This window comes from Triticum urartu, chromosome 5, assembly GCF_003073215.2.
Source record: "Triticum urartu cultivar G1812 chromosome 5, Tu2.1, whole genome shotgun sequence".
Taxonomy (NCBI): Eukaryota; Viridiplantae; Streptophyta; class Magnoliopsida; order Poales; family Poaceae; genus Triticum; species Triticum urartu.
The window spans coordinates 599,357,002-599,429,090 of NC_053026.1; the positions used below are offsets into that span (position 1 = coordinate 599,357,002).

The following is a 72,089-nucleotide window of genomic DNA, read 5'->3' on the forward strand; positions in this document are numbered from 1 at the left end:
TAGCGGTAGCGGTGTCTGCACACACCCTCCCTGTTGGGTGTGGGGCGGGACGTGTTGTCTCCGTCAGTTATTTCTCTTACCTCGCTCGCCACCAGATCGATGGAAAAATCCATCGCCGAAAGGTTGGAGACGCAGCCCTCACGCAACTCATATGTCAACTGGGTCAATGGGGCCGTGGACGATGATTTGACACATCAACCAAGCTCAGCTGTCAGATACATCTTCTGATCTTCAGTACAAGCCCGCTCCGTCATGGAGGCCCGGCCGTCCAGAAAACGCCGCCCTGCATTCACTTGTAGCACTATCCCCCGTATGCATGTGTTTGTACAGCATGGGCTTCGGGGCTGTTTGGTTTTCAGCCACATGTTGTCATACTTTACCACACCTTATCTTAGACAAATTTGATCAAATTAGGTGTGTGTTTGATTCTAGCCACATTTACAGCAAGAATTTTTTATGAGCAGTGAATCCCACATATCATAGACATAAAAAGTGTGACAAGATTTCCTTAGATAAGCCAAAGTGTGGCTAACAATTTGAGCAACTCAAGTTAGGCAAGTGTGGCAATCCAAACAGCCCCTAGTATTGCAGATTTTCTAGCAACCGTATATGGCATTGATGGATTGCAGCACACATCCCCACACGCAGTTGGACGAACAAGATAACAGGAGCAGCGGGACTCGAGTGCCAAAACGCCTCTCTCGTGGACAACCTATATGACAAGCTTACACAAGTAAAAAGTGAAAGCAAGAGTAAACACAAGAAATAAAATTGCACAAAGTAAAGGACTGGAATAACCACAAGTGGAGTCAATGGAGACCAGGATGTGTTTCCGAAGTTCCCTCCTTTGGGGGAGGTATGTCTCCGTTTGGAGGGGTGTCGAGGCACGATGCTCCACAAGCGTCCCAACGACTCACCCCATTCTCCTCACGCCCTCGCACGATGCAAGTTATCATGAATCCATTAGCAGTGTCCTTGTAGGCGGCAACCGGGACCTTTACAAACAAGCTTGGGGCTCTCTCCGCAACTCAATTGGAGGCTCCTAGCACCACTACGTAGTTTAACCACAATAGAATGTGCGTACGAGGTGACCTCTTCCATTTAGGGTTCTCAAAGACCCAAGAGTAATAATATCCAGAAGAGAAAGTATGGGGAATCATATTTCTTTCGGTGAAAGTGTAGATGTAGTTCTCCTCCCTCAATTCCTAGCAAATACAAGTTTGCTTGGCTAGAGAAAGAGATCGACCAAATATGAGCTTCGGGCAACAATGAAGGAGGGAAGGAGAGAGAGAGAGAGAGAGAGAAGAGGTAATAGGGAGGTGGAAGAACACCCTCCTTATATAGTGGGTCACCAAATCTAACCATTATGTCTAGAAACGCACAAGGAGATACAACCGCTTGGGGCAGCGGTACAACTATCCTAGGCATAAGTGCACAACTACAGGGCCGGGGTGGTGCAACTGTTGGGCACCCCAGCTGTACTGGTAATTAAATAACTACCGGAATAACCATTCCACCACCGACTGGTACCACCCACAAAACCCGAGCGGAATCACCCGACCCGTGGTTGTTGGGGCGGTACAAGTGCCAGTTCAACCACCCAGAAGTGACATCCGATGGTCGCTAAGTCCCTAGCGGTACAACTGCCCTGGACCCTGGTTGTGTTGATATATAAATTATGTGCTAGAACAACCGGGAAGCAACTGCCTGGTACAACATGCCATGCCCGAGGGAAATCACCCCCTGGGCAGTGGTTGGACCGGTGCAAGGCCCAACAGTACCGCCCGCAAGCAGGCAGGTACAACAGCCTCAGCACACGGTACAACCGCCGTGACAGTAACAGTATGACCACCCCACAAGGGAGCTGTGAAACCACGGGTACCTGCGGTACAACCGCTCTGGATAAGTTTCTCTGCACAAGTTAGATAAGAGACCCTCTCCTCAAAACGGAAGGCCATATGGTAGGTGCAATAAGAGTTTGTGTACGTGTTTGATTCCACCGTACCTTCCGATGCAGACCCCCTCTAAGTAGTATAGATTTCCTACGACCAAATAAATAAAATGCTTCAGAAATGTCGTCTTTGCTCTTTTTCATCCGGAGGGGTGCGCAACCATCGTGTACCATATAGAGTATATTTGAATAGTTTAGGCACATGGTTAGTCCGCAAGTTGCATTGTCATCAACACGAAAACACTTAAGCGAGAAATGCCTTTTCAGTGATGTAGTGCACCTACTACATAACTCCCATACCGCCTTGCCGTAGCCGACCTTTTGTCAAAAAGGACCACCTGCGTGAACGAATTGCCAAAAAGAACCACCTGTAGATGAATTTGACAAAAAAAGACCCCCTCAGCCGTGGCGGCAGGCCTGACAAGCGACACGTGGCACCTGCCGCCACCGGGCCAGGCGGCAGGCTGCCTGCAACGGGATTCTGGCCGAGCGACGGAACGGGCTGACATGGCGGGGCCCGACCGCCTCCTGGCATGGCGGCAGTACTGTAGCTGCTGGGACCGGCCGCCTCGCCGCATGGCGGCAGTACTGTTCCCACGCTCCTGTCACTAACTCTCGATTCTGTTAATCTAGACACGCTCGGCTGCAATCCTGGCTATAGGAACCGCGCGCGGTGGATGCTTAATTTCCCGGCGCCTCGCTGTGTCGCTGTTACGGCGTAGATCCGTGTCGTCGGCCCCGATTAAAAATCTATACAAGTATTGTAGATCAATACTCTGCTAAGCAAACTAGCTGCTGTCCCTGCCTACGTCGACGCGAAAGAGGGAGCTAGCTGGTGATCCAAATAGTGGTAGTGTTTTCTTAGCTAGGTCGTCCTCGTAAATGACTAGGGAATCCGCATGACTAGTACTCCCTCTGTTTTTAAATATTTGTCTTTCTACATATTTTAACAAATAACTACATACAAAGCAAAATGAGTGAATCTACATTTTAAAATATGTCTAGAAAAACAATTATTTAGAAACGGAAGGAGTACAGTACCATCCAAAGTAATAATTAATGCGTGCATGTGGGTGTGCGTGGCTGAGATTAGGCTCGGTAATATCGATCGCTGGTCATTTCCTTGGTCTATATCGCTGTCGTGTCGTTCCATTGCACACCTACAGCGCGGAAACAATACTGCCGCCATGGGGCGAGGCGGCCGGTCCCAGCGGCTACAGTACCGCCGCCACGCCATGAGGCGGCCGGGCCCCGCCACGCCAGCCCGTTTCGTCGCTCGGCCAGAATCCCTGTTGCAGGCAGCCTGCCGCCTGACCCGGTGGCGGCAGGTGCTGCCGCCTCCCTCCGTGCCGGCAGGTGCCATGTGTCGCCTGCCGGGCCTGCCGTCACGGTTGAGGGGGTCTTTTTTGTCAAATTATTTCACAGGTGGTCTTTTTTGACAATTCATTCGTGCAGGTGATCCTTTTCGACAAAAATTCGCCGTAGCCAAACTAAAATGTAGATTGTCTTAGGTAGTTTAAGAGAAATGTTCATTTAGGAGCATTCTAAGGGACGCGAATTTTTGTGACATGGTGCCATGCGAGGATGTTATCCTGACCGACCATTGATGCTAGCGATTCACACTTAATATAGTGATTAACGGATACCGCGGCGATGCACAGGGATAAGCTAGCAAATACACAACGTTAATATGTGGGTGTTTATGATCAAGGTGCAGGGCTGCAGGTTATTTTCAATGCAATTAACGTCCTTGACCTGGGCCGTAGTAAATGAGGCCTGTTACATACTCCCTCCGTTTCTTATTACTTTGCGTCTAAGTTTTTCTCGTTTTTTTCCTAATTACTCTACGCGCTAGCCTATTTTTTTGTTTTTTTCCAACTTTGCCCCTTCCAGCTAGCCAATCCGTTGCATGGCAGAGCAGTCAGTGGAGCAGTCAGTGCGCATGCATGAGCAGGCTGGATCCGGCTTGCCTGCTCCCTCCCCATGCTCTCATCCGTGCTCCCACTCCATCCTATGACTGTCTTTTTCTCTTTTTTCTTTCTAATCTAATCATCTTTCCCCGGATTTTAAGGGGGTGGGGCCGGGCCTTATTTTGTTCTAATCAAATCATGCCACGTATACGGGAGTATGGATGGGCGCACGCTGGGGGAGGAGGCAAGTCTCGTCCGAGCAGGCTAGCTGCATACAGGGCAGCCGAGATGCACGGGCCAATTAGCTGCATGCAGTTACTTAAAGCACGCCAATTCCCAATGTGCAATTAATATGAGAGGAAGGGTAAGACGGTCCAAGAAACAGCTAGCGGCACGCCCCTTGGTATGCGGGCTTCAAGTTATGCGCAGAGAAAAGAAAAACGGAGGGAGTACAAATTACTTATCCAGCCTGCACTATGGACCTTTTCGTCAACCACATGGGATAAGTTCGTCGGACGGTGAAAGTTGTTTGCTCCAGTTCTTGCTTCATATGCATGTTCACCCACAACTTTTGTATTGCAATAGCAGGTTTGCCAAAGCAACCTTTTTTGACCAGGTGAAAATTGCATCCCTCCTGTTCTGTTGCTAGCAGGAGTTTTTGTTCTATTGCTAGCCGGAGTTGGTTCTGAACTTGTGCTAACAACATTACAACAAAATCAAGGCTCCTTGAACCAAAGTAACTTCTCTTTGTTTTCTCCTTTGCATGGCGATTCAATTGAATCACATCAATATTTTTCTCCTTCGGATCTGTTTGGAAGATGAGTATTCCATAGTAAAGGGTTTCAACATTTAGACGACAAATCTGTCCGGAAAAAAATATGAAGAAAATAATAAAGGAAATTGTGGCATGTTCTCGAAATCCCAAACATGAACAAGGATACTTGCATATCATTATCTTCTGCATGCAAACTGCATGATAGAACGTTTTTTTCTCAAGCAAAAACTAAAATTACTGACAAATTTTAGCATGCACCTGTCGTCACCCAATACCTCACTGTACAACCATGGTCAACCTACCACTTGGAGAGCCAAGAACGAGAAGGTGGACATGACATTAAGCTTCCCCCGACGGGGATTAGTGGTATGGGTGAGTGGAGTACGGAGTAGTGCGTTCATCTGTTGTTCTTTTTATTAGGCTAGTAGATCTTTGAGGTAAATACACTAGAAATCACAGAACTTGCACGCAATGTTCAGTTTAATGCATAAACTTGTAAAATACGTGTTTCTGATCATCTAACTCGTCATCTCGTGCATATACGGTGCTTCCAACCGTATCCCTACGAGTGCCAACGTGGCAGGGCCACCATCAGTGGCTGAGGCTGTTTTTTTTTAAGAAAGGACCCATACATTCTATTTATTTTTACACAAACAATCCTCAAATAAAATGAAAGAAGCTGCAGCGCATGATGGGATTCAAACCGATGAGCTAGCACGATCCGCCTAGCGTAGAGAGCCACTAGACCAACTAACAGTTGACGCTTCCTCAAAAAAGAAAATCTAACAGTTGACGCTAAAATGCACAGTTAAAGCTATTTAACACGTACTGCATAAAAAAATAGAAATTAAAACGACAAAAGGGTTTGCTGAAAAGGGAAAGCCCCAGTTTGATACTATGGCATCGTGTACAAGTGCCAACCATCAGGCCACACCGACACTTAGTAACACAAACAAATTTTATCTTGTATATTGTTTTTTCTATGTAAGATAGATTTGATTTTAGTTTATCAGTGATAAATAGAGATAAAAATGATAAAAGTGTTATGTATTGTATAGTATAAAATTTATGTATTCCAATGGCAGTGAGCTATGTTTAATTTTTTTACGCAAAGATAGATCTTTTTTTGCACATAGTACCTAACTTTAAATATATATTCCCGCAAAAAATAGTGCAGAATGAATGAATGCAAATTCTTTTGGACAAACCAACGAAAATTTTGGTTGAATTTGATTTTTTAAAATTATAAAATCTGGATAAAGGAAATAAAATGTAGAATGAATATACGTAAATTCTTTTGGACAAATCAACAAAAAAATTGTTTGAATTCGAATAATTCTAAATTTAAATATTTATATAAAAGGAAATATAGTGCACAGTGAATGTACGTATGTTTTCGGACAAATAAACTCAATTTATGTTTGAATTCGAATAAATGTAAATTTAAAAATCTAGATAAAAGAACGTACAGTGCAGAATGGATGTACATAAATTATTCTGGACAAATCAAATATTTTTTGTTTGAATTCGAAAAAAATTAAATTAAAATCTAGATAAAAGAAAATATAGTGTAGAATGAATGTACATCCTCGAGCCCGAGGTCTGAACTTTTTCATAATAGTAGTCCAAGTAACTTTGGTTTTAGTAATGAAAAAATTCAGACAAATCAACGGAAATTTTGTCTGAATTCAAATAATTTTAAATTAATAATCTAGATAAGAGAAAACATAGTTCAGAATGTGTACTTTTACTCTTTGATATATATCTTAGGAGTTTCAAATAGGGTGCTATCTAAAAAAGTGCATGCGGATTACCACCATCTCAGCCACTGATAATGGGGCCCTCCATGTGGCATGCATAGGGATACGACTGGATATCGTAGAAAGCACCGTATATGAACAAGAGGACAAGTTAGATGACCAGAAACACGTATTTTACAAGTTTATGCACTAAACTGAACGTTGCGTGCAAGTTCTTTGACTTCTAGTGTATTTACCTCTAGATCTTTTAGTGCATCTAGAGTATGAGGCTTTAATGCCGTGCAATCAATTCCCATCGACGCGCCTAGCTATCATTTCAATGTGTGAGGCTGCCATGGACATTTACTGGGGTTGCAGTGGCAATACGGGCACTATACCAGCTGGTGTACGTTGACCGGAAAAAGGTTATACAGCAAAGACATATTGTAGTTGCACGAATCACGCGGGCACGAGTGGTTCGGATAATGACCTCACGTGGCTGCATGTACACACGCGATTTATCGCCTTCCAAGTACAATGCTACTTCTTAAGCTTGCGTTGATTTTTTACTTGAAAAGGAAAGGGTGATGCAGCAAAGTAGAGATAAGTATTTCCCTTAGTTAAGAACCAAGGTATCAATCCAGTAGGAGGTACAAGCAAGTCCCCAATATATACACACGCACAAACTAACAAACACTTGCACATAACGCGAAAGAGGGGGTGTCAATCCCTTCACGGTCACTTGCAAAAGTGAAATCTACTAGAGATAGATATAAAAGATAAATAAAAGGCAAAATAAAGTAAATATAAATAAATTAAAACAAGATATTTTTAGGTTTTTGATTTTATAGATTTGAATATATATGATGGAAAATAGACCCGGGAGTCATAGGTTTCAGTAGAAGCTGATGGACTATAGTTGATCAAAGTTTCTAGTAAAATTGCCATATGCCTTATTAAAGTATATATGTTTACTACCATCTATAATCTCCTTTTAGCTTCTAATTAGTGCAAAGTAAGCATGCACATCATACTGAATCAAACTCTGATGGTATGATATGTAAAAAGATTAAATAGTCATTGTTTTTTCCCTGACAATATACTCAAATACGCACAAGTGTGCGTATCATTCATTAAAGGAGAAGGGAAAGACATCCCAAAAATCCACACTTTACAACCTTATTACACTGCCATTATCGGCCACACTCCACGGTACTCCATGCTACATGTGAAAGACTACTCATTCACAACCAACGTCGCCAAACCCTCAAAGAAACCGTCAAGGTCCCCTTTGAGTAGGTCGACCTTCTTCCAAACCCTCCTCTCGGTATCTACATGTTGTGTTAGATTGGCAATTGAGGGCGAAGCACCATTGAAGACATTGTTGTTGCGGTGCTTCTGCAACTCCCACATGCCACGTATGCACAAAGCCCTTGCAGCTTTCCGTTGATCACCTCGGAGCTCTGGCCTCACGCACCATTCTCCTAAGGATTCATCGTCCACCAGTTCAAACTCTTGCTCGCCACGTGCTACGTTGATTCTATGCCACATCTCCTTAGCGAACACACAACCCAACGCAAGGTGATTCATTGTCTCCTCGTGCTGATCACAGAGAGGACAAGCATCCTGATGCGGCATTCCTCGCCTTGCGAGTCTGTCAAAGGTCCAACATTGGTTTTTCAGAGCGAGCCATGTGAAGAAATGGCATTGAAGGGGTGCCTTGGATTTCCAAGTGAAATCAGTTGTCAGTGTGACCTCGAGTGTAGCAAACTATAGTTTCATTACCTGTAATGTGTCCGTAAACCGTCTCAATATAAAGTTTCAGTGACTCTTGTTATATGTAGTGCCATTTACTATACCTGCAGTCTAAGATCCAATTCATCCTAAATTCCTAATCCAAATCTCCAACAGAAAAACTATTCCTGGATGAAAAAATAAAAAAGGAACAAAGAACAACATTGACTATGAAATTTTCGACCATTCATATCTTTGAAAACTTTCAATCCGCAAGGAAAGAAGATAATCTCTTATGTTTAGGTTAAAAAATCAAGCTTCTCACATAAATATGTCCCTTATCCTACCTTTATATGTTGCATGTGTTCTTGTCTTCCATAGCTCAATATGCAAGGACCAATTCAAAGTAGGCTTAACCATGGATGTTCCACGAAAGAGGAAGATTAGAAGAAACAAGATCTAAGAAGAACAAGAGAAGAAAGGCTTAATGAATAATGGTATAACTTCTACTTCATATTTATGAAGAAATATGTCGATAATCTCTATCCATTTCAACCAACCTTCTGATAGAAATCCACTTGCATTGTTGATAATCAGTATCTATCGTAAGATGCGAACTGGAAAGTGAGAAATAACAACGAAGAAGAACAGCGAAAGAAGAGCTAGCTATCTATACTGTGAATTGATCGTTTTACTTGGGACTTGTATATGTGCAGATACACCTACCGGATATACCCCACGCCAAGAGTTATCTGGCCCCATAGGAAAACACATATACGGATAGATATACATAACATTACAGACATATACGAACTATTATACAACATAAAAGACTATATACACAAACATATGTGTGAATGTTGGCGCACATCAACGGCCGACAAAGTGTGTGCCCCCGCAATTGCGTGTCGTAAATTCTCCCTAGTTTGTGCTCTCAACTTTCAGAGTATCCATTCTAGGTCACCACACACTAATCCCTGAGCTGAGTGAAAGTGAACAACTCACTTATCAGGTGTCACACGTAAAAGTAACTTGAACTCAACATACAGTACCAGAAAAAAAAAATTATAGATGGCCTCAAATGAGTGGCAGGCAGGGCTAGATACCTGTGCTACTTTGGAGAAGTAGCATTGGCGGGTAGCAAGGTGTACACGTCACAGGAACCAACACATCAGCAGCGGGCGGATATATATACCTGACACATGCAAACTCTTATATATTTGTCCGCGTGATGAAAGCAAACAGTGGTGGGCTCGTACTCTGTGCCCGCCCCTGGTACATGAGCCAATAGTGGTGGGCCAGTAGTATACCCGGCCGCCACATATGAATGTTTTTAATCCGTGCAAAATAATAATAATCAAAATACCTAGTAGTTCGTTGTGGCAAGCTCTAGTGCACGCGCGCCACACATAAATTAGGAAGAGAATTCCTTATTTGATCATTTCTTAAAATCTACTTCCCTTTCTGGTCCCAAAAATATTTTTCTTTCCTTTTTGACAACTTCATTTTATGCCCTATTTGACATTTCCATCCATTTTTCCATCCAACTGTGTTAACTGGCACGTGCAATTACAATTTTACCCCTGGTGATGGTATGTCACCATAAAGAGAAAAGAAGGAGCCTGAACCAAGAAAAAAGAGAGGAGGGGGGCATCGAGATGGATATTCGTTTCTGAGCCCGGGCTCATATGCTCCTGAAATCAAACCCGGACGTTCACGTGTAGATCCGTGCACATTGTTGTATTTCTGTAGCGTATATCAAATAGAATAGCCTAGACACGTGATGCATTAAATGTGACGGCAGGGCGTACAGTAGGCGCGGATCAGGAACTCCACGAACGGCTCGGCTATGTTTCCGTGCTGGCCGTCCACCGCTGTAACTGACGCCAACCAGACCAGCGCCTCATAAGTGGACCTCCAAAGCTCACCGGCGCGCCAAAACCCTACGCAGAAAATTTTCACCATCGGCGCCTCGCTATCTCCTTTGTCCTTTGACATCCCGCCGGCCGCCGCCACGTCTGCTTCTTCTACTTCCTCACTCACGGTCCCAACAGACTTTCTTCTTCCTCTAATGTCATGTCCATTTTGTGGTGATTAATTGGAGACTAACGTTGCCAGGACCAGAGAAAGGTCTGGTCATTGTTTCTACAAGTGCTGCAGATATGATGTAAGCAGATCTGTGTTGTTTTTTTTCAGTTCATGCTTTATGCCGCACCACCAATCTCATCTTCTTACTGAACAATGTCTCTGCTGAATCCTTTTATGTCGCAGCCTTGCCAGTGCCATTTCTTTGACTTCCAGCAGGCTTACTTCAGGAGGCTCTCTCCTCAGCAGGTTGCGCGTGCTGTGCAGCAGGCCGGCGGTCACCACCCCGCGCAGATGCTTGGTGCTCAAAATCCACATCAGGCTCAGCAGGGCAACGGTCCAGCGCAGATACATCCTGAACCAAACCATCTCCAGATCCAGGCACCACCGCCGTCGCAGCATGAGCTGGTCAACCATGTGATTAAGGCCGGCAGCCACCGTCGCCGCTACATCAGGGTCCCAAGCACTAGCAATCATAGCTGTTCTGTTAGCAGCATGCTTAGGTCCTCATTGGATTGGTGTTTCACAGCGCCATCCCACTATAATATATACGGACCTCGATCCGGTCGTTTTCCTTTCCATGCAAAAATCAATCAAGTGTGGCCGATATTATACACCTTTAAAAAAAGGATGTGTCTAGGGCACATCTAGATGTGCTTTAGTTATTGCACATCTAAGTGAGTGAATCAAGTATAAAGAGAAAAAGAAAAAAGAGAAAGAAAATATTCACACGAATCTCAATGTAAAATTAATGACATATAACTTAGATGTGCAATACTTATGGCACATTTAGATGTACTTTAGCAAAACTGTTAAAAAAATACAGGTGTATACAAATACACCGATGCCAAGCAGGGCCTTAATGTCCTTGTTCTTTTGTTTTGGCAATTTACTTTGGTTCGTCCAATTAGCTTGCAAAAAGAAAAAACTCCTCCACGTACTCTAGTTTGTATTATCATCCCCTGGCAGGGGCGTTTGTACTGAAGAGTGGCACTCTCAACCAGTCAACCTCTAAGCATGTTTCCTCTAGGACAATGCATTTGCCTATTAGAAATTAATGAATATCATGTGTGACCAATGAATTCTGTTTTTGTTATACAACTGTCATGTCTCTAACCACAAGAGGAACAAGCGTGTAGCAAATGCTTACTTAAACACACTAGAAAATCCTCGATAACAAACATTTTAAATAGTAGATTTCATATTTCTGCAACTCATTTTCAGCAATTCCAAGCGGCATTGTGCATGCCATCCGGCGTTTTCCTTCCATGCCACGGTTTTTGCATTTGCCAGGCTTCCCTGGTTTCTTCGGAGCATCGTCTCTGTCCAGGCAGGTAGTGCGCTTATGTCCCTCTCAAAGACATATGCTACAGAATCTTCTCCACTTGCTCAGACCCTCGTAAGCCGCCTTTTCGCTGCCATTTGTTGGCCTGCCGACCCCTTGTTGCTTATCAGGAGGCGCTAGGCCTTGAAGGGCACTCCATCACTGTTATCTTGCTTACCATTATCAGCACCAACATAGTAAACCAATCTACCCAGTTCGAGTCTCTCATTATGGTCTTCAAAACCTAAACCACCCATCTTCGCTGCCAATGGTGCGCTCATCGTGTGTTCAAATGCTTCGGCACTCGCGTTGCCCGTCCGCACGACCTGCATAGCTTTCAGGAACAGATATTTCAATTTATATTTGCTCTAATCGTTAGGACTGAACTTTTTTTCCTACCATTCCTGCACTCGTATCAAGCACAGAAAGGCAAAAAGGCAGGGCGCTGATTCTCACCTTTTTGTCCAAGGTTCACTATGTCAGTTGACTGGGCAGAGCTTGTCGCAGAAGCATCTTTCCGCCGACGAACATCTCCACGCTGTCCGCCATGGCTCTCGCCGCCGAGCTGTTGGCTACAACTAGAATTTGCATTTGAGTCCGCTGGGATGCCCAGGTCCTCCTCGTTCCGCGGCAACAAGGCAAGGGGAGCCGGATCTGGGTGCTTAGGTTGTCGGCGAACTCCTCCCGCAACGGAAACCTGAAAGCCGGCCGGCAGAACGGACAACGACATGGCCCGTCGTCAACTATCTTTCACAGAAAAATGGCAGATCTCAGATTATAAGAAAGAACATTGTCGGATCTGCATCAACTAACCTGTCAATGGCGTCTAGAAGGAACTCCAGGCCAGAATCTTCCATTTTTTTCCCTTCCTCGCCGGGGGGACAATGGGCGCCGCCGCAAATGGCCTTCAAAGTGGAAGATCAAAAAAGAGATAGCCCTGGGTTGGGCGAATCGGCCGCATGACGAGGGTTTCAGAAAGAACCAGCTCGTTCGGGGCCGCCGCTTCGCCCGTCTCTTCCCTAACGTGACGTGCGTCCTATCTGATCCAGGGCTCAGTTTCGTTCCTAACGATCTGGTCCACGGACCAGAAAGCCCACCCGACCCCGCCGTCCCACCGATACGGCCTGGGCCCACCGTAGCACAACTGTTCCGTCCTGTATATCGGCGTATTCCTCTGTTTCCACGATTTCTTTCACAAGTGTCAGCCCGCTTTTCTCGGATCCCGAGCGAGGAATTGACGCCAGCGATTTCGGGAGCATATGCGCTCGGGCACCGAATTGCTGCTTCCGGCATCGAGAGTGCTACCTGTCATGTCGCTAGCAGTAGCACCGCTCTTGTGTCGCTGGAGCTTGCCATGTGCTCGTGCGCGTCGATGCTGCTCCTAGATGATGTTCGACGAAGTCAACCACACTCACTATATGTTCCACATGCACGTCGGCGCGCTCACGCAATACACTTTTTGATGACGAGGTGCGACCATGAACTGACAACAATAAAAACGATGAACCAAGCTCTGGATGATACACGCACCGTAATACAGAGCTAGCTTGCTGAATCCCTAATCGATCTTTTGCTTGAACGTTTACTAGCTAGTAGTACTAGTATGTACGAGCACTTCTAACCGGACGCATTCGAGTTAATTGCAAGGCATTACCACACTTCGGCACGTCGTAACGACTCAGTATCAATAGTCATTTTTTTTGCCATGCAGTGCCAACTCTAAGCCTAAGTGTTGCAAAACGATCTGACAGCCGTATAATAACGTATTGACCGTGTATCTGACAGTCGGACCCACCTGCCAGGTGCTGACGTGGCATGTTTTTTTGCAGAAAAGACCCTTATTCTATACTTAATAATATAAATGCCGAACCTGCGACCTAATGCACCCCACCTTCGCGCGGTAGCCACTACAACCGAGCGACGCTGGTGATAGAAGACAGGCGCCACTTTATTTATACAGCACAGCAATGCTGGGCCGTCTGGTTAGGCCCAGCGAGGCCAGCACTTTATTTTTTTCGTTTCGCGTTTTACTAGCCCGCATGCCCGGCTCGTTCGTTGCCCGGATTTCTTGCTTACGCTTTTTCTTTTCTTTTCTGTTTTTGGCTTATTTTTAGTTTTTTCTTCTTTTCTTTGTTTTCTTTCACTGGGTTGGTTTTTCTACTGGATTTTTAACACACTTACTGAACATTTTTTTAAGGTAGGCTTAAGTATATGATGAATATGTTCTCAAATACGTATGAACCTTTTTTAGTGTATGCTGAAGACTTTTTCTGCGCATAGTCAACACTTTGTAATGCATGATGAACTTTCCTTTACAAACGGTATTTTTAAAATATAATGAACTTTTGGTAATGTATGTTGAACATATTTTGTAATATATGTTGAACAATTTTCTTAAGATATGATGAACATTTTAAATAATGCGTTGTGAAATTTTTCTAATTTATATGGTGAACATTTATATATGATGAATTGTTTTGACAATGTGTATTTCAAAAAGATGTTCAGCATGTATGAAAATTATTGTGTAAAAAAACTCTTGCATTGCAAAAAATGTTCAGCATTTCTCAAAATAATTTTTCAGACACGTTGTTAGTTTTTTAAGTAACTGTGCGTTTAAAATAATACAATCAATATACAAGTAACTAAAAAAACTGTGTGCTGGGCATATAATTTTTTTAATAGTTGCGCATTTGAAAAATATAATGAGAATAAATAATAAGTGTGCATGCATGTCATCCTGAGTGAAGACACATAAAATTTGGGTGCTTGACACTTATACGAATACTAATAAGTTTATGTAAAAAAATGTATTTACACCCTGATAAAAAAAAGTAACTCAGTGTGCTGGCCTCGTTGGGCCCAACAGCCGGCCCACCGCTCGTCCTCTAGTATAAAAAGAAAGTCGCCTCAAACATCACCCGATCGTCGCATGGCGTGGTGGCTTGCGCGACCAGCCTCCGAACAAGTCGTCGCAGGTTCGATTCCTGCTACTGCGTAAATTTTCCTTCGTTTTATTTATTTGTCCGACTCGACGGAAACTTTCAAATAAGTCCGGCTGGGTGTTGAAAACTTCCGAGCGAAAAAAATCATCTCTGGTTTCCTCGCAAAGTAAGGTGCCTTTACGTGATTACTTGTAAAGCAAGGGGGTTTTCTGCAAAAAAAGCCACATCAGCACCTGGCAGGTGGGTCCAAGTGTCAGATACACCATCAATACGTTATTATACGGCTGTCAGACCGTTTTGCAACACTTAGGCTTAAAGTTGGCACTGCATGACAAAAAAAATGACTATTGGTACTGATTCGTTACGACGTGCCGAAGTGTGGTGGTGCCTTTCAATTAACTCCATGTATTCCAATCGTTCTAGCGAGCACATACTGCCGGAGAGCAAGCTGCAGACGGCCATCCCGGCGCGTTGACGATGCTCGGAACCTGCGAACCTTCCACACCGTGGCGCCGCTTCCGAAGAGGGAGTAGCAGTGGCAGCCACCCTTTGGCCGCCGGCGGCGCATCGTAAGAGGTCGGCAAAGTCGGGCGCGCGCCAGGATCTCCAGCTCGACGTCTTCCGTCAGCCTCACCAGCGAGAGCACAGCGCGTGCATGCATGCCAATGCCGTTACGCGTGTGTGCATGTCATCACTGGTATGCGCGCATCAGGCAAGCATGATTAGTTTTTTCCTCTAATTAACCTAGGTACGAAGCATGATTAGTTTTTTCCTCTAATTAACCTAGGTACGTATCCAATGGACACTATCTAGTTAAGAGATGCATGCATATCAGACAAAAATAGCTACAAACTTAATTGCTGTACATAAGAATAATATGTGAAATTGTTGATTATACTGAACTTTCTTTCTTTCCTTGCAAAGAAACCTCGTTTTTACTATTTTTAGGTCTATTGTTACTATTGAATATTTGAACCACATAAATTTGTTGAATTTTAAATCATATAATTTTGTTGAATTTAATTTCTACCATGATAAAAATTTCCCCAGTAACGCGCAAGGAATCATCTAGTTTATTCAACACCACAAAACATATCACATCATTCATGTGTTTGTATGTAAATAATCTGATCACAAACTACACTAGGGGTAAAACGGTCTTTTTAGTTCAGACTTAACACTGTTAGTGGCCAAAACTGACGGAAGTGTCACATAGGGAATAAAATAAAGTTTGAGTGTCAAAAAGGAAAGAACGGAAAATTTTGGGCCAAAAAGGGAAGTAAAATTTAAGAAAGAGCCAAATAAGGAATTCTCTCTAAATTAGGTCCAAAAATTTCGAAGAAAATCATATTTACTAAACATAGAGTAGTCTCAAATTTGATGGCGTCGAAGTGCGCATGCACCTGCTTCATGGTCAAGCCAGCATGGACAGGCACGGGCAGGGGCTCCGGCTCGTCATTGGAGGCGTCCTCTATCGTCGGGTCGTCGTCGCTCACCTCCGGCGAGCTCGCCGGCAGGCCTGCCTCTGTCTGCTGCGCATGACGGCCCTGCTAGCCGACTGCAAGGCCTTCCACCTCATGCTTCTTCTTCGTTGAGAGGCTATTCCATATTGCCCAAGAGCTCGCAGTCATGGCAGAGGTGGTGCAAGGAGGACTGGAAGAGGATGTGTTTGTGGTGCGGATGGTGTCGCGCGAGGCTACGCTTAAATAGCAGGTGCCGATCAGGACAAGTGGTGCAGTGTGTTAGGCACCAGAGTTGGTTTCTCGGTCGGAGCAACCGGTTTGAATGCGGTAGATAGTCCCTTTGTCCCGTCTAGTCACGCCGCAACGGCATTGAACAAATAGGGGGAACATGACACGGCGCCAGCAGTGCTCCCGGTAGGCGTGCTGCTTCAATGCCAGCTCCCGTGTAAGGTCACGTTCGCTCTGGGCCAGCATGAATACAGTGCTAGTGCTCTGGAGCGCCATCAGTCGGCATAAATGTGTGGCAACTGTGGGAGAGGGGGCGGAAACGGACTACGTTGGAGGGCCGCATTGGGTGACACACTACGTCTGGATGTATGTGTGTATTTAGAGTCACAAGTTGGAGATGCCCTAACATCTCTGCCGAAAATCTACCCCCTCCATTCACTATTATAGGATGTTTTGACAATTTTAATATACACTACAGAGAGACTAAAATAAGCGAACAAACATATACATACATACATGTGATTCAGAAACAAGTTAGAAGAACGGAGTGAGTACTGTATGTAACTCGGCTCTGAAGATTAACTTTTGAAAATATAAAAATCTAAAGGTCAAAGATACAATAGCTGTAGTAAAGCAGAAAGGGATGAGACACACGATTTATTTTCTTATTTTTCATGAAGTAAGAGCCAAGCTGGAGGTGGAGTTCGAGGCGGCAGCACTGAAAATGAAGCTGCCATCAGTTTGCACTTGAAGCGGCGTAAGATCTGAGGTGCTGGACAAATTCGTCGATGTACCTATCGTGGAGTTCCGTATCGGCTACTACGGCCTGCATCTTCGCTGCACCTGCCACGAAGCCCCTCCTGGCCTCTTCGTCAACCATGACGGCCCGGAGCGCTGTCGCGACGCTGTGGCGGTCGAACGACCCGTCGTCCTCATTCCTCGCCACCTGCAACCCCACCTTCTTCGCCTCCATTTGCCGGGCGTTGGGCCCTGTTGGAAAATTAGGCAATTTCATGATTAATTTCAGTAAATAATTCATGACTAGAAGAGATACTAGCATGCAAAAATCTAGCAAGCTAGAAAAACAGTAAGACATGCATAACAGCAGCAAACACGTAACAGTAGCTGTAGAAACAGACATGAACAGAGGATGTTGGACGTACTGATCGTTAGCTATTATGGGTGCGACAGTGTTGATAACGATGTTGGCGACGATCTGTTGCTGACGGCGATGAGTAGCACCGCCCGACTTGGACGGAAGACGACCCGTGATGACGAATTTGAGCAGTCGCGCACAGCGTTTTCCAAAAACCTAATTCGTCCTCCAAGGAAGCTGCGCTCCTGCAAGGAGACGGACCGGATTTCGGCGGACCATTCACGCGCATGTCGCATGTCCGCGCCGCCTCGCCTCGCCACGGCCCGGCCCGGCCCGGCCCGGCCAGGCGAGGCGAGGCGAGCGAGCGCGCGCGTGTGGTTTTTCCTTTCTCTTCTCACACATCACTTAGAGTGGTAGAGAGAACCCACTATATAAAGAGGTCCAACTCTTCTTCAACTTCCAAGGTGGGACTAAACTTAGCACCACCACTTGCCATTTTACACATGGGCTTTGAGATTTCAGAAATTGCTATGGGCCTAGCCCATTAATTCTAACAATCCCCCACCAGATCTCAAATACCCATTTAGAGATTTGCCTTCTCTCACCACTTGTTTAATATACCAGTGTTTCAGCAGAGACTGTTAAGTTGAACTTCTGCCTAGAACTTTAAGCTACATCCATTCACAACTTGACAATGGACTATGCCTTGAATTGCTAGTTTTGTGTGAACAGGTTTCACTCAAAGTCTTAACCAGTACCTGACCGCCAGTAGGCTACCCCGCGGTTTGGAGCTTATACGTCATACTCCCTGGTCTCTTCGTGAGTTTACTAGAGATCACCCAAATCTCATAGACTGCGACGTTTACAGTCAGAACTCATATATGTGTGTTCTTTCAAGACTGCTCTGTAGGATAGCATCTTTGCTAATTATAGCCAATAGAACCACATTAAGGCATGTTGCCGACCTGCCTTACAGATCTAAGCCTTACAGCTCTGAGAGTTTTGCATCTTCACTTGGAGACGATCATAAGTTATTACTCTCCTCAGTTAACCAATAGCTCGTTCTTCCCAGATCCTAATTCACGGGATCTCCGATCACAAAGGTTGGGTTACTACTATGGTGTAACATCTATGGGTCTCATACCCATCTCCCTCGATGCAATATCTATCACATTTCGTGATAGTCCCTTTGTAAAGGGATCTGTCAGGTTTTTGTCTGTTTGTATATACGTAACAGTTATTACTCCGGAGTTTCTCAACTTCCTGACAGACTTCAAACGTCTTTTCACGTGTCTTGATGACTTTGCATTATCTTTAGAATTGTTCACTTTAGCGATAACCGTTTGGTTATCACAATTCATAAGAATAGCCAGTACAGGTTTTTCAACAACCGGCAAGTCCATCAAGAGCTCACGCAGCCATTCTGCCTCAACAGTAGCTGTGTCCAAAGCAGTTAATTCTGCTTCCATAGTTGACCTCGTCAATATGGTTTGCTTGCAAGACCTCCATGACACTACGCCACCACCATGAGTAAATACATACCCACTTGTTGCGTAAAGTACATCAACATCGGAGATCCAATTTGAATCACGATATCCTTCTAGCACAGCAGGATGCCCTGAATAAGTAATTCCGTAACTCATAGTACCTCTCAGATAGCGCAAGACCCTTTCTAGTGCATGCCAATGATCATCACCCGGGTTGGACATGAACCTACTCAGTTTGCTCACAGCAAAAGAGATATCTGGTCTTGTAGCGCTAGCTAAGTACATGAGTGAACCGACAATTTGAGAGTATCTTAATTGATCTCTCGTTTCTTTCTTGTTCTTTCTGAGTGTCAGGCTGGGATCATAAGGTGTTGGAGAAGGCTTGCTATCCATAAAACCGAATCGGTTCAAGACCTTCTCAACATAGTGAGATTGCGTTAATGTAATCCCACTCTCATCCTTAATAAGTTTGATGTTTAGAATTACATCGGCTTCTCCCAGATCTTTCATGTCAAAACTTTTTGATAGAAAAGACTTGACCTCATTAATTGCATTAATATTTGTACCAAAGATCAGTATGTCGTCCACATACAAACATAATATGACACTATTGCCCCCACCATGGCGATAGTAAACACACCTATCAGCCTCGTTAATGACAAATCCTGCAGAAGTCAAAGTTCTTTTAAACTTCTCATGCCATTGCTTAGGTGCCTGTTTCAGACCATACAAAGATTTTAACAACTTGCACACCTTTCTCTCTTCACCCTTTACCACAAACCCGTCAGGCTGATCCATATAGATCTCTTCCAACTCTCCATTGAGAAAAGCTGTCTTTACATCCATTTGATGAATGATAAGACCATAAGAGGCAGCCAAGGAAAGTAACACTCGAATGGTGGTCATTCTAGCAACGGGTGAATAGGTGTCAAAGTAATCTTCGCCTTCTTTCTGAGTGTAGCCCTTGGCCACTAGCCGCGCCTTGTATTTATCAATAGTACCATCAGGCTTTAGCTTCTTTTTGAACACCCACTTACAGCCCACAGGTTTACAACCATATGGTCTATCAGTTAGTTCCCAAGTTCCATTAGAAAGAATTGAGTCCATCTCATTATGAACAGCTTCTTTCCAATCATCTACATCCGGAGATGCATATGCTTCTGCAATCGTCTTGGGTGTGTCGTCCACAAGGTATACAATGAAATCATCACCAAAGGATTTTGCAATCCTTTGTCTCTTGTTCCTTCTAGGAACTTCATTATTATCCTTCTCAAGGACTTCCTCATGTGATTGTTCGAAATATTCATCAGTTGTACTAGATTCAGGAATTATCTCAGAAGAAAATCTAGCAATGCTATGCATATCTTTCATAGGAAATATGTTCTCAAAAAATGTTGCATCACGAGATTCCATTATAGTATCAACATGCATATCAGGTACTTCAAATTTTACCACTAAAAACCTATAAGCAATGCTCCGTTGAGCATACCCTAGAAAGACACAATCCACTGTCTTTGGTCCAAGTTTGCGTTTCTTAGGAATAGGAATATTGACCTTTGCCAAACATCCCCAAGTGCGCAAATAAGAAAGTGATGGTTTTCTCCCAACCCACTCCTCATAAGGGGTTTTCTCTTTATTATTGTTGGGAACTCTATTCAGGACATGACATGAAGTCAATAGAGCCTCCCCCCACCATGCCTTAGATAAACCAGCAGTGTCTAACATGGCATTCACCAAGTCAGTCAAAGTGCGGTTTTTCCTCTCGGCCACTCCATTTGATTGAGGTGAATAGGGAGGCGTCCTCTCATGAATAATACCATGTTCCTCACAAAATTCATCAAAAACTTTTGGAAAAAACTCTCCACCACGATCGGACCTAAGACGCTTGATCTTTCTCTCTAGTTGATTTTCAACTTCAGCTTTATAGATTTTAAAGTAGTCTAATGCTTCATCTTTAGTTTGCAACAAATAAACATAGCAAAATCTAGTCGCATCATCAATCAAAGTCATGAAATATCTCTTTCCACCTTTTGTCAACACACCATTCATCTCACAAAGATCAGAATGTATGAGTTCTAGAGGTGCCAAGTTTCTCTCCTCGGCAGCCTTATGAGGCTTTCGAGGTTGCTTAGATTGCACACAACTATGGCACTTAGAACCTTTGGCAATTGTGAAGTTCGGGATTAAACTCATGCTGGATAGCCGAGACATTAAACCAAAATTAATATGACATAAACGAGAGTGCCAAATACTTGCATCATCATTAACACTAGCACAAATTTGGTTTATTGACTTATTGCAAAAATCTGAAAGAGAAAAACGGAACAAGCCTCCGCACTCATAGCCTTTTCCTATAAATTGTCCAAATCTTGACACGATTACTTTATTGGACTCTAAAACTACCTTAAATCCATCTCGACATAGAAGGGAGCCGCTAACTAGATTCTTGTTCATAGTAGGGACATGCTGCACGTTCCTTAGTTGCACGATCTTTTCCGAAGTAAACTTCAGATCCACCGTGCCAATGCCACGAACAGAAGCATGTGACCCATTCCCCATTAGGACGGAAGAATCCCTTGCGACCTGATACGAAGTAAACAGGGAGATGTCAGCACACACATGAACGTTAGCACCCGAATCAATCCACCATGAAGATGATTGAAATACTGAAAGCACAATAGGTAAATTACCATACCCATCAGTATTGCTAGCGGTCACCATGTTGACAGTCTTGGAGCTTGTTTTCCCTCTGCGGTCTGCACGTTCAGGGCATTCCTTGGAAAAGTGTCCAGGCTTCCCACAGGCGTAGCACTCTAGCTCAGCCTTGTTGAACTTCTTCTTCTTGAAGGTAGTAGTCTTGGTAGGCTTGTTGGAAACATGTTTGTTCTTCCCTTTGTTCTTGTTCTGTGGGTACCTCTGCACCATGTTAGCAGTAGGCTGAACCTCACCTCCTTTTTCAGTGGTATCTTTAGCCCGAGTTTTTTCTTCAACATCAAGAGATGCAATCAGATTTTCAACTGATATCTCCTGTCTCTTATGCTTCAGAGTTGTGGCGAAATTCCTCCATGAAGGAGGCAACTTTGCAATCATGCACCCAGCCACGAATTTGTCGGGTAGAACACACTTAAGGAGTTCAAGTTCCTTCACAATGCACTGTATCTCATGAGCTTGTTCAACCACAGAACGGTTATTCTCCATCTTGTAGTCATGAAAACTCTTCATGATGTACAGTTCACTGCCTGCATCTGTTGCACCGAATTTTGCATTCAGTGCATCCCACAGAATTTTTCCGTCGTTTATGTGCATGTACACATCACACAGACGGTCAGCAAGAACACTCAAAATGCATCCCACAAACATAGTATTGGCTTCCTGGAATTTTCTCCGATCTTCATCGGTCATTCCCTCTGGAGCACCAACACTAGCGTGGAAAACTTTCAGAGCAGTAAGCCAGAGCGTGGTCTTCACCTGCCACCTCTTAAAGTGCACACCGGTAAACTTATCCGGCCTCAGTGTATCAGCGAATCCAGCCATAGTTAACTCAGGAAATTGCCTACAATTAGGTTTTTGGATTGTTGGAAAATTAGGCAATTTCATGATTAATTCCAGTAAATAATTCATGACTAGAAGAGATACTAGCATGCAAAAATCTAGCAAACTAGAAGAACAGCAAGACATGCATAACAGCAGCAAACACGTAACAGTAGCTGTAGAAACAGACATGAACAGAGGATGTTGGACGTACTGATCGTTAGCTATTATGGGTGCGACAGTGTTGATGACGATGTTGGCGACGATCTGCTGCTGACGGCGATGAATACGACGATGAGTAGCACCGCCCGACTTGGACGGAAGACGACCCGTGATGACGAATTTGAGCAGTCGCGCACAGCGCTTCCCAAAAACCTAATTCGTCCTCTCCCGGTGCAGGATCGCAAAGACGAAAGGTTCCGGAGACCTGCTCTCCCACGCGCCGATGCACGCCGGCGTTTGGGATGGAGTAGACTACGATGGCGGCGCAAGTTGTGAGATGAGGGCAAAACCTAGGTGTTTTTCGATGTATTGTGTCGCGACCACAATCCCAAACCGACTCGGTTTCTAATTCGTATACTTACCGGACAAGAAATCAAAAAAACTTGTCTGCCAAGACATAAAAATAAAACGGCAAAAGAAAGCTGCGCTCCTGCAAGGAGACGGACCGGATTTCGGCGGACCATTCACACGCGCCCCGGCCCGGCCCGGCCCGGCCAGGCGAGCGAGCGCGCGCGTGTGGTTTTCCCTTTCTCTTCTCACACATCAATTAAAGTGGTAGAGAGAACCTACTATATAAAGAGGTCCAACTCTTCTTCAACTTTCAAGATGGGACTAAACTTAGCACCACCACTTGCCATTTTACACATGGGCTTTGAAATTTCAGAAATTGCTATGGGCCTAGCCCATTAATTCTAACAGGCCCTTGGTCGCCGAAGATGGGCAGCATGACAAGCGGGTGCCCGAACATGAGGCCCTCGATCAGCGAGTTCCGGCCGCAGTGCGTCAGGAACCCGCCCACGGCGGCCGGGCGGCGTGCGCCAGGATTCTCACCTGAGGAACCCATCCCCTGGTCACCAGCCCCTGGCCGCGAGTGCGCTCCTGGAAATCCGGAGGAAGCATGTCCACGCCGTCCTCGTCGTGTACAGCGGCGCCGCTGGGCTTTCTCAGGGCCCAGAGGAAGCGCGTCCCGGCGAGCTCCAGCCCGAAGGCCAGTTCGTGCACCTGCTCCACGCGCAGCGGCACCTCGCTTCCTAGGGCGACGTAAACAACGGAGTCGGAAGGTTGCGCGTCCAGCCACCGCACGGTGGCATGCTCTGCTCCTTTGGCAGCGGCACGGCGAGCTCCCTCGGGTGACGGCGGGAGAAGGCCGAGGGGAACGACCGGCTTGCCGAGGAGCGTCGCCGCCAGTGGAAAGGACTCGGGTTCCCACTCGATGCAGCTCCGGATGGCCGCGACGGTGCACCTGTCTTTTGTCAAGTTAAAGCGCCGGATGATGGACATACCCGATATGCCATAGTTGTTGTAAGCCGGGTCCATCATCTCCTGCTCGTAACGGGGAAGATCACGTGCTCGACGGTGCTCCTCCGGCAGGTCAGGCAAGGTGGCGATCAACGCAGCGGTCGGGAGAAGCATCGCGCATGGCACCTGGTGCTCTAGGGCAGCGGCGGCTGCCCAGTGGTGGAAAGAGTCGGCGATGATCCAGTGAGGCCGCGTGGTCTCGTCGGCGCACGCGGCGGCCAGGAACTCCGCGAACGGCGCGGCGAGGCCGTCGAAGGCCTTCCAGTGGAGTTCGCGGTCGTCGTCGGGCACGTCGTTGGTGGACTCGGCGCCGTCGGGGAGGCCGTCAACGCGTGGGAGCGGGAGCGCGACGAGGTCCACGCGCGGCGCCGCCGCGGGGCGCAGCGGGAGCGGGAGGCGGGCGACGTTGCGCGGCGTGGACACGTAGGACACGCGGTGGCCCCGCTCGGCGAGCCGCTCGGAGAGTTCCAGGTACGGGAGGAGGTGGCCGAATGCGAGCCACGGGACGATCACAATGCGCAGCGGCGACGATGAGGAGCCGGCGTCCATGGCGAAGATGAGGAGCTGGCTAGCTCGTCGACTTGCCGGCCGTGGCGTGGCTAGAAGAACGGAAGAAAATCTTATACGACCTGGGCTCGTACACCCCCGCCGTGAGACCCGCTTTCCTGCTGACATCTGGCAAACGGATCTCAAAGCACCCTCGCTTTCTTCCACCTATGACTTCGCTCTCTTGTTTTTTTTCCGTCGTCGGCGGTTGTTCTCCTCAACTTCTGCACGGGCTCGCCCTCGGTCCGAGGACGTAGATAACTTGCGGTGTCAATAAGAAAGGTCGTCCGCCTCCCTGGAGTGAATAGCATAAAATTACCATTTTTCGTGTTAAGATTTCAAAAAACTACCCTGTCGGCGGCCACGGCGTCCCTAAGACGGTGAGCTCCTGGACGCGGCGGTCCAGACGGCCACCCAAGGAGCCCCGGCAGCGGCGGCCGCCTCCGTCGCCATCCACACTGCCGGATCCCTGCGCGTGGCCCATGGATATGGATGGAGAGCCAGCGACCTCGGCCTGAGGTGCGGCTCCTCCGAGCTCCTCCCTCACCCGGTGGGGTGGTGGCAGCAGAGACAGGAGTTGGCCGCCGAGATGCTCCTCCCGCGGCTCCCGCATCACGGACATGAGCTGGCCGCCGATATGCTCCCGCTGCGGCCCGCCCGCAGCACGACTGCAACAGTGACAAGCACGGCCGGAGGAGCTCGATCTGGAAGACGGCCATGGCAGGGGCCTGATTGTTTTTTAAAATATATTTGCAGGGACCTGATTGCTTTTTTAAATATTTGCAGGGACCAAAGTGCATTTATAAAATATTTACAAGGACCTGATTGCTTTTTAATGAAAAATATATATATTAAAATATGAGGAAGAGACCCTGCCATGTGGGTCCCACATGTCAGTTAACAGTCAAACTAAACGGTCAAACAAACGGTTTGATTAGGAGCGGGCCCCAATTGTCATAATCATGATCAATTGCAAATCACTCAGCGATTTGGGTTTTTTAAGACAGCCGACGCCGAAAGTGGTAGGTATCAGTCACAAACAAAATTTCGGTTGTTTTTTGGAACCCTAATGCGAAAAGTGGTAGTTTTATGCTATTCACTCGCCTCCCTGTGGCGTTTCCTGTGGACTCTGTATCCCCCAGTGTCGGTATCTTGCGGATCCTGGTCGGCTTCTGCACGGGCTCGCCTTCGACGGCAACGGCGGAGCAGTTCGTGCTAATGGTGGCCATGGAACACGAGCATGGCAGAGACTCTGTCGTGGAAGTTGGAAGGCTGGTGCTGGAAGGAAAGGAAGCGACGTGAGAGGAGACGCCGGGACGGAGGGATGCAGCGAGGGAGTGTTCTGATGTGGTCTAAATCCTGTTGGTGCTACTTGGTGGAGCTAGCTGCTCGACGGGCGGAGAGAGAGAGAGAGATCAGAGGTGGAAGAAGGGGAAGAGGCATTGAGATTGGTTTTGCCAACTGTCAGCACCCGTATATAGGAGTGTGCAGCTTGGCTTCACCGTACGTATTCTGCACGGCAAATACATGCATGCATGGTCATTGGTCAATCTCTCTACATGGACAAAGTTTAGAAATGGTTGTCAGAGTCTGGATTATGGAGAAAGGATTTTCTACCATGCACGGGACCTTTCGTGCATGCATCCATCTTCTTGCTTATCACTATGTGGGACCACTAACATCACCTATAACGTTTTCTCTTTTATCTAGCATACATTCACATCTTATTCTACTCACTAAGTTTTATCCAAATAAATAGATACATAATGTATGTTGAAATAAAAGTTTGATTTACATTCTGTTTGCGCAATTGTGTTTTTTCCGACAATATCTTTAAAACAAGACCAATATTGATTTTATTTTTATGAAATATATATTTTTACAAGTAAACCACCAAGCTTCAAACTTGTTTCATACAAATTTATTAATTTGATATAAAAATTCAACAGTGAGTTATTCAAACAAAACTATGAACTTTAATAGTGTTTGACAAAGTATCTCATAGTTTTGTGTACTTTTAGTAGTGTTTCATTCTGTTTAAAATTTGATTATTTTTAGAACATGCTGAAACAAATTCAAAAGTGATCTTGTTTTAAAGTTCTCCTCGTCATAAACACAAATATGCAAACGGATCATAAATGGTACTTTTGGTTTAAAAGATAAAATAGTTTTAAACATGAAAATAAAATAACAAAGCATGAGGTGGTGGAGCATAGGCTTGCATGTGGTCAGAGAAAGATCTGACAAACTACAAACAACATTAATGCACAACATCGAATCTCGAGGAAAAATGAACGGCCCTCCCATGCACAGGACCTCCCGTGCATGGGAGAAATGTTTTTCTCCTTGATCATGCGCATATAAATGAGATTGGATACGTGTCTTATGAAAAGGAAGCGAGGTCCTCTAGAATAATCGGAATAGTACAAATGCCGTATGCTAATGAATGTCAAAATAGTCAAGTATATTACTTTCACCAATATTGCCTTTGAAGGCCGAGCTCCATGGAGCTCCGTTTTGAAAATTCTAAAATTCATCAAAATTCATATTTTTTACGTTTCAAAAAATTCTAAAAAATTACAGATATACATGGAGGCATACCACACGTGTGTGTAAATTCTCAGAGCAAAATACATTAAAATGAGAGCTGTGCAAAAAAGACAAATCTGAAACTTTTTAACACATTATACTATTCATCCTCTCATGCCATGAATTTATCTTTTTTGTACAGGTCGCATTTCAACGGATTTCATCCTGAAATTTTACACACACATATATAACATCTTTATTTACTTGCATAATTTTTTCAGAATTTTTTGAAACCAGGAAGTTTCAATTTTGAAATTTTCAAAAAGAAGGCCTCCATGGAGGCTGATAGCCAAACATCCGTTCTCGTTACTTTCATTCTTGTATAGTCGTTAGACAGCAGCGTATCCTAAACACCACGTGTGTGTTTTTGTTCACTTCATTCTTGCAAGGAAAATACTCTTATGTAGACTTTTTAGATGATAAATATATTATATACTAAAAGTAAATGCCGGGTTAACCAAAAAATATAGAAAATCTCATAAAAATAAAGATATCCAACCGTTAATTTTATTGAAAAGTTTAACAGCACCCCTAGATCAAGGTATTAATACTTTTACCAGCTGAATTTACTCCAGGTCGTAGCAGAAGTCTAGACATCAACCCTTCGTGAGGAGTCTCCACCTCAAATGTGATTCATTTACTCCTCTAGGTCACAGTCTAGCAGACCTAGATGTCTTCCTAATCTTCTCTCAGCATTACTTGCAACAATGCTGGTTTTCTCGCTCTCGAACCATTGTTGCCGAGACCGATTCAAAGCCAACTGGATCCACATAATCATCTTCTTGCTGCCCAGTCCCGAGGTCGCAGCCAAACCCTTGCTTTCTTGTCGGCCCGTCCCAATTGCTCTTGATTGCAATCCTTGACTTTGCCCTCACCATGGTACAGCAGAGCAGTTTGAAGGTAAACATTCTTCACATGGTTGTGGCAGAAGGAAACCGTTTTTCTGTGTGTTGGACCATATAGTTGTGATCCTTCATGGGAGTTCCTTATCACTAGTCCACACGAGACTTTTGTCTGCACACGCGATGTCTTCTAGATGTTGCATAATTTGATATTTGAATTTAACCACCATATAGTCTTTTAGTGTGATCATTACTTTGGTAAGACATAAAGGATTATATAACAACTTATTTTTGTCCTTTTTAGAAAACATGGAGAGCACAAGGAAAAAAGTATGACTATCTTGATTCTGTCATAAAACCGTCATGGATGTATAGGGATGAAAAAAATCTTTTATAACATACATGTATCATCACAGACATGTCATTAGTTTAGTGCTCCAAACCTTGACAAACTTGTTGGCGGTAAATCATAAGTTGATTCCTCATCGAAGACACCTACCGCCTAGGAGTCTCCAACCTCCAATAGGAGCAAGAACAAAGGGGAAATGCTCAGAAGTTTCTCAAATCACAAATTGCTTTAGTCAAAAGAGAGAGGAGCAGATCTATGTTTGGGTGAACTCTCTCGCAAATCTCTCAAGAATCTCTAAAGAAATCTTTGATTTGGTGTGGGGAAAATGTGAGGGGGCCTTTCTCAAATTTAGGGTAACATATTTCAAAGTGGTCAAACCTTTACGAAGCGATGAAGGGGTATAGATAGGTGTAGAGACAACTATATGGTTGAGCTCGTACGGTTGGCAATCTGGCCCAATTCAACCCAGACAATGAGGTCGTTGGGGAGTGTACGACATCGAGCAAGAACTCAAGCCCAGGATCTTCCATCTGGTAGCCGCCGGTGCAGATCGAGAGCAACCGCGGTACCTACTATAGAGGGGAAGGTTGGGGTTTGGGCGGTGGACAGAGGCTGAGAGGTGTGACGAGGTTTCCATAATGGACCTGCTAACACCAGGGTCGCGCCTGGCAAGGTTGAGTGCACGGCGGCACACCATGGTCGGGCAAATGGCTCAGCTATCCCCTACCGTCATGTACACATTATCTGAAGGTAATAGCACCCCAGGTCCCTGTACTTGCATAGCATGTGATTGTGATGGTTTAGTCCTTGTATTTGCAAAAGTGGATTGGGCAGTCCTTAAACTTGCAGCACATGACCAAGTTTAGTCCTGGACCAATCACATGCAGCCAAGTGGACACCAAGTGGACGAGCTGGTCCGCGCGGCACATTTTGCACTTAGGCCCCTACCATTTCCTCTATCTACCTGCAGTGCCTCGTCTCTGTTGGAATATTCCAGCGCATATCCTTTTTTCAGAATGCATTACAGACTTTTTTTAGTAAGCGCCTTCAATGTTGGAGCAGTAAAAATTTTGGGTCTATTACCAGACATGTGTAATTCCTTAGGAAACAACTTGCCAACTTATGGGACAGAACTCCTTCCGCCCAGAGAGACGAACTGATTCATAGGAAGTCTCTAGAGCTGGATGAATACCTGTATAGAGAGGAAATCCTATGGTGTCAAAGATCAAGGGTTAGATGGCTTCGAGAGGGCGAACAGAATAGAAAATACTTCCAACAAAAGGCAACTTGGCGACAAAAGAAAAATAAGATAAGTAAGCTGCGCAGTACTGAAGGAAATTGGGTTGAAGGTGCAAATGAATTGGCGAGTATGACAACTGAATTTTTCCATGAGCTTTACACGACGGATAACAATCTAAACCCAGAAGCCTTACTCAACCTTTTTTAGGCCAAAGTGACTCCTGAGATGAATGATCAGCTATGCAGAGAGTTTACGGAGAAAGAAATTAGTGATGCATTATTCCAAATTGGGCCATTAAAAGCACCGGGTGTTGATGGTTTTCCCGCTCGTCTTTATCAGAGAAATTGGTCTTTTATGCGGGATGATGTTGTTGCTGCTGTGAAGGAATATTTTGTGAATGGAGTCATGCCTGAGGGCATAAATGACATGATCATCGTTCTCATTCCTAAAAGGTAACTCGCCTGAGTGCCTTAAAGATTTTCATCCAATAAGCCTCTGCAATGTCATTTACAAGGTGATCTCCAAGTGCCTTGTCAACCGGTTGCAGCCTTTCCTAGACGAGCTTGTGTCTGAAAGTCAAAGCGCGTTCATCCCGCGAAGGATGATAACTGACAATGCAAGCATTGCTTCCGAGTGTTTCTATAAGATCCAACAAAGCAAAGTCCCCCAAAACACTTACTATGCTTATAAGTTAGACCTAACCAAGGCTTATGATCGCGTCGAATGGAATTTTCTAGAAGGGGCTTTATCCAAGTTTGGTTTTTGCAACAAATGGACTTCGTGGGTAATGACTTGTGTTCGATCAGTGAGATATGCAGTGAGGCTAAATGGGGAAATTCTGGAGTTCTTTTTGAAGGAAATATGCCCTAGAGGCAATAATAAAGTTGTTATTTATATTTTCTTATATCATGATAAATGTTTATTATTCATGTTAGAAATGTATTAACCGGAAAATCAGTACATGTGTGAATACATAGACCAACAGAGTGTCCCTAGTATGCCTCTACTAGACTAGCTCGTTAATCAAAGATGGTTAAGTTTCCTAACCATAGACATGTGTTGTCATTTGATGAACGGGGTCACATCATTAGAGAATGATGTGATGGACAAGACCCATCCGTTAGCTTAGCACTATGATCGTTTAGTTTATTGCTATTGCTTTCTCCATAACTTATACATGTACCTATGACTATGAGATTATGCAACTCCCGAATACCGGAGGAACACTTAGTGTGCTGTCAAATGTCACAACGTAACTGGGTGATTATAAAGATGCTCTACAGGTGTCTCCGATGGTGTTTGTTGAGTTGCATAGATCGAGAATAGGATTTTTCACTCCGATTGTCGAAGAGGTATCTCTGGGCCCTCTCGGTAATGCACATCACTATGAGCCCTGCAAGCAATGTGACTAATGAGTTAGTTACGAGATGATGCATTACGAAACGAGTAAAGAGACTTGCCGATGACGAGATTGAATTAGGTATGATGATACCAACGATCGAATCTCGGGCAAGTAACATACCGATGACAAAGGGAACAACGTATGTTGTTATGCGGTTTGACCGATAAAGATCTTCGTAGAATATGTAGGAACCAATATGAGCATCCAGGTTCCACTATTGGTTATTGACCAGAGATGAGTCTCGGTCATGTCTACATAGTTCTCGAACCCGTAGGGTCCGCACGCTTAACGTTCGATGATGATATGTATTGTGAGTTATGTGATTTGATGTATTGAAGGTTGTTCGGAGTCCCATATGTGATCACGGACATGACGAGGAGTCTCGAAATGGTCGAGACATGAAGATTGATATATTGGAAGGTTATGTTTGGACACCGGAAAGGTTTCAGATAGGTTCGGGCATTTTCCGGAGTACCTGGGGGTTACCGGAACCCCCCCGGGGGGTTAATGGGCCTTCATGGGCTTTATTGGAAGAGAGGAGGCGGCGGCCAAGAGGAGGGGCGCGCCCCCCAAGCCCAATCTAAATTGGGGAGGGGGACCGCCCCCCTGTCCTTCTTCCCCTCTTCCCTTTCCTTCCCCTCCTAGTTGGACTAGGAAAGGGGGGAATCCTACTCCTACTCCTAGTAGGAGTAGGATTCCCCCTTGGGGCGCGCCCTATGAGGCCGGCCGGCCCCCTCCTCCACTCCTTTATATATGGGGGAGGGGCACCCCATAGACACACAAGTTGATTTCTTAGCCGTGTGTGGTGCCCCCCTCCATAGATTTCTACCTCAGTCATATTGTCGTAGTGCTTAGGTGAAGCCCTGCGTCGGTAACTTCATCATCACCGTCAACACGCCGTCGTGTTGACGAAACTCTCCCTCGGCCTCGGCTGGATCTAGAGTTTGAGGGATGTCACCAAGCTGAACGTGTGCAGATCGCGGAGGTGCCGTGCGTTAGATACTTGATCGGTTGGATCGTGAAGACGTTCGACTACATCAACCGCGTTATTCAACGCTTCCGCTTTCGGTCTATGAGGGTACATATGTTGGAAATATGCCCTAGAGGCAATAATAAAATGGTTATTATTATATTTCTTTGTTCATGATAATTGTCTATTGTTCATGCTATAATTGTGTTATCCGGAAATCGTAATACATGTGTGAATACATAGACCACAACACGTCCCTAGTGAGCCTCTAGTTGACTAGCTCGTTGATCAAAGGATAGTCATGGTTTCCTGACTATGGACATTAGATGTCATTGATAACGGGATCACATCATTAGGAGAATGATGTGATGGACAAGACCCAATCCTAAGCTTAGCTCAAAGATCGTGTAGTTCGTTTGCTGTAGCTTTTCTGAATGTCAAGTATCATTTCCTTAGACCATGAGATTGTGCAACTCCCGGACCGGATACCGTAGGAGTGCCTTGGGTGTGCCTAACGTCACAACGTAACTGGGTGACTATAAAGGTACATTACAGGTATCTCCGAAAGTGTCTGTTGGGTTGGCACGAATCGAGACTGGGATTTGTCACTCCGTATGACGGAGAGGTATCTCTGGGCACACTCGGTAATGCATCATCATAATGAGCTTAATGTGATCAAGTGGTTGATCACGGGATCATGCATTACGGTACGAGTAAAGTGACTTGCCGGAAACGACACTGAACAAGGTATTGGGATACCGACGATCGAGTCTCGGGCAAGTAACGTACCGATTGACAAAGGGAATTGTATACAGATTGATTGAATCCTCGACATCGTGGTTCATCCGATGAGATCATCGTGGAGCATGTGGGAGCCAACATGGGTATCCAGATTCCGCTGTTGGTTATTGACCGGAGAGGCTTCTCGGTCATGTCTGCATGTCTCCCGAACCCGTAGGGTCTACACACTTAAGGTTCGGTGACGCTAGGGTTGTAGAGATATTAGCACATGGTAACCATAAAGTTGTTTGGAGTCCCGGATGAGATCCCGGACGTCACGAGGAGTTCCGGAATGGTCCGGAGGTAAAGATTTATATATAGAAAGTCCAGTTTCGGCCATCGGGAAGGTTTCGGGGGTCACCGGTATTGTACCGGGACCACCGGAAGGGTCCCGGGGGTCCACCGGATGGGGCCACCTATCCCGGAGGGCCCCATGGGCTGAAGTGGGAGGGGAACCAGCCCCTAGTGGGCTGGTGCGCCCCCCTTGGGCCTCCCCCTGCGCCTAGGGTTAGAAACCCTAGGGGTGGGGGGCGCCACCCTTGCCTTTGGGGGCAAGGCACCCCCTTGGCCGCCGCCCCCCCAGGAGATTGGATCTCCTAGGGCCGGCGCCCCCCTAGGATATTGGATCTCCTAGGGCCGGTGCCCCCCCTAGGCACCCTATATATAGTGGGGGGAGGGAGGGCTGCGCACCCAAGCCCCTGGCCTCTCCCTCTCCCTCCCGTGACACTCCTCCGTCTCCCAGCGCTTGGCGAAGCCCTGCCGAGATCACCGTTGCTTCCACCACCACGCCGTCGTGCTGCTGGATCTTCATCAACCTCTCCTTCCCCCTTGCTGGATCAAGAAGGAGGAGACGTCTCCCAAATGTACGTGTGTTGAACGCGGAGGTGCTGCCCGTCCGGCACTAGGTCATCGGTGATTTGAATCACGTCGGGTACGACTCCATCAACCCCGTTCTTTTGAACGCTTCCGCTCGTGATCTACAAGGGTATGTAGATGCACCCCTCTCTCCCTCGTTGCTAGATGACTCCATAGATTGATCTTGGTGATGCGTAGAAAATTTTAAAATTCTGCTACGATCCCCAACAGTGGCATCATGAGCTAGGTCTATGCGTAGTTACTATGCACGAGTAGAACACAAAGTAGTTGTGGGTGTCGATATTGTCAATTTGCTTGCCGTTACTAGTCTTATCTTGATTCCGCGGCATCGTGGGATGAAGCGGCCCGGACCAACCTTACACGTACACTTACGTGAGACCGGTTCCACCGACTGACATGCACTAGTTGCATAAGGTGGCTGGCGGGTGTCTGTCTCTCCCACTTTAGTCGGATCGGATTCGATGAACAGGGTCCTTATGAAGGGTAAATAGAAATTGGCAATTCATGTTGTGGTTTTGGCGTAGGTAAGAAACGTTCTTGCTAGAAACCTATAGCAGCCACATAAAAACTTGCAACAACAATTAGAGGACGTCTAACTTGTTTTTGCAGCAAGTGTTTTGTGATGTGATGTGGCCAAAGGTTGTGATGAATGATGAATGATATATGTGATGTATGAGATTGATCATGTTCTTGTAATAGGAATCATGACTTGCATGTCGATAAGTATCACAACCGGCAGGAGCCATAGGAGTTGTCTTTATTTATTTATGACCTGCGTGTCAACATAAACGTCATGTAATTACTTTACTTTATTGCTAAAGCGTTAGCCATAGTAGTAGAAGTAATAGATGATGAGACAACTTCAAGAAGACACAATGATGGAGATCATGGTGTCATGCCGGTGACAACGATGATCATGGAGCCCCGAAGATGGAGATCAAAGGAGCAAATGATATTGGCCATATCATGTCACTATTTGATTGCATGTGATGTTTATCATGTTTTACATCTTATTTGCTTAGAACGACGGTAGCTTAAATAAGATGATCCCTCGTAATAATTTCAAGAAAGTGTTCCCCCTAACTGTGCACCGTTGCGAAGGTTCGTTGTTTTCGAAGCACCACGTGATGATCGGATGTGATAGATTCTAACATTCGAATACAACGGGTGTAAGACAGATTTACACACGCAATACACTTAGGTTGACTTGACGAGCCTAGCATGTACAGACATGGCCTCGGAACACATAAGACCGAAAGGTCGAGCATGAGTCGTATAGAATATACGATCAACATGAAGATGTTCACCGATGTTGACTAGTCCATCTCACGTGATGATCAGACACGACCTAGTTAGCTCGGATCTGGAGGGATGTCTATCTGAGTGGGAGTCATTGAATAATTTGATTAGATGAACTTAATTATCATGAACTTTTACAATATGTCTTGTAGATCAAATGGCCCATGTTGTCCTCAACTTCAATGCGTTCCTAGAGAAAACCAAGCTGAAAGACGATGGCATCAACTATACGGACTGGGTCCGGAACCTGAGGATCATCCTCATAGCTGCCAAGAAAGATTATGTCCTAGAAGCACCGCTAGGTTATGCACCCGTCCCACAGAACCAAGACGTTATGAACACTTGGCAGACACGTGCTGATGATTACTCTCTCGTTCAGTGCGGCATGCTTTACAGCTTAGAACCGGGGCTCCAAAAGCGTTTTGAGAGACATAGAGCATATGAGATATTCGAAGAGCTGAAAATGGTTTTTCAAGCTCATGCCCGGGTCGAGAGATATGAAGTCTCCGACAAGTTCTTCAGCTGTAAGATGGAGGAAAATATTTTTGTCAGTGAGCACATACTCAAAATGTCTGGGTTGCATAACCGCTTGACTCAGCTGGGAGTTAATCTCCCGGATGACGCGGTCATTGACAGAATCCTTTAGTCGCTTCCACCGAGCTACAAGAGCTTTGTGATGAACTTCAATATGTAGGGGATGGAAAAGACCATTCCTGAAGTATTTTCAATGCTGAAATCTGCAGAGGTAGAAGTCAAAAAGGAACATCAAGTGTTGATGGTGAATAAAACCACTAAGTTCAAGAAAAGCAAGGGTAAGAAGAACTTCAAGAAGGACGGCAAGGGAGTTGCCGCGCCCGGTAAGCAAGCTGCCGGGAAGAAGCCAAAGAATGGACACAAGCCCGAGACTGAGTGCTTTTATTGCAAGGGAAGTGGTCACTGGAAGCGGAACTGCCCCAAATACTTAGCGGACAAGAAGGCCGGCATCACGAAAGGTATATGTGATATACATGTAATTGATGTGTACCTTACCAGTACTCGTAGTAGCTCCTGGGTATTTGATACCGGTGCGGTTGCTCACATTTGTAACTCAAAGCAGGAGCTGCGGAATAAGCGGAGACTGGCGAAGGACGAGGTGACGATGCGCGTCGGGAATGGTTCCAAGGTCGATGTGATCGCCGACGGCATGCTACTTCTACATTTACCCACGGGATTAGTTTTAAACCTCAATAATTGTTATTTAGTGCCAGCTTTGAGCATGAACATTGTATCAGGATCTTGTTTAATACGAGATGGCTACTCATTTAAATCCAAGAATAATGGTTGTTCTATTTATATGAGAGATATGTTTTATGGTCATGCTCCGATGGTGAATGGTTTATTCTTGATGAATCTTGAGCGTAATGCTACACATATTCATAGTGTGAATACCAAAAGATGTAAGGTTGATAATGATAGTCCCACATACCTGTGGCACTGCCGCCTTGGTCACATAGGTGTCAAACGCATGAAGAAGCTCCATGCAGATGGACTTTTAGAGTCTCTTGATTACGAATCATTTGACATGTGCGAACCATGCCTCATGGGTAAAATGACCAAGACTCCGTTCTCAGGAAAAATGGAGCGAGCAACCAACTTATTGGAAATCATACATACTGATGTTGAAGGAAATATGCCCTAGAGGCAATAATAATGTTATTATTTTATTTCCTTATATCATGATAAATGTTTATTATTCATGCTAGAATTGTATTATCCGGAAACATAATACTTGTGTGAATACATAGACAAACTAAACGTCACTAGTATGCCTCTACTTGACTAGCTCGTTAATCAAAGATGGTTATGTTTCCTAACCATAGACATGTGTTGTCATTTGATTAACGGGATCACATTATTAGGAGAATGATGTGATTGACATGACCCATTCCATTAGCTTAGCACCCGATCGTTTAGTATGTTGCTATTGCTTTCTTCATGACTTATACATGTTCCTATGACTATGAGATTATGCAACTCCCGTTTGCCGGAGGAACACTTTGTGTGCTACCAAACGTCACAACGTAACTGGGTGATTATATAGGAGCTCTACAGGTGTCTCCAAAGGTAAATGTTGGGTTGGGTATTTCGAGATTAGGATTTGTCACTCCGATTGTCGGAGAGGTATCTCTGGGCCCTCTCGGTAATGCACATCACATAAGCCTTGCAAGCATTGCAACTAATGAGTTAGTTGCGAGATGATGTATTACGAAACGACTAAAGAGACTTGCCGGTAACGAGATTGAACTAGGTATTGAGATACCAACGATCGAATCTCGGGCAAGTAACATACCGATGACAAAGGGAACAAACGTATGTTGTTATGCGGTCTGACCGATAAAGATCTTCGTAGATTATGTAGGAGCCAATATGAGCATCTAGGTTCCGCTATTGGTTATTGACCGGAGACATGTCTCGGTCATGTCTACATTGTTCTCGAACCCGTAGGGTCCGCACGCTTAAGGTTTCGATGACAGTATATGAGTTTATGAGTTTTTGATGTACCGAAGTTAGTTCGGAGTCCCAGATGTGATCACGGACATGACGAGGAGTCTAGAAATGGTCGAGACATACAGATTGATATATTGGACGGCTATATTCGGACACCGGAAGTGTTCCGGGTGATTTCGGAGAAAACTGGAGAGTCGGAGGGTTACCGGAACCCCCTCGGGAGAAGTAATGGGCCATATGGGCCTTAGTGGAGAGAGAGAGGGGCAGCTAGGGTGGGTCGCGTGCCTCCTCCCCCTGGTCCGAATTGGACTAGGAGAGGGGGGCGGCGCCCCCCTTTCCTTCTCCCTCCCCACTTCCTTCCCCCTCCTAGTAGGAGTCCTACTCCTACTAGGAGGAGGACTCCTCCTTGGCGCGCCTATAGGGCCGGCCGGCCTCCTCCCCTTGCTCCTTTATATACGGGGGTAGGGGGTACCCCTAGACACACAAGTTGATCCACGTGATCGTTTTCTTAGCTGTGTGCGGTGCCCCTTCCACCATAATCCTCGATAATATTGTAGTGGTGCTTAGGCGAAGCCCTGCGACAGTTGAACATCAAGATCGTCACCACGCCGTCGTGCTGACGGAACTCTTCCCCGACACTTTGCTGGATCGGAGTCCGGGGATCATCATCGAGCTGAACGTGTGCTAGAACTCGGAGGTGTCGTACGTTCGGTGCTTGGATCGGGAAGACGTGTGACTACTTCCTCTACGTTGTGTCAACACTTCCGTTGCCGGTCTACGAGGGTACGCAGACAACACTCTCCCCTCTCGTTGCTATGCATCACCATGATCTTGTGTGTGCGTAGGAATTTTTTTGAAATTACTACGTTCCCCAACAGTGGTATCCGAGCCAGGTTTTATGTGTTGATGTTATATGCACGAGTAGAACACAAGTGAGTTGTGGGCGATATAAGTCATACTGCTTACCAGCATATCATACTTTGGTTCGGCGGTATTGTTGGACGAAGCGGCCCGGACCGACATTACGCGTACGCTTACGCGAGACCGGTTCTCCCGACGTGCTTTGCACAAAGGTGGCTAGCGGGTGTCAGTTTCTCCAACTTTAGTTGAACCGAGTGTGGCTACGCCCGGTCCTTGTGAAGGTTAAAACAACACCAACTTGACAAACTATCGTTGTGGTTTTGATGCGCAGGTAAGATTGGTTCTTGCTTAAAAGCCCGTAGCAGCCACATAAAACTTGCAACAACAAAGTAGAGGACGTCTAACTTGTTTTTGCAGGGCATGTTGTGATGTGATATGGTCAAGACATGATGCTAAATTTTTATTGTATGAGATGATCATGTTTTGTAACCAAGTTATCGGCAACTGGCAGGAGCCATATGGTTGTCGCTTTATTGTATGCAATGCAATTGTGCTGTAATGCTTTACTTTATCACTAAGCGGTAGCGATAGTCGTGGAAGCATAAGATTGGCGAGACGACAACGATGCTACGATGATGATCAAGGTGTCGCGCCGGTGATGATGGTGATCACGACGGTGCTTCGAAGATGGAGATCATAAGCACAAGATGATGATGGCCATATCATATCACTTATATTGATTGCATGTGATGTTTATCTTTTATGCATCTTATCTTGCTTTGTTTGACGGTAGCATTTTAAGATGATCTCTCACTAATTATCAAGAAGTGTTCTCCCTGAGCATGCACCATTGCGAAAGTTCTTCGTGCTGAGACACCACGTGATGATCGGGTGTGATAGGCTCTACATTCAAATACAACGGGTGCAAAACAGTTGCACACCCGGAATACTCAGGTTATACTTGATGAGCCAAGCATATACAGATATGGCCTCGGAACACGGAGACCGAAAGGTCGAGCGTGAATTATATAGTAGATATGATCAACATAGTGATGTTCACCAATGAAACTACTCCATCTCACGTGATGATCGGACATGGTTTAGTTGATTTGGATCACGTAATCACTTAGAGGATTAGAGGGATGTCTATCTAAGTGGGAGTTCTTTAGTAATATGATTAATTGAACCTAAATTTATCATGAACTTAGTACCTGATAGTATCTTGCTTGTTTATGTTTGATTGTAGATAGATGGCCCGAGCTGTTGTTCCGTTGAATTTTAATGCGTTCCTTGAGAAAGCAAAGTTGAAAGATGGTGGTAGCAATTACACGGACTGGGTCCGTAACTTGAGGATTATCCTCATTGCTGCACAGAAGAATTACGTCCTAGAAGCACTGCTGGTTGCCAGGCCTGCTGCTGGAGCAACACCAGATGTTATGAACGTCTGGCAGAGCAAAGCTGATGACTACTTGATAGTTCAGTGTGCCATGCTTTACGGCTTAGAATCGGGACTTCAATGATGTTTTGAACGTCATGGAGCATATGAGATGTTCCAGGAGTTGAAGTTAATATTTCAAGCAAATGCCCGGATTGAGAGATATGAAGTCTCCAATAAGTTCTATAGCTGCAAGATGGAGGAGAACAGTTCTGTCAGCGAGCATATACTCAAAATGTCTGGGTATAATAATCACCTGATTCAATTGGGAGTTAATCTTCTAGATGATTGCGTCATTGACAGAATTCTCCAATCACTGCCACCAAGCTACAAGAGCTTCGTGATGAACTATAATATGCAAGGGATGAATAACACTATTCCCGAGCTCTTCGCAATGCTGAAAGCTGCGGAGGTAGAAATCAAGAAGGAGCATCAAGTGTTGATGGTCAACAAGACCACTAGTTTCAAGAAAAAGGGCAAAGGAAAGAAGAAGGGGAACTTCAAAAGAACAGCGAGCAAGTTGCTACTCAAGAGAAGAAACCCAAACCTGGACCTAAGCCTGAAACTGAGTGCTTCTACTGCAAGCAGACTGGTCACTGGAAGCGGAACTGCCCAAGTATTTGGCGGATAAGAAGGATGGCAAGGTGAACAAAGGTATATGTGATATACATGTTATTGATGTGTACCTTACTAATGCTCGCAGTAGCACCTGGGTATTTGATACTGGTTCTGTTGCTAACATTTGCAACTCGAAACAGGGACTACGGATTAAGCGAAGATTGGCTAAGGACGAGGTGACGATGCGCGTGGGAAATGGTTCCAAAGTTGATGTAATCGCGGTCGGCACGCTACCTCTACATCTACCTGCGGGATTAGTATTAGACCTAAATAATTGTTATTTGGTGCCAGTGTTAAGCATGAACATTATATCTGGATCTTGTTTAATGCGAGACGGTTATTCATTTAAATCAGAGAATAATGGTTGTTCTATTTATATGAGTAATATCTTTTATGGTCATGCACCCTTAAAGAGTGGTCTATTCTTATTAAATCTTGATAGTAGTGACACACATATTCATAATGTTGAAGCCAAAAGATGCAGAGTTGATAATGATAGTGCAACTTATTTGTGGCACTGCCGTTTGGGTCATATCGGTGTAAAGCGCATGAAGAAACTCCATGCTGATGGACTTTTGGAATCACTTGATTATTAATCGCTTGGTACTTGCGAACCGTGCCTTATGGGTAAGATGACAAAAACACCGTTCTCCGGTACTATGGAGAGAGCAACAGATTTGTTGGAAATCATACATACAGATGTATGTGGTCCGATGAATGGTGAGGCTCGTGGCGGATATCGTTATTTTCTCACCTTCACAGATGACTTAAGCAGATATGGGTATATCTACTTAATGAAACATAAGTCTGAAACATTTGAAAAGTTCAAAGAATTTCAGAGTGAAGTTGAAAATCGTCGTAACAAGAAAATAAAATTCCTATGATCTGATCGTGGAGGAGAATATTTGAGTTACGAGTTTGGTGTACATTTGAAACAATGCGGAATAGTTTCGCAACTCACGCCACCCGAAACACCACAGCGTAATGGTGTGTCCGAACGTCGTAATCGTACTTTACTTGATATGGTGCGATCTATGATGTCTCTTACTGATTTACCGCTATCATTTTGGAGTTATGCTCTAGAGACGGCCGCATTCACGTTAAATAGGGCACCATCAAAATCCGTTGAGACAACGCCTTATGAACTGTGGTTTGGCAAGAAACCAAAGTTGTTGTTTCTGAAAATTTGGGGTTGCGATTCTTATGTGAAAAAGCTTCAACCTGATAAGCTCGAACCCAAATCGGAGAAATGTGTCTTCATCGGATATCCAAAGGAAACTATTGGATACACCTTCTATCACAGATCCGAAGGCAAGACTTTTGTTGCTAAATTCGGAAACTTTCTAAGAGAAGGAGTTTCTCTCGAAAGAAGTGAGTGGGAGGAAAGTAGAACTTGACGAGGTAACTGTACCTGCTCCCTTATTGGAAAGTAGTACATCACAGAAACCAGTTTCTGTGACACCTACACCAATTAGTGAGGAAGCTAATGATGATGATCATGAAACTTCAGAACAAGATACTACTAAACCTCGTAGATCAACCAGAGTAAGATCCGCACCAGAGTGGTATGGTAATCCTGTTCTAGAAGTCATGCTACTAGATCATGATGAACCTACGAACTATGGAGAAGCGATGGTGAGCCCAGATTCCGCAAAATGGCTTGAAGCCATGAAATCTGAGATGGGGTCCATGTATGAGAACAAAGTGTGGACTTTGGTTGACTTGCCCAATGATCGACAAGCAATTGAGAATAAATGGATCTTCAAGAAGAAGACTGACGCTGACGGTAATGTTACTGTCTACAAAGCTCGACTTGTCACAAAAGGTTTCTGACAAGTTCAAGGAATTGACTACGATGAGACCTTCTCACCCGTAGCGATGCTTAAGTCTGTCCGAATCATGTTAGCAATTGCCGCATTTTATGATTATGAAATTTGGCAGATGGATGTCAAAACTGCATTCCTGAATGGATTTCTGGAAGAAGAGTTGTATATGATGCAGCCAGAAGGTTTTGTTGATCCAAAGGGAGCTAACAAAGTGTGGAAGCTCCAGCGATCCATTTATGGACTGGTGCAAGCCTCTCGGAGTTGGAATAAACGCTTTGATAGTGTGATCAAAGCATTTGGTTTTCTACAGACTTTTGGAGAAGCCTGTATTTACAAGAAAGTGAGTGGGAGCTCTGTAGCATTTCTGATATTATATGTAGATGACATATTACTAATCGGAAATGATATAGAATTTCTGTATAGCATAAAGGGATACTTGAATAAGAGTTTTTCAATGAAATACCTCGGTGAAGCTGCTTACATATTGGGCATTAAGATCTATAGAGATAGATCAAAACGCTTAATTGGACTTTCACAAAGCACATACCTTGACAAAATTTTGAAGAAGTTCAAAATGGATCAAGCAAAGAAAGGATTCTTGCCTGTGTTACAAGGTGTGAAATTGAGTAAGACTCAATGCCCGACCAATGCAGAAGATAGAGAGAAAATGAAAGATGTTCCCTATGCTTTAGCCATAGGATCTATCATGTATGCAATGCTGTGTACCAGACCTGATGTGTGTCTTGCTATAAGTCTAGCAGGGAGGTACCAAAGTAATCCAGGAGTGGATCACTGGACAGCGGTTAAGAATATCCTGAAATACCTAAAAAGGACTAAGAATATGTGTCTCATATATGGAGGTGACAAAGAGCTCATCGTAAATGGTTACGTTGATGCAAGCTTTGACATTGATCCGGACGATTCTAAATCGCAAACCGGATACGTGTTTACATTAAACGGTGGAGCTGTCAGTTGGTGCAGTTCTAAACAAAGCGTTGTGGCGGGATCTACATGTGAAGCGGAGTACATAGCTGCTTCGGAAGTAGCAAACGAAGGAGTCTCGATGAAGGAGTTCATATCCGATCTAGGTGTCATACCTAGTGCATCGGGTCCAATGAAAATCTTTTGTGACAATACTGGTGCAATTGCCTTGGCAAAGGAATCCAGATTTCACAAGAGAACCAAGCACATCAAGAGACGCTTCAATTCCATCCGGGATCTAGTCCAGGTGGGAGACATAGAGATTTGCAAGATACATATGGATCTGAATGTTGCAGACCCGTTGACTAAGCCTCTTCCACGAGCAAAACATGATCAGCACCAAAGCTCCATGGGTGTTAGAATCATTACTATGTAATCTAGATTATTGACTCTAGTGCAAGTGGGAGACTGAAGGAAATATGCCCTAGAGGCAATAATAATGTTATTATTTTATTTCCTTATATCATGATAAATGTTTATTATTCATGCTAGAATTGTATTATCCGGAAACATAATACTTGTGTGAATACATAGACAAACTAAACTTCACTAGTATGCCTCTACTTGACTAGCTCGTTAATCAAAGATGGTTATGTTTCCTAACCATAGACATGTGTTGTCATTTGATTAACGGGATCACATTATTAGGAGAATGATGTGATTGACATGACCCATTCCATTAGCTTAGCACCTGATCGTTTAGTATGTTGCTATTGCTTTCTTCATGACTTATACATGTTCCTATGACTATGAGATTATGCAAATCCCGTTTGCCGGAGGAACACTTTGTGTGCTACCAAACGTCACAACGTAACTGGGTGATTATAAAGGAGCTCTACAGGTGTCTCCAAAGGTAAATGTTGGGTTGGCGTATTTCGAGATTGGGATTTGTCACTCCGATTGTCGGAGAGGTATCTCTGGGCCCTCTCGGTAATGCACATCACATAAGCCTTGCAAGCATTGCAACTAATGAGTTAGTTGCGAGATGATGTATTATGAAACGAGTAAAGAGACTTGCCGGTAACGAGATTGAACTAGGTATTGAGATACCGATGATCGAATCTCGGGCAAGTAACATACCGATGACAAAGGGAACAAACGTATGTTGTTATGCGGTCTGACTGATAAAGATCTTCGTAGAATATGTAGGAGCCAATATGAGCATCCAGGTTCCGCTATTGGTTATTGACCGGAGACATGTCTCGGTCATGTCTACATTGTTCTCGAACCCGTAGGGTCCGCACGCTTAAGGTTTCGATGACAGTTTTATGAGTTTATGAGTTTTTGATGTACCGAAGTTAGTTCGGAGTCCCGGATGTGATCACGGACATGACGAGGAGTCTCGAAATGGTCGAGACATAAAGATTGATATATTGGACGGTTATATTCGGACACTGGAAGTGTTCCGGGTGATTTCAGAGAAAACCGGAGAGCCGGAGGGTTACCGGAACCCCCCGAGAGAAGTAATGGGCCATATGGGCCTTAGTGGAGAGAGAGAGGGGCAGCCAGGGTGGGCCGCGCGCCTCCTCCCGCCTGGTCCGAATTGGACTAGGAGAGGGGGGGCAGCGCCCCCCTTTCCTTCTCCCTCCCCACTTCCTTCCCCAAGGAGGAGTCCTCCTCCTAGTAGGAGTAGGACTCCTACTAGGAGGAGGACTCCTCCTTGGCGCGCCTATAGGGCCGGCCGGCCTCCTCCCCTTGCTCCTTTATATACGGGGGCAGGGGCACCCCTAGACACACAAGTTGATCCACATGATTGTTTTCTTAGCCGTGTGCGGTGCCCCCTTCCACCATAATCCTCGATAATATTGTAGTGGTGCTTAGGCGAAGCCCTGCGACAGTTGAACATCAAGATCGTCACCACGCCGTCATGCTGACGAAACTCTTCCCCGACACTTTGCTGGATAGGAGTCCGGGGATCGTCATCGAGCTGAACGTGTGCTAGAACTCGGAGGTGCCGTACGTTCGGTGCTTGGATCGGTTGGATCGCGAAGACGTACGACTACTTCCTCTACGTTGTGTCAACACTTCCATTGCCGGTCTATGAGGGTACGTAGACAACACTCTCCCCTCTCGTTGCTATGCATCACCATGATCTTGTGTGTGCGTAGGAAATTTTTTGAAATTACTACGTTCTCCCAACACATTCTCCCGTTGAAGCCGGATAGACTTTGCATTGAGATGGGGCGCAACAGTGTCCGCTTAACGATGTCGTATATGGAGGTGGCAACCCCAACGGCTCCGGGGAGGCAGGATGACGTGAACCATTCCTGTTTGCTCATGATAGATACTTGTTTTTCAGGGGCAATCTTAGCGATGCGGCTGAAACGGTATCAATCTATTGAACCAATTGATGCGTACAGGGCGGCTTATCGGAAAGTTTTAGCTTCTTCAGTAAAGGTTGTCCTACATCCATGCGATGATTGGTGTAGCTGTCCTTGCAAGTCAAATTCTTATGAAGTTTATTTTGACATGCAGATGTGGTTACTAGAGTACTGATGTCTACTACACAACCTTCTTCTTGTAGATTCGTGTTGGGCCTCCAAGTGCAGAGGTTTGTAGGACAGTAGCAAATTTCCCTCAAGTGGATGACCTAAGGTTTATCAATCCGTGGGAGGCGTAGGATGAAGATGGTCTCTCTCAAACAACCCTGCAACCAAATAACAAAGAGTCTCTTGTGTCCCCAACACACCCAATACAATGGTAAATTGTATAGGTGCACTAGTTCGGCGAAGAGATGGTGATACAAGTGCATATGGATAGTAGATAAGGTTTTTGTAATCTGAAAATATAAAAACAGCAAGGTAACTAATGATAAAAGTGAGCATAAACGGTATTGCAATGCTAGGAAACAAGGCCTAGGGTTCATACTTTCACTAGTGCAAGTCCTCTCAACAATAATAACATAATTGGATCATATAACTATCCCTCAACATGCAACAAAGAGTCACTCCAAAGTCACTAATAGCAGAACAAACGAAGAGATTATTGTAGGGTACGAAACCACCTCAAAGTTATTCTTTCTGATCGATCTATTCAAGAGTTCGTACTAGAATAACACCTTAAGACACAAATCAACCAAAACCCTAATGTCACCTAGATACTCCAATGTCACCTCAAGTATCCGTGGGTATGATTATACGATATGCATCACACAATCTCAGATTCATCTATTCAACCAACACAAAGAACTTCAAAGAGTGCCCCAAAGTTTCTACCGGAGAGTCAAGACAAAACGTGTGCCAACCCCTATGCATACAGTGTCACGGAACGCAAGTTGATCACCAAAACATACATCAAGTGTTCTCAAATCCTTAAGACTCAATCCGATAAGATAACTTCAAAGGGAAAACTCAATCCATTACAAGAGAGTAGAGGGGGAGAAACATCATAAGATCCAACTATAATAGCAAAGCTCGCGATACATCAAGATCGTGCACCTCAAGAACAGAGAGAGAGAGAGATCAAACACATAGCTACTGGTACATACCCTCAGCCCCGAGGGTGAACTACTCCCTCCTCGTCATGGAGAGCCCGGGATGATGAAGATGGCCACCGGAGAGGGATTCCCCCCTCCGGCAGGGTGCCGGAACGGGTCTAGATTGGTTTTTCGGTGGCTACGGAGGCTTCTGGCGGGAACTCCCGATCTATTCTGTTCTCTGATGTTTTTAGGGTATATGGACATATATAGGCGAAAGAAGTCGGTCAGGGGAGCCACGAGGGGCCCACGAGGGTGGGGGCGGCGCCCAGGGGGTAGGGCGCGCCTCCCTGCCTCATGGCTTCCTCGAAGCTTCCCTGACGTCTACTCCAAGTCTCCTGGATTGCTTCCGTTCCAAAAATAACTCTCCTGAAGGTTTCATTCCGTTTGGACTCCGTTTGATATTCCTTTTCTTCGAAACACTGAAATAGGCAAGAAAACAACATTTGGGCTGGGCCTCCGGTTAATAGGTTAGTCCCAAAAATAATATAAAAGTGTATAATAAAGCCCATACATCCAAAACAGATAATATAATAGCATGGAACAATCAAAAATTATAGATATGTTGGAGACGTATCAAGCATCCCCAAGCTTAATTCCTGCTCGTCCTCGAGTAGGTAAATGATAAAAACAGAATTTTTGATGTGGAATGCTTCCTAACATATTTCTCAATGTAATTTTTTTATTGTGGCATGAATCAGATCCGAAAGATTCAAGACAAGTTTAATATTGACATAAATAATAATACTTCAAGCATACTAACTAAGCAATTATGTCTTCTCAAAATAACACAACAAAGCTTTAGAATTCCCATGGATATAATTGTAACAATACGCCCAACGGGGTACAGGATGATTGAAAGCCAAGCGATTGGTCTGACCACAAACCTGGCAACTTCTGTGGCATTGTGGACTGCAACATTCTTGGGTGTGATTTCTGTAAGAAGTAGAACGGCGACAGTCATGACGCCTGTTGCTGCACTGACACCTGCTTCACCGAACATTGCTGTGGCCGCCTCGGTGACGATTGCCGTTGCGCCAATGTTAACCACAGTTGTGCCGATGAGTATGGTTGTGAGGAAGCGAGTGACATCATTTCGGAGCATTTTGAAGACGCCGTTCTCGGGTTCCTTATCGGCCAGCTCACGGACCTTCCAGGGCCAGAGCGTGGTGATGGAGGTCTCGGCCATGGAGAAGAAGGCGGAGAGGCCGAGTAATAGGGCGAGAATAAGGCCCTGCTCCCTGAGCAGCTGCAGAACCTGCAGCACCGTGGGCCAACTCCCTCGCAGTCGCAGCGCCACCCAGCCGACCACATCGGCCGCCTCCACCGCCGTGGACGCCCCCGCGCCTGCTCCCGCCGCAGCGGCCCCCGCGGCAAGCGCCCGATGGCACCACACCGCCGCCAGCGCGCTGCAGATAAGCGCCACCGCAACCCTCCTCGCAGCCGCCAGCCGGCCGCCCGATTCATCCTCAGCCTCCGCCGCCAGGGGAGGAGAAGCCGCCGGCCGGCCCGATTCATCCGCAGCCTCCACCCCCAGCGAAGGAGCAGCCGTCACCCGGAGGGAAGCGGGCGTGGGGACGAGCAGGGAGCGCCTGGCGACGCCGCGGAGCCACGGGTGGCAGGGGGAGGGGGAGGCGGAGCGGTACGGGGGCTTGGTGGGGGCGCGGGGCGACTGGATCTGGAGCCGCGGGAGCCTGCTGCCGGCGAGGAGCAGCGAGGCCGTGGAGGGGAATGGGGTGGAAGGGGTCGACATGGCGCCGGCCGGCGGCGGAATTGTGAGGTGGATTGGACGGGCGGGGGCGGAGGGTGGTTGCGTGAGGGGACGAAGCGGGGATGATGCCATCGAGCCGGAGGTGCGGGGGTGGGGCCGGCGGCCGGTGCGCAACAAACCTGGCCACGTGGGCATGGGCCGGCGCGGCATGGACGTGTCGGACATTTGTAAATGGGCTCCGCCGTGACGGCCCGAAGGCCCGGCCATGGGGATCGGCCCGGCACAACACAGCTGCGGGCCGGCCCATGTTGCTTTTCAGCTTTGTGGGCCATTTAAGCCATCCGAGCCTTTTATTTTTATTTTTATTCTGAAAATTCTAAATTAAGAGGAAAATGTTGAAAAATCTAAAATAATTAAGAAAAATACAAAAAAATCTCAAAAGAGACAAAGTGTCATATGGAATAAGTATTTAGCTTTATTAGTAGATGTCTCATTAAAACATTCTAGGTAAGACTCCCCTTGAAGCAGAGTACAAAGCTTGCTCAAAATTACAAAAAGAAAATAAAATTACAAAGATTACAACTGATCTTCTAGTTGTTCATTGTCTAGCTAAAGATTTTAGAACATGGATGTAGATCTGTGCTATATGTGGTGTGTTGGGCTCTTCGTCTGGCTAGTTTCCCATCTTTCATGGTCATTAGTGTCCTAACCATATTAATTGTGAGATTGGTTCCTCTCGCGCTGAGTATTATTCCAATTAGAATGAAAGCAGACTCCAATGATACCATTGAGACGAATAAACTTAACACATCTTGTGCTAATATGTCAATCACTAGATATGTAAGCTTGTGGTCATGCCACCACTGCAAATGTTGAAGTCATCATCATTTTTTTTACAGGGAAAAGAGAGCTTTATATATTACTTTGTACCCAGAGTACTGTCTTTCAAGATTACATCAGTTATACTATAAGGCACCCTGCCCATCACAAAAAAACTGCCATTAGCTCTACCATAAGCAGCAAGTTTATGAGCAGCCTCGTTGCTCTCTCTTCCAATCTTTGTTATTCTCCAAGATGGAGAATTCTTCAGCAAGTCCAACGAATCGTTGTAAGTAGCCCACCATCTTGGCAGGATCACAGAATTTGCATTGAGGGCCTCAATCACAGCTGCGTAGTCTGTCTCGAACATCGTCGGACCAATATATACTTTTTTCCAGAGCTCGCATGCCTAAAAGCATCGCCTGCCCTTCAGCCTCTTCAGCATCACTGCAATCAGGAAGGGTCCAACCCGCACTAAACAAAATCTTGCCATTGCTATTTATTGCAATGATTTCCGCCGCAGCCAAACCCGTACCAACAATAAAAGATGCATCAGAATTTACCTTCATAGAGCCAACAAGGGCCCTAGTCCAAGCATTGGATGCATGAGCACTAAACTCTTGTTTCGCTCTAGGCATTTCAACCATAGGACTCTTGCCCTTTAAGTCATCCGTTGAATTAATGCCTCCCATAAGATAGTTCCAGTAATTAGACAAGAAGATGACAGATTCGGCGATGGAGACAGTACCTTCATGATGCACAATGCCATCGCGTAAATACCAGGCTCTCCATAACAACAACAAAATCTTATCTCTGGAGGTGCTGTCACATTGGCTAAGTAACATCAACATCCAATCGGGACCGGAGCAAGCGAAACAATCTTCTTTCAGCAAAGACCATACCCCCCTCATTGCTTCTCTGAGAGCTCTAGCTTTAGTGCAGCGAACAGTAGCATGGTGTGCATCCTCAAGCTCCCTACCACAAATATTGCAAATGCTATCATGTTCCAAAGTCCTCTTCAATTTGTTTTCTTTTGTTGGTAAGGAATCAGTAGCGGCTCTCCACGCAAATATTCTGACCCTGTGGGGAATGTGTGCTTTCCAAATGAGGTTCCAAAGAGACTCTCTTCCATTGCCGTGGCTATGTGATGTTTCTTCCTAGCTTGTCCCATTTTTTAGGTTCAGCCCCAGTTTGTAAGCGCTCCTCACCGTAAAGCAACCATTCTTTTCATAATTCCAAGCCAGCAAGTCATCAACAGGTCTTGAAGGTATTTTAATTTTGCATATCTCAATAGCATCAAAATCATGGAATAGACAATGAACCAAAGGCCTATTCCATACATTTGTGTTTGGCATAATCAATTGGTTCACCCAATGAATTCTGCTTCTGCTTTTAAGGGACAGGACCGACATCCCCTCTTGGCGAGGGATCCAATTATCTCTAAGAATCTTGTCGGATTTCGGGTTCCGGCAGACCCTTGAGGTTCGAACACTGGGGTGCGCGCAGAGATTTTGCCTCCTACCTACCTGCACCCCTCCGCCTCGCTAAGATCTAAGCTAAGGAAAGAACAACACAAGAGACACAGGGTTTATACTGGTTCGGGCCACCGTTGTGGTGTAATACCCTACTTTAGTGTGTGGTGTGGTGGATTGCCTCTTGGGCTGATGGTGATGAACAATACAAGGAAGAACGGCCTCGCGAGGGTCTGTTCTTTGCTGGGGGGGACGAACTGCTAGGAGGAGTTTAGTCACCCTTCTCTCTCTCTGATTTCGATCCGATCCTTGATCCTCGATCTCTGTCTCTAACCTTCCTTTTACCTCGAACCCGAACCCCCGAACCTTGTGGGTGGTTGGTCCTATTTATAGGCAATGGCCCTGGGCCTCTTCCCAAATATTGAGCGGGAAGGGCGCCAACAATTGGCCATTTTGAAGGGGAACATCTAGTACACTTATCCTGACTAAAGTTGGTCCTCGCCTGCATAAAGCTCTGGTGGTGACGCCGTCTTGGGCTCCACGATGACCTCCGTCTTGCGGTCCTCCTGGTCTTGGTCTTGTTGCACCGAAACGGCAACCTTTGCCTGATGCCTCGGTACTCCGCGGCTGCGCTTGTCCCCTTTGCACCAAAGGGGAAAGGAGGACACTGCGCGGGCTGGCGCCCGCCTGGCGCCCTTGGTCGTCATGGCTTGCGTCACGGGCACCTCGTGAGGTACCCTGCCTTGATCTCTCCGCCTCCTCGCGAGCCAGCCTGGTGAGGCCGTGCCTGAGGAAGCTCCGTGTCGTCCGCCCCGCGAGGCTTGGCCCCTCGCGAGGGTCTTGGGTCTGTGTTGATGAAGATGGGCCGTGCTGGGCCCCCCTTTGAGCCACGCCGCAGGCCGCAGGCAGGCAAGTCTGGGGACCCCCATTCCCAGAACGCCGACAGTAGCCCCCGGGCCCAAGGCGCGCCCGGACTTGGCCGTGCAGGGAGGCGGAAGGGCAAGAGCGAAGCGCCGCGGACCCTAACAGCCTGCGGTCTTGGGCGCCGCGTGGTGGTTGATTGGATGTGGGCTTCTCCACTTCCCCATGGCGCCTCGGCAACTGCACGGATTGGACAAGCCCCTACATGCAAAGCGGGTCATGATTACCTGCGATCGTGGAGGTCGGCGGTTGGCCTTCGCCGGCCATAAGTACGGAACGACGCGCGCCCTTCCAGTCCATCCCTTCTTGCTTCTCCTTCTTCCCGGTCCTTGCTCCGTCTTGCTGCGATGGCTCCGATCCGCCGGTTCTCGACGGCAGAGAAGGGAAAGGCTCCCCGAGAGGAACCAGACCCGCTCCCGCCGAAGAAATGGCTCGCCCTCCGCGGCCCGGACGAGGGGGCCCATCAGGTGGTGTCGAGGCCCTGGTGCGAGCGGGCACCGCCGGGGTTCCCGCTTCCCTTGTACGCCCACATCGAGGGCCCTGAAGGAGTTGATGTTGATCGCCACGGGCGGCGCCGCCGTCTGCGCCGACGGGTCACGAAGGTGTGGGTCGTCCCCCCTGGGGTCCACACTGAGGGCTCCTCCCGAGAGTTCGTGTTGCACGCCGCCATGCCTCCTTAGTCTTGGATTCGCCTTCCTCCCTTCTTCGCCTCCATCATCCCGCAGGGAGAACTCCTGGAGCTTTGGCTGCAGCACGCCGGTTGCAGCACCCTCGCGACCGAGGCAGAGGTCGCGGTCGTCGCCCCGGGCGAGGTCTTCATGACTCAGGGCTGGAGCGAAGTCGCCCGGGTTTGCAGGACAAGCGGCGCCTTCATGATCCACTTGGAGTACGACGGTGCTTCGGTGATGTTCTTCAAGGTCTTCTATGCGAACGGGCGTCGGCTGGAGTGCTGCCCCGGGAGAGGTGGCCGGGACCCTGGTGCGGCGAGGACTGGGCCCACCGACCGCTCCCTTGGCGGCTCCTCAGGCGGCGGAGGCGTTGAAGGTTCCAGCGACTCCGGCGAGCTCTTCGCGACTCCGGGGACGAGCGACGACAGCTACGAGCCCGAGCCGGCGCTGCTCCTGGAGCAGGGCGGGCTCGTCAGGCCGTCGCCGCCTCTGATCTGGATGGGGTTGGCGCCGGTGCTTGACGGCCCACTGTTGATGATGGCATCTTTTGCAGGGGCGCGCGTAGTTAGCGTCCTTTTAGGATCTATTCCCTGCGAGGAATCAAAGACGCGTCCCGTGGGGGCTTGTAAGGTGCCTGTGATCATGTTTTGTTAATATAACCCTTGTCGTAGAATTGTGCGAGTTGCTCATTCCGTCTTGGCTCAGTTCTCCCTTTCGAACCTCACGAGGGCTTGGTGCTCTGCGCCGACAGGTCCCAGTCCCAAGGCGGCTTCAGCCGTCGCTGGTATGCCAGGTTGCGATGTCGTGGTCAAGGCCAGGAGGTGAGCGACCCGGAGTCCGGTAAGAGCCCGTGAGTCACGATGCTCAGGAGGTCCCCTTTGGCGCTCAAGCAGCCGTCGTTCGGTAAGAAAGGAGAGCGGTGTCGCTAACACAGGATTGCATTAGGTGCGGGGATGGTGCCACGGTAGCTGGCGCTTCCGGGTGGTGACTTATCTTGAGAATCAAGGGTCGCTCTCTGGTGTGTCACCGGGTCCGTGCATCGGCAGGCGTGAGGCTGCTCGGCGAGGTCCTCGCGTGTCCCTCCCCTCTCGCCTTTGCTCCCCTTTCTGCTCTACGTCCTCGGGTCCCGGCCCTCGAGAGAGTCTCAGCCGTTGCTGGTATGCCAGGTCGCGATGCCGTGGACAAGGCCAGAGGGTGAAGGCTGGAGAGCCAGTAGGAGCCCTGAGTCGCGATGCTCAGGCACCCCCCTTTAACGTGCAAGCGGTTCGCGCGGATGAGAGTGAAGGAGACACCACAAGGGCCTCGCCTGATGCGGCTCCTTTAGGAGATCCTGTAAACCAATCATAGAAAGAACGAGGGGTTGCCATGACAATTGACAGTCAACCGTTGGTTGCTTCCGAGGGGCGATGAGGCACTGAAGGCTTGACGAGGTGGCGCCATGCAGGGCTGCTGCGGCCAGAGCTCAGCCATTCAGGTTTGTCGGCGTTGCAGGGACGGACCCATGTGCAAGCGTCGTGCCGTTTGGGAGCAGTTCCATCAGTTGGCGTCAGTTGAGCGGGCAACTAGGTCAAACACATTAGCCGCGAAGGAGTGGATTCATTCAAATAGATGTTGGGAAGGCGGACATCACTGGGTCAGGCCCGAGCGACTTGGGGATGATGCGGCCCGAGGGGCGCCCCCAACAAGGTAAGCTAACAACATGAAATAAAAAGGGATACATGCCGTAGGGACGGACCCACGCGGCCTGGGAATAATGCAGCCCTGGGGGGCGCTCCCAGCTGGAAATGAAACTTGAAAGATGTCACCTGATGATGTTGAGGACGAAGGACTGTTGGTGTAGCAGACTCGGTGGGCTGCGGAAGCCGATCCTCACGAGGCCCCAGGCCTAGGGGCCTCGGGAGGCTCCGGAGGCGCTGGTGGCTCCTCGCGGACCATCTCCATCTCCGCCAGGGCTGCGGAACGCCTGGCCTCTTGTGCCTCCATGATGCCCCTCATGAGGCGCTGGTACGTGGCAGCCGCGTTCGGTAAGCCGTAAGGCATGCGAACGTAGCTGTGGGGTGGACCTCCGCAGTGCCCCACGCACGAGGGCCAGAGGCGCTCCAGAGAGGCGACTCGATTGAGCCCTGGTATGTCGGTGCAGACGCGCAGCCCACAATCCTCGCCTGGATGGGGAGCCACTGCTGGTAGGTGGCGGCTGCCTTTCATGACTCTTGACTCCTGTAGCTCCTGAATGGCCTTGCTGATGAACTCCTGAGGGTCTGGCTCTCCTTGCCTTACTCCTTCTTGAGGGAAACGTGCTTCGAAACACGCCTCCATGTGGTGCCCAAGCGCCTCCCTCATGACCCTAGCCAGGTCGGTGGCCCTCCAGGGGAGAGCCCCCGAGCCCTGCCTGAGGAGGGCGCCGGGCGCGCTTTCCTATGCGATGGAAGGAGGTTCCCCCTGGGCAGGCGCGGGCCCAGAGGGGCCTGCCTCCTGAGGGGCCGGGCCGGACGATGTCTTCTTCTTCTTGGGGGCGGTCTCGGGACGCCTCCTGCTTCCGCCATCCGGGTCTTCCAGTGACGCGGCCTGAAAGGCTCGCTCTAGGGAACACACCGCGTCCTTCTCTTCACAGGGCACCGTGATGACTCCGCCACTTCCTGGCATCTTGAGGACGTTGTAGCCGTGGTGAGTCACGGCCATGAACTTGGTCAGCGCTGGGTACCCAAGGATGGCGTTGTACGGCAGGCGAATGTGAGCGACGTCGAAGTCGATGAGCTCGGTGCGGTAGTTGTCGCGTGCCCCGAAGGTGACAGGGAGGCGGACCTGCCCAATCGGGACCGTGGAGCCGTCGGTGACTCCGGAGAAAGGCTTGGTTGGCAGAAGCTGGCTGTAGGGCACTTGGAGATTCTTGAATGTTTCCACGGACAGGACGTTGAGCCCTGCCCCGCCATCGATGAGGGTCCTGGTGACCACCACGTTGCTGATGATTGGGGAACAAAGCATCGGGAGGACTCCGGCTGTAGCCGCACACTTGAGCTGATCTGCTGAGCTGAACGTGATGGCGCACGCCGACCACCTGAGAGGGCGCGTGGCTTCGAGCTTGGGGAGGACTGCATTCACTTCGCGGGCGAACTGCTTGAAGATGCGTTGAGAGGCTGGGGCTTGAGCCCCGCCCAGGATGCAGGCGATCGCGCGCGGCTCCTGGAAGCCCCCAGCCCCCTCGTCCTGGTGGCGGTCCTCGTTCCTCCTTGGCTGCGGCGGCAGCGGAGGGGGGCCTGCGTTGCCTTGTGGGCGATCCTCGCGAGGCTGATCCCTTCAGTCTCCCTCGCGAGGCGGATATTGCCAGCGATCCTCGCGAGGTTGATCGCGCCACCCTTGGCGCGGGCCACGGTCTTCCCAGCGTCCTGCGTTCCTTCCTCCTCCTCGACCGTAGCCCCGGTCACCGTGGTCGGGGCGACGGCCGATCCTTCCTTCTCGCACGGCTCGGAGCTCTTGACATTCGTTGGTGTTGTGGGTGTGGAGGTCGTGGTACACACAGTATCGACTGCCCTTGAGAGGTTCGGGCAGATCTCTGCCCCGCTTGGTGTCTGGTTCTGCCGCGAGCACGGCAGCCTCCTTGCGCTTCACATCCTTGGCCTTGGGCTTCTTCTCTTCTGGGTCTACGGCAGGCAGCTCGAGGAGGGAGAGACGCCCTTCCTCGGCCCTGGCGCACTTGGTTGCCAAGTTGAACAGCTCCAAGGAAGTGGACAGGTCTTCATGCATCGCCAGCTCCTCCTTCATCTTGACATCGCGCACGCCGTCGGAGAAGGCTGAGATGATGGCCTCCTCAGTCACCTTGGGAATCTTGAGGCGTGCATTGTTGAAGCACTGGATGTACTTCTGCAGGGTCTCCCCAGGTTGTTGCTTGATGCGGCGCACGTCGCTCATGGCGGGTGGCCGGTCGCGAGTACCTTGGAAGTTGGTGATGAAGCGGGTGCGCATCTCGTCCCAGGAGGAGATCGTGCCTGGGGCCAGGTTCAGGAGCCAGGTGCGGGCCCCGTCCTTGAGCGCCATGGGAAACCAGTTCGCCATGACCTTCTCGTCTCCGTTGGCAGCTTCGATGCCCAGCTCATAGAGCTGGAGGAACTCTGCAGGGTCGGCCGTGCCGTCGTAACGAGGAGGCAGGTCTGGCTTGAACTTGCCGGGCCACGCGACGCTGCGTAGCTCGGTGGTGAAGGCACGACAGCCTGCTATGGCCACGGGAGGCCTTGGGTGACGGAGAGCTTGGTCTTGCATGTCCTCACGTGCTGCAGCTGGGAGTAGCGCGGGGTCTTGGCGTGCGGGAGCAGGAGCATGGTCGTGACGTGCTGGAGCAGGGAGCGCCCGGACAGCTTCTTGTGGGCGAGGGACTTCTTGGCAGCTCTGCCCTTGCCGCGCTGGCACCTGACGGAGCGGGTTCCGCCCAGGGGCCACGCACCTTGGAGCCATGGCGCCTTCTTGAGGAGGAGGTGGCCGGGGCGCCACCGGAGCCTCGTCGCTCGCGTGGGGCAGGGTGCGGTGCAGCGGAACGGATGGCGCAGGAGAGCCCCCTGCGGTGCGGACGAGCTCGGCGACGCGGTCAAGCCATTCTTCGTAGACGTCGTCGACGGGACGGTAGCGCAGGAGCTCGTTTGCCGCGATGAGCGCAGCTCGAGCCTCCATGGGTGCGCGGAGCGCGCGGGACGAAGAACCAGCTGGTGTGAGCGAGGGAGTAGCGGTGCGGTCATCTTGCCGCACTGACGGATGTTGAGACGATGCTTGCTGCTCGTCCCCCGCCGGGCCGGTGGCGACGTTGACGGCAGGTGACGGGGAACGGCGAGGACGCCCGTCGATAGGAGCCGTCTGGGCGACGTGGGAGCGAGAGCGGCCCGGCGCTCGGCGTGGGCCCGACGAGCGTCAGACATGGGCGCGATGGTCGGAGGAGAACGGGGTGGTGGAAGACGAATTCCGGCGCACTCCTACCTGGTGCGCCAAATGTCGAATTTCGGGTTCCGGCAGACCCTTGAGGTTCGAACACTGGGGTGCACACGGAGATTTTGCCTCCTACCTACCTGCACCCCTCCGCCTCACTAAGATCTAAGCTAAGGAAAGAACAACACAAGAGACACAGGGTTTATACTGGTTCGGGCCACCGTTGTGGTGTAATACCCTACTCTAGTGTGTGGTGTGGTGGATTGCCTCTTGGGCTGATGGTGATGAACAATACAAGGAAGAACGGCCTTGCGAGGGTCTGTTCTTTGCTGGGGGGACGAACTGCTAGGAGGAGTTCAGTCACCCTTCTCTCTCTGATTTCGATCTGATTCTTGATCCTCGATCTCTGTCTCTAACCTTCCTTTTACCTCGAACCCGAACCCCCGAACCTTGTGGGTGGTTGGTCCTATTTATAGGCAATGGCCCTGGGCCTCTTCCCAAATATTGAGCGGGAAGGGCGCCAGCAATTGGCCATTTTGAAGGGGAACATCTAGTACACTTATCCTGACTAAAGTTGGTCCTCGCCTGCACAAAGCTCTGGTGGTGACGCCGTCTTGGGCTCCACGATGACCTCCATCTTGCGGTCCTCCTGGTCTTGGTCTTGTTGCACCGAAACGGCAACCTTTGCCTGATGCCTCGGTACTCCGCGGCTGCGCTTGCCCCATTTGCACCAAAGGGGAAAGGAGGACACTGCGCGGGCTGGCGCCCACCTGGCGCCCTTGGTCGTCATGGCTTGTGTCACGGGCACCTAGTGAGGTACCCCGCCTTGATCTCTCCACCTCCTCGCGAGCCAGCCTGGTGAGGTCGTGCCTGAGGAAGCTCCGTGTCGTCCGCCCCATGAGGCTTGGCCCCTCGCGAGGGTCTTGGGTCTGTGTTGATGAAGATGGGCCATGCTGGGCCCCCCTTTGAGCCACGTCACAGGCCGCAGGCAGGCAAGTCTGGGGACCCCCATGCCCAGAAAGCCGACAAATCTAGATACTTTTTCCATTTCCCACTCTCAATATCATGCCCTTTTTTAACAACTCAAGGCCATGTTCAATCCCTCGCCAAACAGGAGAAGCATCCGAGGGGAAGACCGTACCCAAAAGATTACCTTTTGGGTAATACTTCGACTTCAAAGATTTTGCACACATACTGTTTGGCCTTTGAATAAGTCTCCATGCTGTTGGAAATATGCCCTAGAGGCAATAATAAAATGGTTATTATTATATTTCCTTGTTCATGATAATTGTCTATTGTTCATGCTATAATTGTGTTATCCAGAAATCGTAATACATGTGTGAATACATAGACCACAACACGTCCCTAGTGAGCCTCTAGTTAACTAGCTCGTTGATCAGAAGATAGTCATGGTTTCCTGACTATGGACATTAGATGTCTTTGATAACGGGATCACATCATTAGGAGAATGATGTGATGGACAAGACCCAATCCTAAGCATAGCACAAGATCGTGTAGTTCGTTTGCTAGAGCTTTTCTGAATGTCCAGTATCATTTCCTTAGACCATGAGATTGTGCAACTCCCGGATACCGTAGGAGTGCTTTGGGTGTGCCAAACGTCACAACGTAACTGGGTGACTATAAAGGTGCACTACGGGTATCTCCGAAAGTGTCTGTTGGGTTGGCACGAATCAAGACTGGGATTTGTCACTCCGTATGACGGAGAGGTATCTCTGGGCCCACTCGGTAATGCATCATCATAATGAGCTCAATGTGACCAAGTGGTTGATCACGGGATCATGCATTACGGTACGAGTAAAGTGACTTGCCGGTAACGAGATTGAACGAGGTATTGGGATACCGACGATCGAATCTCAGGCGAGTAACGTACCGACTGACAAAGGGAATTATATACGGGATTGATTGAATCCTCGACATCGTGGTTCATCCGATGAGATCATCGAGGAGCATGTGGGAGCCAACATGGGTATCCAGATCCCGCTGTTGGTTATTGACCAGAGAGTCGTCTCGGTCATGTCTGCGTGTCTCCCGAACCCGTAGGGTCTACACACTTAAGGTTCGATGACGCTAGGGTTGTTGAGATATTAGTATGCGGTAACCTGAAAGTTGTTCGGAGTCCCAGATGAGATCCCGGACGTCACAAGGAGTTCCGTAATGGTCCGGAGGTGAAGAATTGTATATAGGAAGTCCAGTTTCGGCCACCGGGAAAGTTTCGGGGGTCACCGGTATTGTACCAGGACCACCGGAAGGGTCCCGGGGGTCCACCGGGTGGGGCCACCTATCTCGGAGGGCCCCATGGGCTGATGTGGGAGGGGAACCAGACCCTGATGGGCTGGTGCGCCCCCCTTGGGCCTCCCCTGCGCCTAGGGTTGGAAACCCTAGGGGTGGGGGCGCCCCACTTGGCTTGGGGGGCAAGCCACCCCCTTGGCCGCCGCGCCCCCCCCCCCATCTAGATGGGATCTAGAGGGGCCGGTGCCCCCCTAGACCCCTATATAAAGATGGAGGAGGGAGGGCTGTGCACCGAAGCCCCTGGCGCCTCCCTCTCCCTCCCGTTACACCTTTCCCTCTCGCTGAGCTTGGCGAAGCCCTGCCGAGATCACCGCTGTTTCCACCACCACGCCATCGTGCTGCTGGATCTCCATCAACCTCTCCTTCCCCCTTGCTGGATCAAGAAGGAGGAGACGTCTTCCCCAACCGTACGTGTGTTGAACGCGGAGGTGCCGTCCGTTCGGCGCTCGGTCATCGGTGATTTGGATCACGACGAGTACGACTCCATCAACCCCGTTCTCTTGAACGCTTCCGCTCGCGATCTACAAGGGTATGTAGATGCACTCCCCTTTCCCTCGTTGCTAGATAACTCCATAGATTGATCTTGGTGATGCGTATAAAATTTTAAATTCTGCTACGTTCCCCAACACATGCTTGCTTCGCCAACAAAGTTTGGTTGAAAATTCTCATGTCCCGGAATCCCATTCCGCCTTGAGATTTAGATTGAGTCATTCTATCCCATGACACCTAGTGCACTTTTTGCTTATTTTGCTCATCGCCCCACCAAAAATCTCTGATTAGTTTTTCATACTGATCACAGAAACCAGCCCCCATCTTGAAAATGCTCATAGTATACGTGGGAATAGCATGTGCCACTGATTTCACAAGGTTGTCTTTCGCTCCATGAGGCATAAACCTCTCAGCCCAGTTTGTTAGCCTTTTAGTGAAGCATGCCGAAATAGGTTGGAAAAGTTTACCTTTCATGCGGCCTTCCGGGGTTGGCAGTCCCAAATATTTCTCCTCAAAAGTAGCTGTTGTAATCTCCAAAATACTTGTGATATTCTTCCTGGCCAGTTCAGGACATGCCTGACTAAAGAAAATAGAGCATTTTCCGGGACTAAGAAGTTGACCAGTACCTTGTTGGAATAAAGAAAGAGCATCTTTCACACCTCGAGCTTGATCTTCGGTTGCTTTAAAGAAGAGCAAACTATCATTCGCGAACAGCAGATGTGAAATCCCTGGGTTTCCCCTGGCCACTTTAATTGGGGTGATGATTCCATCTTCACACTGCATGTTCAGAGCCATGGATAGTCCCTCAGCCACAAAGAGGAACAAGTAAGGGCTTAACGGTCACCCTGCCTGAGGCCCCTCAAAGGGTAAAAGTGTTGGGGAACGCAATATTTCAAAATTTTCCTACAATCACGCAAGATCTATAGGAGATGCATAGCAACGAGAGGGGAGAGTGTGTCTATGTTGTTGGGGATCGTAGCAGAATTTTAAAATTTTCTACGCATCACCAAGATCAATCTATGGAGTCATCTAGCAACGATGGAGAGAGGAGTGCATCTACATACCCTTGTAGATCACGAGCGGAAGCGTTCAAGAGAACGGGGTTGATGGAGTCATACTCGACGTGATTCAAATCACCGATGACCTAGTGCCGAACGGACGGCACCTCCGCGTTCAACACACGTACAGTTGGGAGACGTCTCCTCCTTCTTGATCCAGCAAGGGGGAAGGAGAGGTTGATGAAGATCCAGCAGCACGACGGCGTGATGGTGGAAGCAACGGTGATCTCGGCAGGGCTTCACCAAGCGCTGGGAGACGGAGGAGTGTCACGGGAGGGAGAGGGAGAGGCCAGGGGCTTGGGTGCGCAGCCCTCCCTCCCCCCACTATATATAGGGTGCCTAGGGGGGGCGCCAGTCCTAGGAGATCCAATCTCCTAGGGGGGCGGCCAAGGGGGTGCCTTGCCCCCAAAGGCAAGGGTGGCGCCCCCCACCCCTAGGGTTTCTAACCCTAGGCGCAGGGGGAGGCCCAAGGGGGGCGAACCAGCCCACTAGGGGCTGGTTCCCCTCCCACTTCATCCCATGGGGCCCTCCGAGATAGGTGGCCCCACCCGGTGGACCCCCGGGACCCTTCCGGTGGTCCCGGTACAATACCGGTGACCCCCGAAACCTTCCCGATGGCCGAAACTGGACTTCCTATATATAAATCTTTACCTCCGGACCATTCCGGAACTCCTCGTGACGTCCGGGATCTCATCCGGGACTCCGAACAACTTTCAGGTTACAGTGTGCTAATATCTCTACAACCCTAGCGTCACCGAACCTTAAGTGTGTAGACCCTACGGGTTCGGGAGACATGCAGACATGACCGAGAAGCCTCTCCGGTCAATAACCAACAGCGGGATCTGGATACCCATGTTGGCTCCCACATGCTCCACGATGATCTCATCGGATGAACCACGATGTCGAGGATTCAATCAATCCGTATACAATTCCCTTTGTCAATCGGTACGTTACTTGCCCGAGACTCGATCGTCGGTATCCCAATACCTTGTTCAGTGTCGTTACCGGCAAGTCACTTCACTCGTACCGTAATGCATGATCCCGTGATCAACCACTTGATCACATTGAGCTCATTATGATGATGCATTACCGAGTGGGCCCAGAGATACCTCTCCGTCATACGGAGTGACAAATCCCAGTCTCGATTCGTGCCAACCCAACAGACACTTTCGGAGATACCTGTAATATACCTTTATAGTCACCCAGTTACGTTGTGACCCACCCAAGGCACTCCTACGGTATCCGGGAGTTGCACAATCTCATGGTCTAAGGAAATGATACTTGACATTCAGAAAAGCTACAACAAACAAACTACACGATCTTTGAGCTAAGCTTAGGATTGGGTCTTGTCCATCACATCATTCTCCTAATGATGTGATCCCGTTATCAATGACATCTAATAATCAGGAAACCATGACTATCCTTTGATCAACGAGCTAGTCAACTAGAGGCTCACTAGGGACGTGTTGTGGTCTATGTATTCACACATGTATTACGATTTTTGGATAACACAATTATAGCATGAACAATAGACAATTATCATGAACAAAGAAATATAATAATAACCATTTTATTATTGCCTCTAGGGCATATTTCCAACAGTCTCCCACTTGCACTAGAGTCAATATTCTAGTTACATTGTGATGAATCGAACACCCATGCAGTTCTGGTGTTGATCATGTTTTGCTCTAGGGAGAGGTTTAGTCAACGGATCTGCTATATTCAGGTCCGTATGTACTTTACAAATCTCTATGTCTCCATTTTGAACACTTTCACGAATGGAGTTGAAGCGACGCTTGATATGCCTGGTCTTCCTGTGAAACCTGGGCTCCTTGGCAAGGGCAATAGCTCCAGTGTTGTCACAGAAGAGAGTCATGGGGCCCAACGCATTGGGTATGACTCCTAGGTCGGTAATGAACTCCTTCACCCAGACTGCTTCTTGTGCTGCCTCCGAGGCTGCCATGTACTCCGCTTCACATGTAGATCCCGCCACAACGCTTTGCTTGCAACTGCACCAGCTTACTGCCCCACCATTCAAAATATACACGTATCCGGTTTGTGACTTAGAGTCATCCAGATCTGTGTCGAAGCTAGCATCGACGTAACCCTTTACGACGAGCTCTTCGTCACCTCCATAAACGAGAAACATTTCCTTAGTCCTTTTCAGGTACTTCAGGATATTCTTGACCACTGTCCAGTGTTCCATGCCGGGATTACTTTGGTACCTTCCTACCAAACTTACGGCAAGGTTTACATCGGGTCTGGTACACAGCATAGCATACATGATAGACCCTATGGCCGAGGCATAGGGGACGACACTCATCTTTTCTCTATCTTCTGCCGTGGTCGGGCATTGAGCCGTGCTCAATCTCGTACCTTGCAATACAGTCAAGAACCCCTTCTTTGACTGATCCATTTTGAACTTCTTCAATATCTTGTCAAGGTACATACTCTGTGAAAGACCAATGAGGCGTCTCGATCTGTCTCTATAGATCTTGATGCCTAATATATAAGTAGCTTCTCCAAGGTCCTTCATTGAAAAACACTTGTTCAAGTAGGCCTTTATGCTTTCCAAGAATTCTATATCATTTCCCATCAACAATATGTCATCCACCGACAATATGAGAAATGCTACAGAGCTCCCACTCACTTTCTTGTAAATGCAGGCTTCTCCATAAGTCTGCATAAACCCAAACGCTTTGATCATCTCGTCAAAGCGAATGTTCCAACTCCGAGATGCTTGCACCAGCCCATAAATCGAGCGTTGGAGCTTGCACACCTTGTCAGCATTCTTAGGATCGAAAAAACCTTCCGGCTGCATCATATACAATTCTTCCTTAAGGAAACCATTAAGGAATGCCGTTTTGACGTCCATTTGCCATATCTCATAATCATAGAATGCGGCAATTGCTAACATGATTCGGACGGACTTCAGCTTTGCTACGGGTGAGAAAGTCTCATCGTAGTCAACCCCTTGAACTTGTCGATAACCCTTAGCGACAAGTCGAGCTTTATAGATGGTCACATTACCATCCGCGCCTGTCTTCTTCTTAAAGATCCATTTATTTTCTATGGCTCGCCGATCAATGGGCAAGTCAGTCAAAGTCCATACTTTGTTTTCATACATGGATCCTATCTCGGATTTCATGGCTTCCAGCCATTTGTCGGAATCTGGGCCCGCCATCGCTTCTTCATAGTTTGAAGGTTCACCATTGTCTAGCAACATGATTTCCAAGACAGGGTTGCCGTACCACTCTGGTGCGGAACGTGTCCTTGTGGACCTACGAAGTTCAGTAGCAACTTGATCTGAAGTTTCATGATCATCATCATCAACTTCCTCTCTAGTCGGTGCAGGCACCTCAGGAACATTTTCTTGAGCTGCGCCACTTACTGGTTCAAGGGGTAATACTTCATCAAGTTCTACCTTCCTCCCACTTATTTCTTTCGAGAGAAACTCTTTCTCAAGAAAGGACCCATTCTTGGCAACAAAGATCTTGCCTTCGGATCTGAGGTAGATGGTATACCCAACAGTTTCTTTAGGGTATCCTATGAAGACGCATTTTTCCGATTTTGGTTCGAGCTTTTCAGGTTGAAGTTTCTTGACATAAGTATCCCATCCCCAAACTTTTAGAAATGACAGCTTAGGTTTCTTCCCAAACCATAATTCATACGGTGTCGTCTCAACGGATTTCGACGGAGCCCTATTTAAAGTGAATGCGGCAGTCTCTAAAGCATAGCCCCAAAATGATAGCGGTAAATCGGTAAGAGACATCATAGATCACACCATATCTAATAGAGTGCGATTACGACGTTCGGACACACCATTACGCTGAGGTGTTCCAGGTGGCGTTAGTTGTGAAACTATTCCACATTTTCTTAAGTGTGTGCCAAATTCGTGACTCAAGTATTCTCCCCCACGATCTGATCGCAAGAACTTGATTTTCCTGTCACGTTGATTCTCAACCTCACTCTGAAATTCCTTGAACTTTTCAAAGGTCTCAGACTTGTGTTTCATTAAGTAGACATACCCATATCTACTCAAGTCATCAGTGAGGGTGAGAACATAACGATAACCACCGCGAGCCTCAACACTCATTGGACCGCACACATCTGTTGGGGAACGTAGTAATTTCACAAAAATTCCTACGCACACACAAGATCATGGTGATGCATAGCAACGAGAGGGGAGAGTGTTGTCTACGTACCCTCGTAGACCGGCATATTTCCTTCAGTCTCCCACTTGCACTAGAGTCAATAATCTAGATTACACAGTAATGATTCTAACACCCATGGAGCTTTGGTGCTGATCATGTTTTGCTCGTGGAAGAGGCTTAGTCAATAAGTCTGCAACATTCAGATCCGTATGTATCTTGCAAATCTCTATGTCTCCCACCTGGACTAGATCCCGGATGGAATTGAAGCATCTCTTGATGTGCTTGCTTCTCTTGTGAAATCTGGATTCCTTTGCCAAGGCAATTGCACCAGTATTGTCACAAAAGATTTTCATTGGACCCGATGCACTAGGTATGACACCTAGATCGGATATGAACTCCTTCATCCAGACTCCTTCGTTTGCTACTTCCAAAGCAGCTATGTACTCCGCTTCACATTTAGATCCCGCCACAACGCTTTGTTTAGAACTGCACCAACTGACAGCTCCACCGTTTAATGTAAACACGTATCCGGTTTGCAATTTAGAATCGTCTGGATCAGTGTCAAAGCTTGCATCAACGTAACCATTTATGATGAGCTCTTTGTCACCTCCATATATGAGACACATATCCTTAGTCCTTTTCAGGTATTTCAGGATGTTCTTGACCGCTGTCCAGTGATCCACTCCTGGATTACTTTGGTACCTCCCTGCTAGACTTATAGCAAGACACACATCAGGTCTGGTACACAGCATTGCATACATGATAGATCCTATGGCTGAAGCATAGGGAACATCTTTCAATTTCACTCTATCTTCTGCATTGGTCGGGCATTGAGTCTTACTCAATTTCACACCTTGTAACACAGGCAAGAATCCTTTCTTTGCTTGATCCATTTTGAACTTCTTCAAAATTTTGTCAAGGTATGTGCTTTGTGAAAGTCCAATTAAGCGTTTTGATCTATCTCTATAGATCTTAATGCCCAATATGTAAGCAGCTTCACCGAGGTCTTTCATTGAAAAACTCTTATTCAAGTATCCCTTTATGCTATCCAGAAATTCTATATCATTTCCGATTAGTAATATGTCATCTACATATAATATCAGAAATGCTACAGAGCTCCCACTCACTTTCTTGTAAATACAGGCTTCTCCAAAAGTCGGTACAAAACCAAATGCTTTGATCACACTATCAAAGCGTTTATTCCAACTCTGAGAGGCTTGCACCAGTCCATAAATGGATCGCTGGAGCTTGCACACTTTGTTAGCTCCCTTTGGATCAACAAAACCTTCTGGCTGCATCATATACAACTCTTCTTCCAGAAATCCATTCAGGAATGCAGTTTTGACATCCATCTGCCAAATTTCATAATCATAAAATGCGGCAATTGCTAACATGATTCGGACAGACTTAAGCATCGCTACGGGTGAGAAGGTCTCATCGTAGTCAATTCCTTGAACTTGTCAGAAACCTTTTGTGACAAGTCGAGCTTTGTAGACAGTAACATTACCGTCAGCGTCAGTCTTCTTCTTGAAGATCCATTTATTCTCAATTGCTTGTCGATCATTGGGCAAGTCAACCAAAGTCCACACTTTGTTCTCATACATGGACCCCATCTCAGATTTCATGGCTTCAAGCCATTTTGCGGAATCTGGGCTCACCATCGCTTCTCCATAGTTCGTAGGTTCATCATGATCTAGTAGCATGACTTCTAGAACAGGATTACCATACCACTCTGGTGCGGATCTTACTCTGGTTGATCTACGAGGTTTAGTAGTATCTTGTTCTGAAGTTTCATGATCATCATCATTAGCTTCCTCACTAATTGGTGTAGGTGTCACAGAAACTGGTTTCTGTGATGTACTACTTTCCAATAAGGGAGCAGGTACAGTTACCTCGTCAAGTTCTACTTTCCTCCCACTCACTTCTTTCGAGAGAAACTCCTTCTCTTAGAAAGTTTCCGAATTTAGCAACAAAAGTCTTGCCTTCGGATCTGTGATAGAAGGTGTATCCAATAGTTTCCTTTGGATATCCGATGAAGACACATTTCTCCGATTTGGGTTCGAGCTTATCAGGTTGAAGCTTTTTCACATAAGCATCGCAACCCCAAATTTTCAGAAACAACAACTTTGGTTTCTTGCCAAACCACAGTTCATAAGGCGTTGTCTCAACGGATTTTGATGGTGCCCTATTTAACGTGAATGCGGCCGTCTCTAGAGCATAACTCCAAAACGATAGCGGTAAATCAGTAAGAGACATCATAGATCGCACCATATCAAGTAAAGTACGATTACGACGTTCGGACACACCATTACGCTGTGGTGTTTCGGGTGGCGTGAGTTGCGAAACTATTCCGCATTGTTTCAAATGTACACCAAACTCGTAACTCAAATATTCTCCTCCACGATCAGATCATAGGAATTTTATTTTCTTGTTACGATGATTTTCAACTTCACTCTGAAATTCTTTGAACTTTTCAAATGTTTCAGACTTATGTTTCATTAAGTAGATATACCCATATCTGCTTAAGTCATCTGTGAAGGTGAGAAAATAACGATATCCGCCACGAGCCTCACCATTCATCGGACCACATACATCTGTATGTATGATTTCCAACAAATCTGTTGCTCTCTCCATAGTACCGGAGAACGGTGTTTTTGTCATCTTACCCATAAGGCACGGTTCGCAAGTACCAAGCGATTAATAATCAAGTGATTCCAAAAGTCCATCAGTATGGAGTTTCTTCATGCGCTTTACACCGATATGACCCAAACGGCAGTGCCACAAATAAGTTGCACTATCATTATCAACTCTGCATCTTTTGGCTTCAACATTATGAATATGTGTGTCACTACTATCAAGATTTAATAAGAATAGACCACTCTTTAAGGGTGCATGACCATAAAAGATATTACTCATATAAATAGAACAACCATTATTCTCTGATTTAAATGAATAACCGTCTCGCATTAAACAAGATCCAGATATAATGTTCATGCTTAACACTGGCACCAAATAACAATTATTTAGGTCTAATACTAATCCCGCAGGTAGATGTAGAGGTAGCGTGCCGACCGCGATTACATCAACTTTGGAACCATTTCCCACGCGCATCGTCACCTCGTCCTTAGCCAATCTTCGCTTAATCCGTAGTCCCTGTTTCGAGTTGCAAATGTTAGCAACAGAACCAGTATCAAATACCCAGGTGCTACTGCGAGCATTAGTAAGGTACACATCAATAACATGTATATCACATATACCTTTGTTCACCTTGCCATCCTTCTTATCCGCCAAATACTTGGGCAGTTCCGCTTCCAGTGACCAGTCTGCTTGCAGTAGAAGCACTCAGTTTCAGGCTTAGGTCCAGGTTTGGGTTTCTTCTCTTGAGTAGCAACTTGCTTGCTGTTCTTTTGAAGTTCCCCTTCTTCTTTCCTTTGCCCTTTTTCTTGAAACTAGTGGTCTTGTTGACCATCAACACTTGATGCTCCTTCTTGATTTCTACCTCCGCAGCTTTCAGCATTGCGAAGAGCTCGGGAATAGTGTTATTCATCCCTTGCATATTATAGTTCATCACGAAGCTCGTGTAGCTTGGTGGCAGTGATTGGAGAATTCTGTCAATGACTCAATCATCTGGAAGATTAACTCCCAATTGAATCAGGTGATTATTATACCCAGACATTTTGAGTATATGCTCACTGACAGAACTGTTCTCCTCCATCTTGCAGCTATAGAACTTATTGGAGACTTCATATCTCTCAATCCGGGCATTTGCTTGAAATATTAACTTCAACTCCTGGAACATCTCATATGCTCCATGACGTTCAAAACATCATTGAAGTCCCGATTCTAAGCCGTAAAGCATGGCACACTGAACTATCGAGTAGTCATCAGCTTTGCTCTGCCAGACGTTCATAACATCTGGTGTTGCTCCAGCAGCAGGCCTGGCAACCAGCAGTGCTTCTAGGACGTAATTCTTCTGTGCAGCAATGAGGATAATCCTCAAGTTACGGACCCAGTCCGTGTAATTGCTACCACCATCTTTCAACTTTGCTTTCTCAAGGAACGTATTAAAATTCAACGGAACAACAGCACAGGCCATCTATCTACAATCAAACATAAACAAGCAAGATACTATCAGGTACTAAGTTCATGATAAATTTAGGTTCAATTAATCATATTACTAAAGAACTCCCACTTAGATAGACATCCCTCTAATCCTCTAAGTGATTACGTGATCCAAATCAACTAAACCATGTCCGATCATCACGTGAGATGGAGTAGTTTCATTGGTGAACATCACTATGTTGATCATATCTACTATATAATTCACGCTCGACCTTTCGGTCTCCGTGTTCCGAGGCCATATCTGTATATGCTTGGCTCGTCAAGTATAACCTGAGTATTCCGCGTGTGCAACTGTTTTGCACCCGTTGTATTTGAATGTAGAGCCTATCACACCCGATCATCACGTGGTGTCTCAGCACGAAGAACTTTCGCAACGGTGCACACTCAGGGAGAATACTTCTTTATAATTAGTGAGAGATCATCTTAAAATGCTACCGTCAAACAAAGCAAGATAAGATGCATACAAGATAAACATCACATGCAATCAATATAAGTGATATGATATGGCCATCATCATCTTGTGCTTATGATCTCCATATTCGAAGCACCGTCGTGATCACCATCGTCACCGGCGCGACACCTTGATCATCATCGTAGCATCGTTGTCGTCTCGCCAATCTTATGCTTCCACGACTATCGCTACCGCTTAGTGATAAAGTAAAGCATTACAGCGCAATTGCATTGCATACAATAAAGCGACAACCATATGGCTCCTGCCAGTTGCCGATAACTTGGTTACAAAACATGATCATCTCATACAATAAAAATTTAGCATCATGTCTTGACCATATCACATCACAACATGCCCTGCAAAAACAAGTTAGACGTCCTCTACTTTGTTGTTGCAAGTTTTATGTGGCTGCTACGGGCTTTTAAGCAAGAACCAATCTTACCTACGCATCAAAACCACAACGATAGTTTGTCAAGTTGGTGATGTTTTAACCTTCACAAGGACCGGGCGTAGCCACACTCGGTTCAACTAAAGTTGGAGAAACTGACACCCGCTAGCCACCTTTGTGCAAAGCACGTCGGGAGAACCGGTCTCGCGTAAGCGTACGCGTAATGTCGGTCCGGGCCGCTTCGTCCAACAATACCGCCGAACCAAAGTATGATATGCTGGTAAGCAGTATGACTTATATCGCCCACAACTCACTTGTGTTCTACTCGTGCATATAACATCAACACATAAAACCTGGCTCGGATACCACTGTTGGGGAACGTAGTAATTTCAAAAAAATTCCTACGCACACACAAGATCATGGTGATGCATAGCAACGAGAGGGGAGAGTGTTGTCTGCGTACCCTCGTAGACCGGCAACGGAAGTGTTGACACAACGTAGAGGAAGTAGTCACACGTCTTCCCGATCCAAGCACCGAACGTACGACACCTCCGAGTTCTAGCACACGTTCAGCTCGATGATGATCCCCGGACTCCGATCCAGCAAAGTGTCGGGGAAGAGTTCCGTCAGCACGACGGCGTGGTGACGATCTTGATGTTCAACTGTCGCAGGGCTTCGCCTAAGCACCACTACAATATTATCGAGGATTATGGTGGAAGGGGCACCGCACACAGCTAAGAAAACGATCACGTGGATCAACTTGTGTGTCTAGGGGTACCCCCTACCCCCGTATATAAAGGAGCAAGGGGAGGAGGCCGGCCGGCCCTATAGGCGCGCCAAGGAGGAGTCCTCCTCCTAGTAGGAGTAGGACTCCTACTAGGAGGGGGAAGGAAGTGGGGAGGGAGAAGGAAAGGGGGGCGCCGCCCCCCTCTCCTAGTCCAATTCGGACCAGGGGGAGGAGGCACGCGACCCACCCTAGCTGCCCCTCTCTCTCTCCACTAAGGCCCATATGGCCCATTACTTCTCCCGAGGGGGTTCCGGTAACCCTCCGACTCTCCAGTTTTCTCCGAAATCACCCGGAACACTTCCGGTGTCCGAATATAGCCGTCCAATATATCAATCTGTATGTCTCGACCATTTCTAGACTCCTCGTCATGTCCGTGATCACATCTGGGACTCCGAACTAACTTCGGTACATCAAAAACTCATAAACTCATATACTGTCATCGAAACCTTAAGCGTGCGGACCCTACGGGTTCGAGAACAATGTAGACATGACCGAGACATGTCTCCGGTCAATAACCAATAGCGGAACCTAGATGCTCATATTGGCTCCTACATAATCTACGAAGATCTTTATCGGTCAGACCGCATAACAACATACGTTTGTTCCCTTTGTCATCGGTATGTTACTTGCCCGAGATTCGATCGTTGGTATCTCAATACCTAGTTCAATCTCGTTACCGGCAAGTCTCTTTACTCGTCCCGTAATACATCATCTCGCAACTAACTCATTAGTTGCATTGCTTGCAAGGCTTAAGTGATGTGCATTACCGAGAGGGCCCAGAGATACCTCTCCGACAATCGGAGTGACAAATCCTAATCTTGAAATACACCAACCCAGCATGTACCTTTGGAGACACCTGTAGAGCACCTTTATAATCACCCAGTTACGTTGTGACGTTTGGTAGCACACAAAGTGTTCCTCCGGCAAACGGGAGTTGCATAATCTCATAGTCATAGGAACATGTATAAGTCATGAAGAAAGCAATAGCAACATACTAAACGATCGGGTGCTAAGCTAATGGAATGGCTCATGCCAATCACATAATTCTCTTAATGATGTGATCCCGTTAATCAAATGACAACATGTGTCTATGGTTAGGAAACATAACCATCTTCGATCAACGAGCTAGTCAAGTAGAGGCATACTAGTGACGTTTAGTTTGTCTATGTATTCACACAAGTATTATGTTTCCGGTTAATACAATTCTAGCATGAATAATAAACATTTATCATGAAATAAGGAAATAAATAATAACTTTATTATTGTCTCTAGGGCATATTTCCTTCAACTATGCCCACGTGATGATTAGTGCTATCAGGCCAGAGGCCCCTCGGATCAAATATCCAAATCGTAGTGGATTAGGAACGCGCGGTAACGAGCAGAGACTCATGATCGATGTGACCCCGTCGCCCCATCTCGAGTACTTGCGGCAAGGGCTAAGAATGCCCGGCCACGCCTGGTCAGTA

General features: G+C 47.2%; 1 long non-coding RNA gene and 1 pseudogene across 1 annotated transcript; both read right to left on the reverse strand.

The window, feature by feature from the left end:
• Nucleotides 1-11,144: 11,144 nt before the first annotated feature.
• Nucleotides 11,145-12,595, reverse strand: LOC125506225. The gene is made up of 3 exons (XR_007282609.1): nucleotides 12,332-12,595; nucleotides 11,975-12,215; nucleotides 11,145-11,844 (listed from the first exon to the last, which is right to left on the reverse strand). It is a non-coding gene; the product is annotated as an uncharacterized LOC125506225 (long non-coding RNA).
• A 4,295-nt stretch (nucleotides 12,596-16,890) lies between these two features.
• On the reverse strand, nucleotides 16,891-24,611 carry LOC125506226 (annotated as a pseudogene).
• Nucleotides 24,612-72,089: the final 47,478 nt, after the last annotated feature.